Source organism: Mustelus asterias, unplaced genomic scaffold (assembly GCF_964213995.1).
Source record: "Mustelus asterias unplaced genomic scaffold, sMusAst1.hap1.1 HAP1_SCAFFOLD_776, whole genome shotgun sequence".
Classification (NCBI taxonomy): Eukaryota; Metazoa; Chordata; class Chondrichthyes; order Carcharhiniformes; family Triakidae; genus Mustelus; species Mustelus asterias.
The window spans coordinates 72,731-144,819 of record NW_027590723.1 but is presented as its reverse complement, the minus strand read 5'-3'; the positions used below and the strand labels follow the sequence as shown (position 1 = coordinate 144,819).

General features: G+C 44.6%; 1 protein-coding gene across 4 annotated transcripts; it reads left to right on the top strand.

Moving 5' to 3' along the window:
- The first annotated feature begins 32,242 nt into the window (after window positions 1–32,242).
- On the top strand, window positions 32,243–70,905 carry ralbp1 (ralA binding protein 1). Of its 4 annotated transcripts, none has more exons than XR_013496410.1 (11): window positions 32,243–32,365; window positions 43,011–43,298; window positions 44,793–45,254; window positions 48,360–48,709; window positions 54,081–54,242; window positions 58,990–59,121; window positions 62,642–62,752; window positions 65,615–65,736; window positions 67,197–67,365; window positions 68,066–68,192; window positions 69,658–70,905. XR_013496410.1 is itself a non-coding variant. In XM_078205493.1 (10 exons), exons 2-10 carry the CDS (start codon window positions 43,055–43,057, stop codon window positions 69,925–69,927), a joined length of 1,980 nt encoding a protein of 659 aa, XP_078061619.1. In that variant the 5' UTR covers window positions 32,243–32,365; window positions 43,011–43,054; the 3' UTR covers window positions 69,928–70,905. The 4 variants fall into 4 exon arrangements, 2 of the variants coding, with proteins under 2 accessions (XP_078061619.1, XP_078061620.1); XR_013496411.1 differs by having other exon boundaries at window positions 69,621–70,905; XM_078205493.1 differs by lacking the exon at window positions 67,197–67,365.
- The last annotated feature ends 1,184 nt before the right edge of the window (window positions 70,906–72,089 follow it).

Sequence of the window (72,089 nt, the reverse complement as noted above, 5' to 3'; positions counted from 1 at the left end):
AGTATAATGTGGGAAAATGTGAAGCTGTTCACTTTGGCAGGAAGAGTATCACTTCAGAATTCTGAGGTGCAGAGGGATCTGGGTGTTCTAGTGCATGAGTCACAAAAGGTTAGTATGCAAGGGCAGCACGTAATTAAGAAGGCTAATGGAATGCTATGCTTTATTACGAGAGGATTTGAACATAAAAGTAAGGATGCTTTCTTTCAGTTATACAGGACATTGGTAAGACTATATCTCAAATACTATGTGCAGTTTTGGTCTCCTATTTAAAGAAGGATGTAAATGCTGAGTAGGTATTTCAGAGGTTTATGGAATTGATACCTGAAATGAGCTGGAGCTTGTTGTTCTATGAGATCGATTGGACAGACTGGGCTTGTTTCCACTGGAGTTTAGGAGAGTGAGGGGTGACTTGAGTGAAGGATATAAGATTGTGAATGGTCTTGACAAGGTGGATGTGGAAAAGATGTTTCCTCTTGTGGATGAGTCTGGAACTAAGGAGCACTGTTTCAAAATTAGGGCTCATCCTTTTAGGATGGAGATGAGAATTTTTTTTCCCCCTGAGGGTTGTGTGGCTTTGGAACTCTCTGCCTCAGAAGGCAATGGAAGTAAAGTCATTGAATTTTTCTGAGGCAGAGAAAGATAGAATCTTGTTGGACGACAAAATCAGGGGCGATTGGAGGTAGGCGGGAACATGGAACTCAACACAAAGATGAGCCATGATCTTATTGAATGGCGGAGCAGGATTGATGGACCAAATAGAAACATAGAAACTAGAAGCAGGGGGAGGCCATTCAGCCCTTCAAGCCGGCTCCACCATTCATTATGATCATGGCTGATCATTAAATTCAATATCCAGGTTCCCCCCTTCCCCCCATATCCCTTGATTCCTTTAGCCTCAAGAGCTATATCTAATTTCTTCTTGAAATCACACAACGTTTTGGCCTCAACTACTTTCTGTGGTAGTGAATTCATTCACATTCACCACTCTCTGGGTGAAGAAATGTTTCTTCACCTCAGTTCTAAAAGGTTTACCCCTTATCCACAAACTATGACCCCTAGTTCTGGATTCCCCCACCATTGGGAACATTCTTTCTGAATCTACCCTGTCTAATCCTGTTAGAATTTTATTAGTTTCTATGAGATCCCCTCTCACTCTTCTAAACTTCAATGAATACAAGCCTAACCAATTTAGACTCTCCTCATATGACAGACCTGCCATCCCAGGAATCAGCCTGGTAAACCTTCGCTGTACTCCCTTTATAACAAGGACATCGTTCTTCAGATAAAGACACCAAAACTGCACCCAGTACTCCAGGTATGGCCTCACCAACAACCTATACAATTGCAGCAAAACGTCGCTATTCCTATACCTTACTGCTGCTCCTATTCATATGCAAGCACATTGTCCCCACCCTGACCACGTTTTAGCTAATAAATGTATGTTCACAGGCTGTACTCACATCAGGAGTCAGCCTCAATATTTCAGGTCAGAAGTTAGGGTTATACTCGCCTTAAAACTTGGTGCATAGGCGCAAGGAGGTGATGCAGGCTGTGTTGCCAAGAGGATTCGTGGCCGTTTAAGAATGCCCACACAGAGCGGATTGCAAATGGTAACTGACAAACAGAAATGGGTCCTCCTGAAAAATTAGTGAAGTGTCAAACTGGTTTCAATCTTTTAAAAAATTGTAACATTTGCTAACATGTCAAATAATTGTGCTGCAGCGAGGGAATTTGGTGAAAAACCAGGGCGAGACCGGAAAAAGGAGTGTGCCCTGAAGAAGATGCCCAAAACTAAATGTGCTATAAGACCAGAGACCAGCCATGTCTGGTCTTCAGAAGCACATATTGAAATTAGTCCTCAAAAATAGTCAGAATGGTTACATCATGGTTAACAATGGCTACAGCACGGGGGCACAATGGTTACAGCACGGGGGCACAATGGTTACAGCATGGTGGCACAGTGGTTGGCACTGCTGCCTCACAACGCCAGGGACCCAGGTTCAATTCCAGCCTTGGGTCACTGTCTGTGTGGAGTCTGCACGTTCTCCCCATGTCTGCGTGGGTTTCCTCCCACAGTCCAAAGATGTGCAGGTTAGATGGATTGGCCATGCTAAATTGCCCGGTAGTGTCCAAAGGTGTGTAGTTTAGGGGGACTAGCAGGGTAAATATGTGAGGTTATGGGATGAACCTTGGGTAAGATGCTCTGTCGGAGAGTCAGTGCAGACTTGATGGGCTGAATGGCCTCCTTCTGCACTGTAGGGATTCTATGGTTCTATCATTGCCAGAAATGCAAAGCGCATGTGTGTACTTCAGTGAGCCAAATCAAATCATGGAAACAGCAAAGATTTCAGAACAATAGCTAGTTGGTGTATCTGTTTTATGGAACAAAACGTTCTAGTGTTGCGGCAGAAGACCAAGATAACTCAATTTAACTGGCTAGGCACCGGCTAGTGAAGTTTAAACTAAAACACAGCAGCTTTCTTTGCTGGAGAGAATCTGTTGACTTAGTTCACAGCCAACGCTACTCCAACACACCAGTTTCCCAGCTATCGCCATTTATACTATCTTGGATTAAACCGATTAAACAAACTAAGGGACAAAGCAAAAGAACAGGCCCCTAAAGGGATACCGCACCAAACAAAAACAACTGGAAAAGGAAACTTAAAACATCAAACTAAAATGGTTTGATAAAACACCCCAGCCACTGTGATGCCCATTGGATATGGAGGTGTACAAATCCCCATCACCTGTTTTAACAATGTAATTGCCATTCAACCTTAACAGTGTTATTAGTAAGACGTTGACAGCTCTGAGACGACCAAAAGATCTCGGCATCAAAATTACCAGTTGCCAGCGATTCCTCACCAGTCAACGGCAAAAACATAATGAAACATCCGTGAATTTCTATATACCCAGCAACTGATCTGTGGAGTGGCAAGCTGCAAGAACAGTTTTAGTAAAAAACAGGTACAGGTTCATATTGATACTAATTTGCATGGCCAATGGAACAAAATAAAGCGTATGCTGAATTTTAACCATAAAATCATGCAGAAAATCAAGTTCCCTGCAGGAGTTTATGTTTGTTTCCATGACGACGGTTGGATGGATGAGGATGGACTGAAGTTATGAATATTTAGTGTGTAGAATAGATGTCTCGGTGGCCTACACGAAGAACGTGGCTTGGTAGTGTAGGAAATAATCCTGCTCCTAATTCCTATGTTCAGATCCCGTGTTACCGATCAGATCAAGAGGCATCTGTGAAGAAATAGCCGCCCAGACTGCAGTTATACCCGGCATTCTCGTGCCAAATGGAGTAGGTGGAAGGTGAACAAACCTTCATAAATAAGTTAAAGTTTGTGTGTTGCCTCACTGGTTTTGTGTGGTTTCGTCATTAAGTTGTGGGATGCTCTTAGTGCACTGAGTGGCATAAAAGGATGACTCTTTAGAACGAAGACGAGGAATTTCTTCAGCTGGAGGGTAGTGAATCTATGGAATTCATTGGCACAGAAGGCTGTAGAGGCCAGGTCATTGAGTGTATTTAAGACAGAGATCAATAGGTACTTGATTGGTAAGGGGATCAAAGGTTACGGGGAAAAGACGGGAGAAAGGTTTCTCAATCACATGTGAGCTATGGTTGAATGGCGGATCAGACTCGATGGGCCGAATGGCCTAATTCTGCTCCTATATCGTATGGTCTTACGGTCATCAGATCATTTAAAAAATGTGGAATGTCCAATTCAATGGACGGAAGGGAAGACATTGTGGAGGGATGATTCTGAAACTAAAAGCACCAAACCTGATCCAGAGTGCAATCCTAACATTGATGCCATAGCCAAAGTGACTCCATTTGATGTCAATGAACATTTTGTGTTGGATGCTGAAAGTGTTCAATTTGATAGTTTTTTAGATGATACAATGGTGATTGAAGCCATCCTTGCAGAATTATTAAATAAAATGTGACATTGATTTAATTTGAATTACCATTAAGTTTTTTTTTCACAATTCAAAATAGCAACCCTCTGCAGCAACACCAACAGTTCACATTATATATTCAGTGTATAAATAGGCCTCCGTTTTTAGAAGGAGTTTTCAAAGGTTTGATGGTTGACTTATATGCTGCGATCTACGGTGAATGTAAAAGAATGGACAATTTGGGATAACAAGGTTCCTAGTTACATCTCTGGACTATTATATCTTTAAATCTTACGTGTTAGAATGTACTTAACATTAATTCAACGCAGAACCTTATGAAGTTCAAAGGAAGAATCAGTCCTGCATGTGGTAATTCTTCATGGCTACCTGTTAGGAATGTACATTTTTCTGCACAGTCTGGTAGTGCTATATAAGGGGAGAACACCACTTTCTGATCTACAAAGAACAAAGAAAATTACAGCACAGGAACAGGCCCTTTGGCCTCCAAGCCTGCACTGACCAGGCTGCCCGACTGAATTAAAACTCCCTACCCTTCCGGGGACCATATCCCTCTATTCCTATCATACTCGTATTTGTCCAGACGCTCCTTAAAACTCATTATCCTATCTGCTTCCCCTACCTCCCCCAGCAGTGGGTTCCAGGCACCCACCACCCTCTGTGTAAAAAACTTGCTTCATACATCTCTTTTAAACCTTGCCCCTCACACCTTAAACCTGTGCCCCCTAGTAATTGACTCTTCCACCCTGAGAAAAAGCTTCTGACTATCCACTCTGTCCATGCCTCTCATAACCTTGTAGACTTCTATCAGGTCTCCCCTTAACCTCCGTCGCTCCAGTGAGAACAAACCAAGTTTCTCCAAACTCTCCTCACAGCTAATGCCCTCCATACCAGGCAACATCCTGGTAAATCTTTTCTGTATCCTCTCCAAAGCCTCCACATCTTTCTAGGTCTATTTGTGTTGAAGTCTATTTGAAAGTTGCTTGTGCTGCTCAGAGTTCTGTGAGAAATTTCAAGCGTCCATTAATTTTTGGTGGTGTAACAAGATGGCCAGACTCCCTGCTGTCTTTCCTGTGGCAAAGAGCGTGCAGAATGAATCTGAAAATATCTCCAAAAGAACTTCACTGATTCGATTCTAAAACTGAACCGTGATTTGCTTAAAACAAGCTGAAAATGGAACTTTGCGAATACGGATCAAACATTGCTGGGAATGGATAGAACAAAGAACAACGGAAATTACAGCGTTTGCCAAGACGCCCCTTAAAAGTCACTATTATATCTGCTTCCACTATCTCCCTCAGCAGCGAGCTCCAGGCGCCCACCACCCTCTGTGTAATAAACTTGCCTCTTACATCTCCCTTAAACCTTGCCTCTTGCACCTTAAACCTGTGCCCCCTAGTAATTAATTCTTTCACCCTGGGAACAAGCTTCTGACTACCCACTCTGTCCATGCCCCTCATAATCTTGCAGATTTAAAGCAGTGGTTTAAAGGTGATCTACAACGATGAAAGGACACTACCACACAAAGTTAGTGGCTGAAGGGCAGATTATCCATTTTCTGAATTTTATATTTTTATTATAATGCATTGAGGTTGTTGGCTGTAATGATTATATGCATGGCTCTACATAAGAGCACTTTTCTTCAGGGTATCAATTCAAGCTTTTCCAGCATTCTGGCTAAGCTTAATGCAAATATGTGATATCTTTTTACAACCATTGACTTTTTTAAAGGGATGAAGATAACTCTTGAATTAGATGCTTTTTGGTTTATTTTGCTGAGGCTAATGTTATTTAACCCATCGTAGTTATCCTTGAGAATATGATGGTGTGGGATTCTTTCTAAAACCATTGCAATTGTTGTGGTAAAAGGTCTTCGATAATGTTGCTGGGGATTGTGACCATGTGACAATGAGTGAATGGTGTTTATTTTCACGTCAGAATGGTGCGTGACTTTGGAGGAGGTGGCATTTTTGAGCACCTGTTGCCCTTGACGTTTTGGCGTGAAGGTTGTGCTTTTGGGGAATGAGGCTGAAGGTGGCCTGGTGAGTTGGAGCGTTGTATCTTGTGGATGGTACACGCTGTAGCTGGTGTACCCAGGTTGAGGGTGGACGCACTGCTGATCAAATAGAATGCTCGGCCCTGGATGATGTCAACATTTGAGCGCTTTGCAACTGCACCCAGTGGAGAATATTCCATCATACCGATAACCTGTTCTTTACAGATGATGGGACACTAAGACAGACTATTTCCAGCTCTATAGTTTAAAGTTTTTTTTAAAAGTTTATTTATTTGTGTCACATGTAGTCTTACATTAACACTGCAATGAAGTTACTGTGAAAATCCCCTAGTCGCCACACTCCGGCGCCTTTTCGGGCGCACTGAGGGAGAATTTAGCATGGCCAATCCACCTAGCCCGCACATCTTTCAGACTGTGGGAGGAGACCGGAGCACCCGGGGGAAACCCACGCAGCCACGGGAAGAATGTGCAAACTCCACACAGACAGTGACCCAAGCCGGGAATCAAACATGGCTGCCTGGCGCTGTGAGGCTGCAGTGCTAACCACTGTGCCACCGTGCCACCTATATCATTGCCTAACTTCACCCCTGCCTGAACTCACCTGATTTCAGGTCTTCATTCAATGTAGAGTTTTCTTAAGTGAGGGGGAAGCTTTTTTCCTTTATATTTAATGTGCTTCTTTTGTTCCTTTTTTTGTCCAGTAAGAAGTCTCACAACACCCGGTTAAAGGCCAACAGATTTATTTGGAATCACGAGCTTTCGGAGCGCTATTCCTTCCTCAGGCAGAGCAGCGCTCCGAAAGTTCATGATTCCAAATAAACCTGTTAGACTTTAACCTGGTGTTGTGAGACTTCTCACTGTGCCCACCCCAGTCCAACGCCGGCATCGCCACATCCTGGCTTTCTTTCGTCATCGGTGAAGGCCAGTGAAAATCGGGAAGCACGGTCACGCCATAGCGAATCATGCTTTTCGAATTTCACGGGATTTTGATCTCACAACTGATCCCACGCACGGGGAATGCGGGGTCAAAATTCCTCCCTACATCTTATCAGAGGGTGAGTCACCCTGAGTAGCATTTGCACATCATCACCTGGTCAGATTAGACATCTTCCCACCCCTCAGTCAGATGATGCACAAATTAGGAAGACTTGAAGCAAGTAATGGAACAAATTATTTTCAAAATAATTTACTCCAGATAGCAACAACTGCGTGCATTCCAGTTACATTTCTATCCTTCCTCAGTTATGATGAATAATCATCATTGACCTAAAGTGTTAACTGCTTCATTCCCAAGGTGCTGCCTGACCTGAGTAATTTCATTTCAGATTTCTAGCATCTGCGGTATTTTGCTTTTATATTCATATCACATAGTGACCACAGCAAAACACCCAAAGGATGATGATCGACATAAAAAGTTGACACTGAGCCACATTAGATCAAAAGTTTAGAATATGTAGTAAGTTTTCAGGAGTGTCTTAAAGGGGAGGAGCTTTGGGGAGGGTATTCCAGAGTTTAGTGCCTAAGGAGCTGAGGGTGGCATGGTGAAAATCAGGATTGTGCAAGAGGACAGATTGGAGGAGGAATGTAGAGACCTCGGAGGATTGTAGGGGCTGGAGGATTGTAAGGGCTGGAGGATTGTAGGGGCTGGAGAATTGTACAGCTGGAGGATTATAGGGTCTGGAGGATTGTAGGGTTGGAGGATTGCAGGGCTGGAGAATTGTAGGGGCTGGAGGATTGTAGGGCTGGAGGATTGTAGGGGCTGGAGAATTGTAGGGTCTGGAGGATTGTAGGGTTGGAGGATTATAGGGGCTGGGGGATTGTAGGGTCTGGAGGATTGTAGGGCTGGAGGATTGCAGGGCTGGAGGATTGTAGGGGCTGGAGGATTGTAGGGCTGGAGGATTATAAGGGCTGGGGGATTGTAGGGTCTGGAGGATTGTAGGGCTGGAGGATTGTAGGGGCTGGAGGATTGTAGGGCTGGAGGATTGTAGGGGTTGGAGGATTGTAGGGTCTGGAGAATTGTAGAGTCTGGAGGATTGTAGGGGCTGGAAGATTGTAGGGGCTGGAGAATTGTAGGGTCTGGAGGATTGTAGGGTTGGAGGATTGCAGGGCTGGAGGATTGTAGGGGCTGGAGGATCGTAGGGCTGGAGGATTATAGGGGCTGGAGGATTGTAGGGGCTGGAGGATTGTAGGGCTGGAGGATTGTAGGGGCTGGAGGATTGTAGGGGCTGGAAGATTGTCGGGCTGGAGGATTGTAAGGGCTGGAGAATAGTAGGGCTGGAGGATTATTGGGTCTGGAGGATTGTAGATCTGGAGTTTTGTGGGCTGGAGGAGGTTACGGACAGCGGGATACGCAATGCTATGGAATCATTTGAAAATAAGGATAAAGATTTGAAAATTGTGACTCTGCTGTACAAGGAACCACAGTGAGGTTGGCAATCAGAGGAATGAGAGGCGAAAGGGACTTGGCCTGAGCTAAGATACAAGAAGATTCAGTGAGTTATCAGTGCATGAAGATTTCAAAGGAGTGCATTGGAATAGTTACTGAGTGGTATAACTCAGAACTTGTCCCTGTGTTATTATCTCTGCTGTACCTCGACCTATTTCTCACGACATGCTGTCACTCCTTGCCCTAGTCAGACATCAGATTCCACATTTTTAAAATTCATTCGTGGGACATGGGCATCGCTGGCTGGTCAGCATTTATTACCCATCCCTAGTTGCCCTTGGAGGGCAGTTGAGAGTCAACCACATTGCTGTGGCTCTAGAGTCACATGTAGGCCAGACCAGGTAAGGAGGGCAGATTTCCTTCCCTAAAGGACATTAGTGAACCAGGTGGGTTTTTATGACAATCGACAATGGTTTCATGGTCATCAGTAGACTCTTAATTTCAGATATTTTTTATTGAATTCAAATTCCATCATCTGCTGTGGCAGAATTCGAACCCGGGTCCCCAGAGGGGAATTTCACTAGGGGAATTTCGCAGTAACTTCATTGCAGTGTTAATGTAAGCCTTACTTGTGACTAATAAATAAACTTTAATAAATAAACTTTAGAATGTTCGCTAAGTTTCTGGATTAATAAAGAATGAAGAATAGTACAGCACAGGAACAGGCCCTTCGGCCCTCCAAGCCTGCACCAATCATGATGCCCTAACTAAACTAAAACCGACTGCACTTATGGAGTCCGTATCCTTCCATTACCGTCCTATTCATGTATTTGTCTAGATGCCCCTTAAATGCCGCTATTGTACCTGCTCCCAACACCTCCCCGGGCAGTGCGTTCCAAACATTCGCCACCCTTTGTGTAAAAAACTTACCTCGCACATCTCCTCTAAACTTTTCCCCATGCACCTTAAACCTATGTCCCCTCGTACTTGACTTTTCTACCCTAGGAAAGAGCATCTGACTATCCACTCTGCCCATGCCACTCATAATCTTGTAAACCTCTATCAGGTCACCCTTCAACCTCCGTTGTTCAAGTGAGAACTAACCAACCTCTCCTCATAGCTAATACCCTCCAGGCCAGGTAATATCCTGATAAACCTCTTCTGTACCCTCTCCAAAGCATCCTTCTGGTAGTGTGGTGATCAGAATTGTACACGATATTCCAAATGAGGCTTAACTAAAGTTCTGCACAGCTGCAGCATGACCTGCCGATTTTTAAACTCAATGCCCCGACCGATGAAGGCAAGCATGCTGTATGCCTGCTTGACTACCTTATCCACCTGCGTTGCCACTTTCAGTGATTGGTGGACATGTCCACCTAGATCTCTCTGCCTGTCAATACTCCTAAGGGTTCTACCATTTCCTGTATAATTCCTACATACATTGGACCTTCCAAAATGCATTACCTCACACCTGTCTGGATTAAACTCCATCTGACATTTCTCCGCCCACATCTCCAACCGGTCTATATCTTGCTGTATCCTCTGATAAACCTCTTCACTATCCGCAACTCCACCAATTTCTGTGTCGTCTGTGAACTTACTAATCAGACCAGCTACATTTTCCTCCAAATCATTTATATATACTACAAACAACAAGGTCCCAGAACTGATCCCTGTGGAACACCACTAGTAACAGGCCTCCATTCAGAAAAGCACCCCTCTACTGCTAGCCTCTGTCTTCTATGGCCAATCTTCTATGGCCAATGGTTGGACTTTAACCTGGTGTTGTGAGACTTCTTACTGTTCTATGGCCAAGCCAGTTCTGTATCCATCTTGCCAGCTCTCCCTTCACCTTTTATGCCAGTCTACCATGAAGTACCTTGCCAAAAGCTTTACTGACGTCCATGTAGACAACATCCACTGCCTTTCCCTCATCTATCATCTTCGTCATTTCCTTGGAAAACTCAATCAAGTTAGTGAGGCACAACCTCCCCTTCACAAAACCATGCTGTCTATCACTAATAAGTCCATTTGTTTCCAAATGTGACTAAATCCTGTCCCTAATAATCTTTTCCAATAATTTCCCAAATAGTCTAGTGATAATACCGCTAGGCCATCACCTCCCCTATGCTGGGAAACTTCCAGGTTCAAGGGGATTGGGGCACTCAACAACTTAGTTTGTCGAAATTTGAGTTCCGTGACGCGCTACATTGGTGTGTTTCACCCATTATTGATCAGGGTAGGAAATAAACGATGCAAAAAGGGACGGGTGTTTGTCCACGTTTCAGTTAGTTGGTTTAGATCATTAAGTACGCAGTTACTGAACAGAATATCCACTGAGAAATGGCATCTGGAAATTAAGAAAAAGCTTTTGCAAGACTTTGAAACAATTCTGTTATTTTGCCAGAATCCAAATGCACGCAAGTTTAAAATAGGAGGGAAGTTGGCACCGACTTAAACAGAAAACCAATTCTGCCACAAACGTATGGTTTTGTTACATTCCCCAGTTGCTCAGATGGTCACCTGCTGACTTGATGCCGTGACTAACATTCTGTACTGGTGCTTCCAGCAGAAGGGTTACATTCTTCTGCAGACTTTGCAGTGAGGACGCGAGGGATCGCAAAGTCAATTGTTTTACAAAACGCACAGTGTTGTATCTATAATTCTGCAACAGAAAACAAAAGCTTATTTGTGTGGCTGTCCCACTACAAATGGAAATGCGCACAATGATCTCCTTGAGAATGCGTTCTGTAAGAAGCATTGAACATGATGAAATTTCACATTACAGTGGCAGCCTGCCAGGCAGCGCATTAGAACACTCAGTGATCCAGGATTAGTTTTATATCCCCCCTACTAACATCAATTCCTTTGTAAAATCGTTTTGTTTTCCTCGACACTTTTCTCCCCTCCCCTCTTCTGAAAGCATCGATTCCTTGAGTTTCAGACTTTTGTTACCTCACCTAGGGACGGCACGGTAGCATAGAACATAGAACATAGAACATAGAACATTACAGCGCAGAACAGGCCCTTCGGCCCACGATGTTGCACCGACCAGTTAAAAAAAAAAACTGTGACCCTCCAACCTAAACCAATTTCTTTTCGTCCATGAACCTATCTACGGATCTCTTAAATGCCCCCAAACTAGGCGCATTTACTACTGATGCTGGCAGGGCATTCCAATCCCTCACCACCCTCTGGGTAAAGAACCTACCCCTGACATCGGTTCTATAACTACCCCCCCTCAATTTAAAGCCATGCCCCCTCGTGCTGGATTTCTCCATCAGAGGAAAAAGGCTATCACTATCCACCCTATCTAAACCTCTAATCATCTTATATGTTTCAATAAGATCCCCTCTTAGCCGCCGCCTTTCCAGCGAAAACAATCCCAAATCCCTCAGCCTCTCCTCATAGGATCTCCCCTCCATACCAGGCAACATCCTGGTAAACCTCCTCTGCACCCTCTCCAAAGCCTCCACATCCTTCCTGTAATGTGGGGACCAGAACTGCACACAGTACTCCAAGTGCGGCCGCACCAGAGTTGTGTACAGTTGCAACATAACGCTACGACTCCTAAATTCAATCCCCCTACCAATAAACGCCAAGACACCATATGCCTTCTTAACAACCTTATCTACTTGATTCCCAACTTTCAGGGATCTATGCACACATACACCTAGATCCCTCTGCTCCTCCACACTATTCAAAGTCCTCCCGTTAGCCCTATACTCAACACATCTGTTATTCCTACCAAAGTGAATTACCTCACACTTCTCCGCATTAAACTCCATCCGCCACCTCTCGGCCCAACTTTGCAACCTGTCTAAGTCTTCCTGCAAACTACGACACCCTTCCTCACTGTCTACCACACCACCGACTTTGGTGTCATCAGCAAATTTGCTAATCCACCCAACTATACCCTCATCCAGATCATTAATAAATATTACAAACAGCAGTGGCCCCAAAACAGATCCCTGAGGTACACCACTTGTAACCGCACTCCATGATGAATATTTACTATCAACCACCACCCTCTGTTTCCTATCCGCTAGCCAATTCCTGATCCAATTTCCTAGATCACCCCCAATCCCATACATCTGCATTTTCTGCAGAAGCCTACCATGGTGAACCTTATCAAACGCCTTACTAAAATCCATATATACCACGTCCACTGCCTTGCCCCCATCCACCTCCTTGGTCACTTTCTCAAAAAACTCAATAAGGTTAGTAAGGCACGACCTACCTGCCACAAAACCATGCTGACTATCACCTATCAATTCATTACTCTCCAAATAACTATAAATCCTATCCCTTATAATTTTTTCCAACATCTTGCCGACAACAGAAGTGAGACTCACCGGTCTATAATTCCCGGGGAAGTCTCTGTTCCCCTTCTTAAACAATGGGACAACATTCGCTAACCTCCAATCTTCTGGTACTATACCAGAGGCCAACGACGACCTGAAGATCAGAGCCAGAGGCTCTGCAATCACTTCTCTTGCCTCCCAGAGAATCCTTGGATAAATCCCATCCGGACCAGGGGATTTATCTATTTTCAGACCCTCCAGAATATCCTGCACATCCTCCTTATCAACTGTAATACTGTCTATTCTACTCCCTTGCAACCCAGTGTCCTCCTCAGCTATATTCATGTCCCCTTGCGTGAACACCGAAGAGAAATATTGGTTCAATGCCTCACCAATCTCCTCCGGTTCCACACATAACTTCCCTCTGCCATCTATAACTGGCCCTAAACTTGCCCTAACCAACCTTCTGTTCTTGACATACCTATAGAACGCCTTAGGATTCTCTTTAACCCTATCCGCCAAAGTCTTCTCATGTCCCCTTTTAGCCCTTCTAAGCTCGCTCTTCAACTCCCTCTTAGCCAATCTAAAGCTTTCTAGTGCACTACCCGAGTGCTCACGTCTCATCCGAACATAAGCCTCCTTTTTCTTTTTAACCAACAAAGAAACTTTTTTGGTGCACCACGGTTCCCTAGCCCTACCAATTCCTCCTTGCCTGACAGGGACATACCTATCACAGACTCGCAGTAGCTGCTCCTTGAAAAAACTCCACATGTCGGACGTTCCCAGTCCCTGTAATCTCCTAGTCCAACCTATGTTTCCTAATTCTCTCCTAATAGCCTCATAATTACCCTTCCCCCAGCTAAAACCACTGGCCCGAGGTTCATGCCTATCCCTTTCCATCACTAAGGTGAACGTAACCGAATTGTGGTCACTATCACCAAAATGCACACCAACTTCCAAGTCTAGCACCTGGTCTGGCTCATTTCCCAGCACCAGATCCAATATAGCCTCACCTCTAGTTGGCCTGTCTACATACTGAGTCAAAAAACCTTCCTGCACAGTGGTAGGGACCCGGGTTCAATTCCTAGCTTGGGTCACTGTCTGTGCGGAGTCTGCACATTCTTCCCGTGTCTGCATGGGTTTCCTCCGGGCGTTCCGATTTCCTCCCACAGTCCGAAAGACGTGCTGGGTAGGTTGATTGGCCATGCTAAATTGTCCCTCAGTATCAGGGGGATTAGCAGGGTAAATACATGGGGTTACGGGGAGAGGGCCTGAGTGGGATTGTTGTTGGTGCAGACTCGGTGCACTGAATGGCCTCCTTCTGCACTGTAGAGGTTCGATGATTACCCGAACCGGTGCCGGAGTGTGGCGACTAGGGTATTTTCACAGTAACTTCATTGTAGTGTGAATGTAAGCCTACTTGTGACATTAATAAATACATTTAAACTTTTAAAAACTTCACCCAACTAACTACACAAGCCTTGCCAGGGAGTGTTGCTAGGTTATTTTAACCATCGAGAAAATTGCAGCCAGGCTTGAATCTTTCCTCACTCAAACACACACAGTAAGGGTCATTGGTGACAATTAAAAGGGCGATCTTTAATTTCTTTTCTTCATTTTTTTCATGGGATGTGGGCTGCAAAGGCCATTTCAGGGGACAGTCAAGAATCAACCACATTGCTGTGGGGCTGGAGTCACATATAGGCCAGACCGAAAGGCATTAGTGAACAAAATGAGTTTTTACGATAATAGATGATTGCTTCATGGGCATCATGTGGAGATGCCGGCGTTGGACTGGGTTGGGCACTGTAAGAAGCCTCACAACATCAGGATAAAGTCCAACAGGTTTATTTGGTATCACGAGCTTTCGGAGCGCTGCTCCTTCCTCAGGTGAGTCACCTGATGAAGGGGCAGTGCTCCGAAAGCTTGTGCTGCCAAATAAACCTGTTGGACTTTAACCTGGTGTTGTGAGGCTTCTTACTGTTCATGGGCATCATTACCGAGACTAGCTTTCTACTGCAGATTTATCAACTGATTTCAAATTCCACCAGCTGCCATGACGGGAATTGAACCCATCTCCCTTGATCATTAGCCTGAGCCTCTGGATTACTTGTGGAGCAATGTTACCACTATGCCTTCACTCTAATAGTTTTAATATCCACACTAACCCAGGTTGGTGATGCCTATTGCGGTGCTCAAGACACTACCCTGGCTAAGATAAAATAAGTAAGAAGTCTCACAACACCAGGTTAAAGTCCACCAGGTTTATTTGGTAGCAAATACCATAAGCTTTCGGAGCGCTGCTCCTTCGTCAGATGGAGTGGATATCTGTTCTCAAACAGTGCAAACAGACACAGAAATCAAATTACAGAATACTGATTAGAATGCAAATCTCTACAGCCAGCCAGGTCTTAAGCTTATGGTATTTGCTACCAAATAAACCTGTTGGACTTTAACCTGGTGTTGTGAGACTTCTTACTGTGCTTACCCCAGTCCAACGCCGGCATCTCCACATTAAGATAAAATAACCCATTCAGGCCAGTGATTGAACCTGGGAACATGCTGATCACTGAGCTGCTGAGAGCAGATATGTCCTGGCTGGAGAGTTTCGATCCAAGGATCAAAGTTTCCAGATGAGAGGTTGGCGATTTAAAACTGAAGTAAGGAGTAATTCCTTCACTCAGCGTTGTGAATCTTGGGGATTCATTATCCCAAGGACAATAGTTCTTAGCCATTGAGTATATTCAAGATAGATTGATGGAAGTTTTGGACATTGAGGTAATGAAGGGGTAAAAGGGGACTGGAAAGTGGAGTTGATGTTGAAGATCAACCATGATCTATGGGTCGAGGGGCTTATGGCGCGCTCTTGCTATTCTTTTATGCTTGGTTCAGATACTCAGCGGGAAAATTTACTGTGCCATTAAGGAGCTTCCAGTGGAATTCTTCAGCAGCAAGTTTCCTCTAGGATCACCAGTGGCAGTCTTCCGTCTCAAAAGATGATGGTTTGTACCGTGATGGTCAATTCTGTGTTAACTCATCACTGCTGAGTTCTGCAGCAAAACTGGGGTATCCTCTGCAGGGTGTAAGCCTGGGCAATATTTATAGAGAAAAGCAAAATACTGCGGATGCTGGAATCTGAGGCAAAAACAGAAAATGCTGGAAAATCTCAGCAGGTCTGACAGCATCTGTGGGGAGAGAATAGAGCCAATGTTTCGAATCTAGATGACCCTTCGTCAGAGCAATATTTATAAATCTGGGGCTTCTCTGGTTGGGTCCAAAAGTATGGAAAGTACTACGTTTGGCACCAGATTGCAGCTGGAATTGCTGGCAACTTACTCTGACAAAGGTTCACCCAGACTCAAAACGTTGGCTCTATTCTCTCCCCACAGATGCTGTCAGGCCTGCTGAGTTTCTCCAGCATTTTCTGTTTTTGTTTCAGATTCCAGCATCCGCAGTATTTTGCCTTTATGATATATTTAGATGCACCTTCAGCCTTCACTCCAGGTTTTTTCTCAGGATTTACTCCCTCTTCATCTCTCCTGGGTTATCCATGAGACAGTGCAACTATAGGCCCATAGCTGGGGGGTTTAGTTTGGAGTGCCAGTGTGTGTCTAAGAGCCAGTGGCCTTCACACTGCATGTCTGGAGCTGAAGCTTTAGCCAGGGGCCACACGGTTCCCATGTGGGGCCACGAGGAGGCACAGCCGAGGTTTTGCCATTGGAGAGGCTGTGTAATGACAGGGAGAGACTTACATCTTGGGCTCACGTTGCTGCTAGCCAGTGGGGAGGCTGAAAATGTGAAGCAAACTAACACACGAAAGAGGAAAGCATTTGAACTCTCTTCATCCACACACACTCATCACATCAACCACTTCGAGTTCTGAAGCAGAGTCATTTTGGCCTCAACACACTAACGCCATTTCGTTCTCCACAGATGCTGTTAGACTGGCTGAGCTTTTACAGTTCACATTGACCCGTTGGATGTGTCTACTTTCCAATGGCCCAGTGGATTAGATTTGGAATCTTGTTTATCTGTTGGCTCAGTGCCAACTAGCCTAGTACTTACGTCCTCGTCATGTTCAAAGTTGTATGCACTTGTTTATCATAGAAATCATAGAAACCCTACAGTACAGAAAGAGGCCATTCGGCCCATCGAGTCTGCACCAACCACAATCCCACCCAGGCCCTACTCCCATGTCCCTACATATTTACCTACTAATCCCTCTAACCTATGCATCTCAGGACATTAAGGGCAATTTTTAGCATGGCCAATCAACCTAACCCGCACATCTTTGGACCGTGGGAGGAAACCGGAACACCCGGAGGAAACCCACGCAGACACGAGGAGAATGTGCAAACTCCACACAGAGAGTGACCCAAGCTGGGAATCGAACCCAGGTCCCTGGAGCTGTGAAGCAGCAGTGCTAACCACTGTGCCACCGTGCCGCCCACAAGCAGTTTAGTCAAGCAGTTTCTGAGCAATTACTCTGGAAAACCGATGGTCACGGCAAAGGTTATTTATCTGTAATCTTATGATGGACTTTATCACTGCACCTGCAATGTGTTTGCGTCTGAGACACTGAACCTTATTACTGATTGCTCTCCTGACAAAAGCTGAATCTTGGGGTATGGTTCGTGGATACAAAGTGTCTGATATCTCACTGGAGTTATTTTTTTAATCAGTCGTGGGATATGGGCATCGCTGGCTAGACCAGCATTTATTGCCCATCCCTAGCTGCCCTGGAGAAGGTGGTGGTGAGCTGCCTTCTTGAATCGCTGCAGTCCATGCTCTGTGGGTTGACCCACAATGCTGGAAGGGAAGGAATTCCAGGATTTTGACCCAGCGACTGCGAAGGGACGGCGATATATTTCCAAGTCAGGACGGTGAGTGGCTTGGAGGGGAACCCACTAACCAAGGTAGTAAGTGTTGGAAAACTATTTACTGGGACATCACAGCCAGTGGTCTTCATCCAATAACTACACGTTGCAGCGAGTGTCACTGCTTAGTGAGAGGAACCCCCTGTCCCAGGTTGGGCAGCACTGAGGCCAACTGGCTGACAAGTGACTCAGATCAGCTGACTCGGCAATGTCTGCTAATCAAACCTTTACCTTCTGCCTTGAGTGACTTGAACTGACTTCATCAACTGAGACATCAGGGGAGTTAAACCTCTGCTTTGATTTTCTTTTCAAAATCCTTTTTGGAACTGACGGGAACTGCAAACGAAATGTATTCTAGAGAGTGATGCAGCACAGAAGCTTATCGAGGATATGGGGATAATGGGAGTAAATGATCTAAAGGTAGATGATCGGTCGTGATCTCTTTGAATGGCAGAGCAGGTTTGATGGGCCAAATGGTTACTTCTGCTCCTAGAAGGAGACCATTCAGCCCATCATATCTAAGATGGCTCTTTGAAAGAGCTTTTCGATTAATCCCATTCCACGACTCATTGGCCTGAACCCTACCATTTCTTTTCTCTAAAATATAGGTTTCATTCCCTTTTGAAAGTTACAATTGATTCTGCTTCCACCCACCCTTTCAGGCCATAGATTCCAGATTGCCATGGCAATACATGGTATAACAGTTAATCAATTGCTTCCAAACAGACTTTCTTCTAAACAGACTTTCTCAGGAAGGACATCAAACAGACTTCCCTCGGGGAAGGACATCAATATTTATTTTCACGGAGGTCTTTGACTTCCCCTCTCATTCCAATCTAAGGTACTGCTGTCTCCAAGTTGATCGGGGGGGGGGTGTTTAGACAGTTCGCGCAGTGCTAGATGTATACGTGTTTCTAATTCTTTTGATTTGATTTAATTTGATTTATTATTGTCACATGTATTAGAGAAGGAAAGGAGAGAGTGTCACAGTCATAGCGAGGGTGTAGAGAAAGATCAACTTAATGTGAGGTAGGTCCATTCAAAAGTCTGACAGCAGCAAGGAAGAAACTGTTCTTGATCGATTGGTACGTGACCTCAGACTTTTGTATCTTTTTCCTGACATAAGAAGGTGGAAGAGAGAATGTCTGCGTTGCGTGGGGTCCTTAATTATGCTGGCTGCTTTGCCAAGACAGCGGGAAGTGTAGACAGAGTCAATGGATAGGAGGCTAGTTTGTGTGATGGATTGGGCTACATTCATGACTTTTGTAGTTCCTTGCGGTCTTGGGCAGAGCAGAAGCCATACCAAGCTGTGATACAACCAGAAAGAATGCTTTCTGTGGCGCATCTGTAAAAGTAATTCTGTAATTCTGACTATTTTAATGGAGGTACAAGCAAGATAGAATTATAATGTAGGAATAGTCAAGCTGTATCTCTTGATTATCAAAGCCCTGGCAACTGGGTTCTATTTGTGTTTAGATATCATACCCTCTGGCTTGTCTTGTGCATATTTTGTGGGCTAGAGATTTTGAAAGGGCTGTTTCTAACACTGTGTTCCCTGGAAATCCTAAATCAGAACATCAGAAATAGAATCATTGGATTTACCGCAGGGGTGGCCATTCAACCCATCATGCACTTGTGTCAGAGATAGCCCTTAGCCAGTTCCTTTCTTCACAATCCCATTTCCTTACCTTTTCCTCATGTGTTTCTTTATTTTTAAATCTGTAACAGACCATTAAAGTGATTTTTTAAAAACTAATTTCCACCTTATGCTGCATGGCAGATGTAGTATAATGTGAGGTTATCCACTTTGGTAGCAATAATAGGAAGACAGATTATTACTTGAACAGGTGTAAATTGAGAGAGATGGATACTCAACGAGACCTTGGAGTCCTCGTGCATCAGTCACTGAAAGTAAGCGCGCAGGTACAGCAGGCAGTAAAGGCATAGCGAGAGGATTTGAGTATAGGAATGGGGATGTTTTGCTGCAAGTGTATAGGGAGTTGGTGAGGCCACACCTGGAGTATTATGTGCAGTTTTGGTGTCCTTATCTGAGGAAGAATGTCCTTGCTATAGAGGGAGTACAGCGAAGGTTTACCAGGCTGATTCCTGGGATGGCAGATCTGTCAAATGAGGAGAGACTAAATTGGTTAGGATTATATTCACTGGAGTTTAGAAGAGTGAGAGGGGATCTCAGAGAAACTTATAAAATTCTAACAGGGTTACACAGGGTAGATTCAGGAAGAATGTCCCCAATGGTGGAGGAGTCCAGAACTAGGGGTCATAGTTTGAGGATAAGGGGCAAATCTTTTAGAACTGAGGTGAGGAGAAATTTCTTTACCCAGAGGGTGGTGAATGTATGGAATTCACTACCACAGAAAATAGTTGAGGCCAAAATGTCTGATTTCAAGAAGAAATTAGATATAACGATTGGGGCTAAAGGGATCAAGGGATATGGGAGGAAGTGGGGGGATTAGGGTATTGAATTTGATGATCAACCATGATCAAAATGAATGGGTGGAACAGGCTCGAAGGGCTGAATGGCCTATTTCTGCTTCTAGTTTCTATGTTTCTATGTTGAATTAACCATTTTTTAGGCACTGTATCATTGACAAATGATTCCCTCTGGATTTTTGGCGTTAAGTCTATGTAAAAGGAATGTCAGAATTTTGATCGTGATTTATTTATTGTTAAAATGCATAGAAAGTATTCGCACACAGCCATCCCTGTCTGAGAGTCAGGGAAACAACCCATTAAATACTACTGCAATTTTTAAATTAAAGGAAAATAAAGACTTGTGTCTTTCATGACCTCAGGATGACCCCGCGTTTACAGCCTATTAAGTATTTTTGAGATGTAGCCACAGTGGCAATGTACCAAATATAATAACTAAATCTTACATTCATAACTGTGCACATCCAGGAACCCAATATTTAGGTGTAAAAAAAATCAATGGACAATTTTGATTTGATTTATTATTGTCACATGTATCAGTGTACAGTGAAAAATATTATTACTTGCGCACTATACAGACAAAGCTTACTGAAGGAAAGGAGAGTGTGCAGAGTGTAGTTTTTTTATTCGTTCATAGGATATGGGCTTTGCCAGCAAAACCAGCATTTGTTGCCCATCCCTCAGTGCCCTTGAACCGATTGCGTGCTAGACCATTTCAGAAGGCACTTAAGAGTCAACCACATTGCTGTGGTTCTGGAGTGACATGTAGGCCAGACCAGGTAAAGACGGCAGATTTCCTTCCCTAAAGGACATTAGTGAACCAGATGGGTTTTTTCAACAATCGACAATGGTTTCATGGTCATCAGTAGACTTTTTAAAATGTTGAAGCCATAGCTAGGGTGTGGAGAAAGATCAACTGAATATAAGGTAGGTTCATTCAAAGGTCTGATAGCAGCAAGGAAGAAGCTGTCCTTGAGTTGGCTGGGACGTGACTTCAGACTTTTGTATCTTTTTCATGACAGAAGAAGGTGGAAGAGAGTATGTCCTGGATGCGTGGGGTCCTTGATTATGCTGTCCTCTTAGGTGCTTTGAGGCCAATTTGAACTGCCTCTTTCTGTTGCAAAGAAAGTATTAGCAGCCTGAAAAAAGCCTCAGGCCACCTATCCATCCTCTTGGACTGACTCGCCAGTCATTGTTACCTAGGCTAGATCATGAGAATGGCAAGGGGGATGCCATGTGTACTGCTCAGATTTAGATAGCATCCTAACTATCATTATGAGATAATAATAGGCAGAGGTTTGCTGCCAACTCCCCACTCATTTTGGAACCAGTGTTTCCTGAAGGGACTTCTGGAGCCTGCTGAAAATTACAGTACAGAGAAATGTTTAACTTCTATTTTTGACGGGACCAGATGGACCCGTTCTTTTCCCCTGATTGTCAGTCAATCCCTCAAAGGGGTGGATGGGTCAGGCGATTTCCTGCTACCTACTCACTGTCAGGCTGCCATGGAACACTGGTATGCTGGGTAAAGCTCTCTGGATGCTGCATGGGAACAGGGCCTGGGTCTCCTGCACACCCATTACAACATGTAGTCAAGGGGGCTCCCCCTTACTGCCTAACCGTTAACTTCCTAAACTTAAAATGAGTCCCTTGAATCAATGCGATGGTGAGCTGGACAGGCTTTCCATGTGAGTGAAGCATCTACTGGGTGCAGAATGGTATTAAAGTGAGGAATCACGGGGATGGGGAGAGGACGATTCTCCCAAAAAATTTCTCCAAGTGTCGGATTTGATTAAAAACTGGAGTAAATCACGCTGGTTTTTTCAGGGGGAATTTCAAAATGAATTTCCCCGCACTCTGTGCACTGCAGAGCGCACTAGCGTGATTCACTCCAGAAACCAGTGGGCGGGGCCTATTCCCGGTGGAGAGGCCGGCATCATAGCGCTGAGCGGGCCACTGCGCATGCACCGATCTGTCAGCGCCGGGATCGACACGTGAGCAGTGGCCCCTGTCTGCCGGCCTCCCAATCAAAGGCCAGCATTGCGACCCCCCACATCACCAGCCATGCGAATCCCTCACAGCCCAATCACTGGCCCCCGAACACGCCCGGGCCAGCCTCAACACTTGCCCCCGCAGTCCCAATCTCCGGATCTCCCCCACCCCCCCCCCCAATCTCCCCCCCCCCCGCCTTCCTGGCAGCCCCAACACCCCCCCCCCCAATCTCCCCCCCCCCCCCGCCTTCCTGGCAGCCCCAACACCCCCCCCCCAAGTCCCGATTCCCCACCCCCACAGTCCTGACCCCCCCCAGCAGGCTTCCCTCCCACCCCGATGGCCAGCCTCGTTCGATGACCTCCCTCCCTCTGTCACTCAGCCCAAAGTGCAGAGCGACAGCGGGACCCCCCACCCCCCCACAGATTGCCCATAAAGACTCCGCCCCCCCCATCAGGCCCTGCCCCCATTAGGCTATGTTCTCTTGGCACTGCCCAATGCGCGGTGCCAAGATGCCCCCTGGGCATTGGCACTTTGCCCCTTGGGTAGTGCCAGGAGGGCCAGGCTGGCACCAAGTCCCTGCAAGTGGGGAGCTATACTAAACCCCACTGGAATGAACCACTCGGGGGGGGGGGGGGGGGTGGGGGGCAGTGAGGGGAAGGGGGGGGCATGAGAGGTTTATGGACGTAGAGATTTCAGTCCTGGGCCCGCTAATGGAATTTAAATTATATTGAAATTAGAGTCTGCATAAATTATGCAGCTCCGCGTTTGGTTTCTGGTGTGGAGTTGACGGCAGTGGAAATCTGGCTGCCGGAAATGCACGGAAGCTGTGGTGCACAGCGGAGAGCCAGCGAAATGGCCTCTGCTAGAATCTCCCGGCCCACTGCGCTACAAAAGCAGTGCAGCGGGACGGGAGAATCGCCCCCACATGCCTGGCAGATAACAACGAGCTTTCTGATATCAAACTGCAGAACAAATGTGAAGAACAAAGAGTGCCCAGAAATGGATGTGTAGGAAAATTCTCATGATAAAATACATACTATTTACATGATGCAGTGTCAGAAGCTTGTTTTAATCTGTGCGTCCACTTGTCAGAACTTCTCAAACTGCTGCCTGTGAATGGTGTAAATTATTCTGGGTTGTCAATAGCTTGATTGTATATTCTTAGTCTCTTCCTTGTTCATGACTTCTAGCGATGTTTCAAACAAAAACTGATTTTACTGAGTTAACCTGGGGCTTTTTGAGGCTTCAATTTTCTTTCAATACCTTTCTGGTGGAATTTGAAACTGAAATTAGATTCTTAAGCGACCTCGTTTTAAATGGTATCATCCCTGTCTGACTTAGAACTTGTGGTAAAATATCCTGGCCGGAATTCGGGATGGGCGAGGCTCGCAGAATGGAATCCTCCGTTGGACTCAGGCAGGATTTTACGAGTCTCGCCTGAGCCAAGTCGTAAAATCCCAGCCCCCATGTTTGAATAATCTTCTTTAAGATGTTCTTGTCACCACACTTTAGGAAGGAAATGTCCCTGAGATGGTGCAGAAGAGATTTACAAGAATGGTTCCAGGGATGAGGAATCAAGCAGCCCATTTGATTGGCACCCCACCCATCGCCTTCAACATCCCCTACCATTGATACACAGTGGCAGCAGTGTGTATTACCTACAAGATGGACTGAAGCAACTCACCAAGGCTCCTTCAACAACACTTTCCAAACCCACAACCTCTGCCAGCTATAAAGACAAGGGCAAAAGATTTGAGGGAACATCACTACCTTCAAGTTTCCCTCCAAGTCATTTGGCCATCCTGACTTGGAAATATCTTCCCTCACTGTCACTGGGTCAAAATCCTGGAACTCCGGAACCCTTGCTGACAGCATTGTGGTGTACCTATGCCTCAAGGGCCTGAATTTTTCAGATGGCGGGGTCCCAGGGGGTAAGGTAGGGAAGGGCTGGGGATAAGGCAAGGGGTGTGATCAGGGTCTTGGGGGAAGAGATCGAGGGGAATCAGGGTGGGGGGCTGGGGGGAAGAGGTCTGGAGGTCAGCTGCCTTAAGGGGAGGGTGATCCTGTCAGCATAAAAATTGAGGCTGGGTGGGAACTAGTTCTTAGATGTCCATTAATCAGTCACTTAAGGGCCTCAGTTGGGTCAAAGGTGGACTTCCCTTCTCAGGCCTTGCCTACCCCGGCATAAAATTGTGGGCAAGAACCTGTCCCTACAATTTCATTTTCCCCTCCTGCCTAAAAACCTGCTGGGGGGGGAGTGTAAAATTCAGGCTATGGGCTGCAGCAGTTCAAGAAGGCAGCTCACCGCCACCTTCTCCAGCTCAATTATAAACACTGGCCATGAAATAATTTTTTTAAACTCCCACGCGTCTTCTTGGCAACACGGCCTCCTTGATCCCATCCACTGGCTTTTAAGGCGAATATAACTCTAAACATGTATTTCTGAGCTGAAAGATTGAGGCGTGTATAGTCTGTGAACGAATAAAAGATAATTAGATGTTATTTTGGAGGAGATCCGATTGTTCTCCGTGGAGTTAGGGCAATTGATGGCAGATTTGATAAAGGTTTTTGATTTGATTTAGTATTGTCACATATATTGGGATACAGTGAAAAGTATTGTCTCTTGTGCGCTGTACAGACAAAACATACCATACATAGAGAAGGAAAGAAGAGAATGCAGAATGTACTGTTACAGTCATAGCTAGAGTGTAGAGAAAGATCAACTTAATGCAAGGTAGGTCCATTCAAAAGTCTGATGGCAGCAGGGAAGAAGCTGTTCTTGAGTCGGTTGGTACGTGTCCTCAGACTTCTGTATCTTTATCCCGACAGAAGAAGGTGGAAGAAATAATGTCCAGGTTGCGTGGGGTCCTTACTAGTCCAATGACGATACCACTATTCCACCACTGCCCTACTTCAACATAATTTGTAATATATATAAATGACTTGAAGGAAAATGTAACTGGTTTGATTAGAAAGTTTGTGGACGACACAAAGGTTGGTTGATTTGCAGATAGGGGTGAGGACTGTCAGAGGATACAGCAGGATATAGATCGATTGGAGACATGGGCAGAGAGATGGCAGACAGAGTTTAATCTGTACAAGTGTGAGGTAATGCATTTTGGAAGGTCTAATACAGATGGGAAATGTATAGTAAATGGCAGAACCCTTTCAAAGCCTGATGGCAGCAGGGAAGAAGCTGTTCTTGAGTCTGTTGGTATGTGATTTCAGACTTTTGTATCTTTCTACCAACAGAAGAAGGTGGAAGAGAGTATAGCTGGGGTACGTGGGGCCCTTGATTATGCTGGCAGCTTTCCCAAGGCAGCAGGAAGTATAGACAGTGTCAATAGATGGGAGACTGGTTTGCGTGATGCACTGGACTACATTCACAACACTTTGTAGTTTCTTGCAGTCTTGGTCAGAGCAGGAGCCATACCAAGCTGTGATATATCAGGATAGAATGTTTTTTATGGTGCATCTTGTGTCTGGAAGGGTAGAACCTATGGTTTGATTCATGCTGGACAAAGGTGTTTGTATGTGTGGGGGTTGGTTTCAATTCCAACTGTGATTCTCTTGAGCTTAGAGAGGCTACGGCATGAAGAGGAAATAAACCAGCAGTGGTTGCTTAGCAACTGGAGCGTTGCAAAGTAGAGAAGCTTTTAAATTTTAGCTTAGCTAATTTGATTGGAGTTAGAGATAGCTGAGAGAGAAAGTAGCTCTCACAGCTCTGCTAGAAACAGTTGGTTTTGGATGTAACCTTACCTGGTCTGGTCTATATGTGACTCCAGATCTACGGAAATATTGCTGCCTCTTAAATGTCCTCTGAAATGGCCCACAGTGTAGTTAGGAAGGGAGTTCCTAACCACAGTGACAGTGAAGGAACAGTGATATAGTTCCAAGTCAGGATGGTGTGTGGCTTGGAAGAGAAGATGCAGGTTCCATGCATCTGTCCTGTTAAGGAAGAACAAAAAATGGTGAAGGAAATTGGACATGCGAATGGAGGAAGAAAGAGTCAATGCCTCTAGGAGTGAGCAAAGGCTTGTAGAGAATTTTTGAGTGAAGACAAATAATATCAGTAACCCCTAAGACATCAATTGTTTACTGGAAGATTGTTCAAGTACTTTTTCTCTTGATTTAAATTGCCATTGTCTGATAAGTGGGATACATAGTAGCAGAGAATATGAAGGGTACCCAATGTAGTGAATTATTCAAAATAGTCCTACAGTGGGTGGCAGGGTGGCACAGTGGTTAGCACTGCTGCCTCGTAGCGCCAGGGACCCGGGTTCGATTCCCGGCTTGGGTCACTGTCTGTGTGGAGTTTGCACATTCTCCCCGTGTCTGTGTGGGTTTCCTCCGGGTGCTCCAATTTCCTCCCACAGTCCAAAGATGTAAAAGTTAGATGGATTGGCCATGCTAAATTCTCCCTCAGTGTACCCAGACAGGCGCTGGAGTGTGGCAACTAGGGGAATATCACAGTAACTTCATTACAGTGTGAATGTAAGCCTACTTGTGACTAATAAATAAACTTTAACTTTATCCAGTTCAGTGGCATACCTCTGCTCCAATCATGGGCATGTAACACTCACTAATAAAGGATCATCTTATGCTTTTATTTGTATTTAATTTACACTGGGATAGTTATAAATCAGCTACAATTATTCTAAGTGCCCCTAGAAGATAGTGATGGGAAATTAGCGAATGGCCATTGGGAAAATGTTGGAATCCATTACTAAGGAAATCTTGGACATTTAGAAAATTATATACAATCAAACAGGGTTAATACTGTTTTATAATGGTGAAATTATGTTTGGCAGGAGCATAGTGGTATTGTCACTGGACTAGTAATCCACAGACCCAGGGTAATGCTCTGGGGACTCAGGTCCGAATCCCATCATGGCAAATGGTAAATTTTGCAATCAAATAAAATCTGGACTTTGAAGTCTAAGGATGACCATGAAACCATTGTTTGCAAAAGCCCATCTAGTTCATTAATCTCCCTTTTAGGGAAGGTAAATCTGCCGTCCTTACTCGGTCTGGCTGACATGCGATTCCACATGCATAGTAATGTGGTTGACTCTTAAATACCCTTTGAAAACATCTAACAGGTCACTTTGTTCAAGGGCAATTAGGGATGGGCAACAAATACTGGCCCAGCTAACAAAGCCCACATCCAATGAGTAAAATAATAGTTCCTTGAGAATACAATAAGTGGGGTGGATAAAGGGAAACTAGTAGATGTTGAGTATTTGGAATGCCTTCCAAAAGACATTATTATTAACTGGTTCCTGTATAAAAGGCACAAGATAATAGCTCATGGATCGAGGATTTGCTAAATAACAGAAAACAGAATAAATGGGCCATTTTTGGTTTGGCAACTGTAACTACCGGTATGCCACAGGGATCAGTGCCTCAATTAGTTACAATCTATATTAGTGAGTTTATAAAGCCAACTTTGCTGATGATACAAAGATAGATGCAAAAGCAAGTTGTGAGGACACAAAGAGGCTGCAATCAAAAGGGATACAGATAGGGCAAAGAGAAAAGCAGATGGAGTATAATGGAGAAAATGTGAGGATGTTCACTTCAGTACGAAGAACAGAACAGCAAAATTAAGTTTTTTTTATTAGTGTCTCAAGGAGGCTTACATTAACACTGCAATGAAGTTACAGTGAAAATCCCCTGGTTGCCACACTCCGGCGCCTGTTTGAGTACACTGAGGAAGAATTTAGCATGGCCAATGCACCTAACCAGCATGTCTTCCGGACTGTGGGAGGAAACCGGAGCACCTGGAGGAAACCCATGCAGACACGGGGAGAATGTGCAGACTCTGCACAGACAGTGACCCAAGCCGGGAATTGGACCCAGATCCTTAGTGCTGTTAGGCAGCAGTGCTAACCACTGTGCCACCTACACATCTTGGGACAGTAAGGGGTGATTTAGCATGGGTAATCCACCTAACCCGCACATCTTTGGAGTGAGAGAGGAAACCGGAACACCTGGAGGAAACCTACGCAGACATGGAGAGAAATTACAGTACTCCACACACACTGTGTCAACTAAACTGCCCTCGTCTACATATAGATATAATAGATTAATATGAAAGAGGTTAAAAGCAAAACACTGCGGATGCTGGAATCTGAAACAAAAACAGAAAATGCTGGAAAATTTCAGCAGGTCTAACAGCATCTATGGAGAGAGAATAGACCCAATGTTTCATGTCTGGATCACCCTTTGTCCAGACTCAAAACATTGGCTCTATTCTCTCTCCACAGATGCTCTCATAGAATCATACAGTGCAGAACAGGCCCTTCACTGGGACTGCACCAACATGCAAGAAACTCCCAAGCTTCCACCTAATCCCATCTACCAGCATTTGGTCCATAGCCTTGAATGTTATGATCTGCCATCCAGATACTTCTCAAAGGATGTGAGGCAACCTGCCTCTACCACCCTTCCAGGCAGCGCATTCCAGATCCTCACCACCCCCTGGGTAAGAAGGTTTTTCCTCACGTCCACCTTAAAAAGTTGTGATAGTAGGGAATTTTAATTTTCCACATATAGATTGGGACACGCATACTGTTAAAGGTTTAGATGGGGTAGAGTTTGTAAAATGTGTTCAGGAGAATTTTCTACATCAGTATATAGAGGTGCCAACTAGAGAGGATGCGATATTGGATCTCCTATTGGGAAATGAGTTAGGACAGGTGATGGATGTGAGTGTGAGGGAACATTTTGGATCCAGTGGTCATAATGCCATTAGTTTCAACCTGATCATGGATAAGGATAGATCTGGTCCTCGGGTTGAAGTTCTGAACTGGAAAAGGGCCAAATTTGATGAAATGAGAAGGGATCTGTGGATTGGCACAGGCTGTTCTCTGGTAAGGATGTAAATGGAAAGTGGGAGACCTTCAAAGGAGAAATTTTGAGAGTGCAGAGTTTGTATGTTCCTGTCAGGATTAAAGGCAAAGTAAATAGGAATAAGGAACCTTGGTTCTCGAGGAAGATTGTAACACTGATTAAGAGGAAGAGAGAATTGTATGAAATGTACAGGCAGCAAGGAGTAGATCAGATGCTCAAGGAGTATAAAAAGTGCAAGAAGCTACTTAAGAGGGAAATCAGGAGGGCTAAAAGAAGACATGAGGTTGCTTTGGCAGACAGAGTGAAGGAAAATCCAAAGAGCTTCTATAGGTATGTTAGGAGCAAAAGGATAGTGAGGGATAAAATTGGTCCTCTTGAAGACCAGAGTGGTAGACTGTCTATGGAACCAAAAGAGATGGGGGAGATACTAAATGGTTTTTTTTGCATCCGTATTTACTGAGGAAACGGGCATGGAGTCTACGGAAATAGGGCAAACAGGTAGGGAGGTCATGGAACCTTTACAGATTAAAGGGAGGAGGTGCTCGCTGTCTTGAGGCAAATCAGAGTGGATAAATCCCCAGGACCGGACAGGGTATTCCCACGGACCTTGAGGGAAGCTAGTGATGAACTTGCAGGGGCCCTGGCAGACATATTTAAAATGTCAGTATTCATGGGGGAGGTGCCGGATGATTGGAGGCTGGCTCATGTTGTTCCGTTGTTTAAAAAAGGTTCCAAAAGAAATCCGGGAAATTATAGGCCAGTAAGTTTGACGTCGGTGGTGGGCAAGTTATTGGAAGGTGTGATAAGGGATAGGATCTACAAATATTTGGATAGACAGGGACTTATTAGGGAGAGTCAACATGGCTTTGTGCGTGGTAGGTCATGTTTGACCAATCTATTAGAGTTTTTCGAGGAGGTTACCAGGAAAGTCGATAAAGGGAAGGTGGTGGATGTTGTCTACCTGGATTTCAGCAAGGCCTTTGACAAGGTCCCTCATGGGAGGTTAGTTAGGAAGGTTCAGTCGCTGGGTATACATGGGGAGGTAGTAAATTGGATTAGACACTGGCTCAATGGAGCCAGAGAGTGGTTGTGGAGGATTGCTTCTCTGAGTGGAGGCCTGTGACTAGTGGTGTGCTGCAGGGATCGGTGTTGGGTCCATTGTTGTTTGTCATCTATATCAATGATCTGGATGATAATGTGGTAAATTGGATCAGTAAGTTTGCTGATGATACAAAGATTGGAGGTGTAGTGGACAGTGAGGAAGGTTTTCAAAGCTTGCAGAGGGATTTGGACCAGCTAGAAAAATGGGCTGAAAAATGGCAAATGGAATTTAACGCAGACAAGTGTGAGATATTGCACTTTGGAAGGACAAACCAAAGAAGAACGTACAGGGTAAATGGTAGGACTCTGAAGAGTGCAGTTGAACAGAGGGATCTGGGAATACAGGTACAGAATTCCCTAAAAGTGACATCACAGGTGGATAGGGTCGTAAAGAGTGCCTTTAGTACATTGGCCTTTATAAATCAGAGTATCGAGTATAAAAGTTGGAGTGTTATGGTAAGGTTATATAAGGCATTGGTGAGGCCGAATTTAGAGTATTGTGTACAGTTTTGGTCACCTAGTTACAGGAAGGATGTAAATAAGGTTGAAAGAGTGCAGAGAAGGTTCACAAGGATGTTGCCGGGACTTGAGAAGCTGAGTTACAGAGAGAGATTGAATAGGTTGGGACTTTATTCCCTGGAGCGTAGAAGAATGAGGGGAGATTTGATAGAGGTGTATAAGATTTTGATGGGTATAGATAGAGTGAATGCAAGCAGGCTTTTTCCACTGAGGCTCGGAGAGAAAAAAACCAGAGGACATGGGTTAAGGGTGAAAGGAGAAAATTTTAAAGGGAATAGTTTAAAGGTTGGATCTCATGGGATAAAGGGGGAGGTGGCTAGATGGGTGGAGAACTGGCTTGGTTACAGAAGACAGAGAGTGGTAGTGGAAGGGTCTTTTTCCGGCTGGATGCCTGTGACTAGTGGTGTTCCGCAGGGCTCTGTATTGGGACCTCTGCTGTTTGTGATTTATATAAACGATCTGGAAGAAGGTGTAACTGGGGTGATCAGTAAGTTTGCGGACGACACGAAAATGGCTGGACTTGCAGATAGTGAGGAACATTGTCAGAGGCTACAGAAGGATATAGATAGGCTGGAAATTTGGGCAAAGAAATGGCAGATGGAGTTCAATCCAGATAAATGCGAAGTGACACATTTTGGTAGAACTAACGTAGGGGGGAGCTATACGATAAATGGCAGAACCATAAAGGGCGTAGATACGCAGAGGGACCTGGGTGTGCAAGTCCACAGATCCTTGAAGGTGACGTCACAGTTGGGGAAGGTAGTGAATAAGGCATATGGTATGCTTGCCTTTATAGGACGGGGAATAGAGTATAAAAGTTGGGGTCTGGTGTTGCAGTTGTATAGAACGCTGGTTCGGCCGCATTTGGAATACTGCGCCCAGTTCTGGTTGCCACACTACCGGAAGGACGTGGAGGCTTTAGAGAGAGTGCAGAGGAGGTTTACCAGGATGTTGCCTGGTATGGAAGGGCTTAGTTATGAGGAGAGATTGGGTAAACTGGGGTTGTTCTCACTGGAAAGACGGAGGATGAGGGGTGACTTAATAGAGGTGTATAAAATTATGATTTGAGTCTGGATGACCCTTGGTCAGAGCTGCTGAGATTTCCCAGCATTTCCTATTTCCAGCATCCACAGTATTTTGCTTTTATCCAAGTCTTTCCAATCTCTCTTCATAACTGTAATGTTCCATTCCATGATGTGGAGATGCCGGCGTTGGACTGGGGTAAGCACAGTATGAAGTCTCACAACACCAAGTTAAAGTCCAACAGGTTTATTTGGTAGCAAATGCCATTCGCTTTCTGTTCTCCAACAGTGCACAGAGACATAGAAATCAAGTTACAGAATACTAATTAGAATGCAAATCTCTACAGCCAGCCAGATCTTAAAGGTACAGATAATGTGGGTGGAGGGAGCATTCAACACAGGTTAAAGAGATGTGTATTGTCAATAAACCCCGTCCTATAAAACCAAATAAACCTGTTGGACTTTAACCTGGTGTTGTGAGACTTAATGTTCCATTCCAGGCAGCATTCTGGTTAGTTTCTCCAGCATTTACTGTTTTTGTTTCAGATTCCAGCATTCACAGTATTTTGCCTTGATGTTAAAGCACTGCCCCCTGCCCCCTGCCCCCTTGCTGCTGAGCACAGACTCTGTGTATCCATCTGCTCTGGGAGGTCAGGTCTGGAGGTCAGGAGGGCGGGCTACTCTCACGTGACGGGCCAGGCTGCGCGCCGACGCACCGGCTCCCTGCCCCCTGCGCCTGCGCACTGGCTCCCTGCCCCCGCGCTTGCGCACTGGCTCCCTGCCCCCCGCGCCTGCGCACTGGCTCCCTGCCCCTCCCCCAGCAGCTGCAGGGCCGCGGGCGGCGGCGGCGGCTCGGTGTGAGGGACAGAGCGGCAGCCCCGACTGTCAGAGCCGGTCCGCTCTTACACCAGGTAAAGGCCGGGGGCGGGACAGGCTTCATTGCTGTGGCTGCTTTTTAAAATACAAACAATCACTGCAATGGCGGAGTGGGTGCTGAGCGGAGCCGGGGGTTTCCAGGCCCCAGTCACATCCCCGGCTTTCAGTGGCAGGGAAAGGCCGGGCCCGCGGAGCCGGCAGCGGGAGCAGGGCCTGACCGCGCCCCCCTCGGAGAACAGATGTTACTTTTGATTCCCCGCACCCGCCCACTACATTATCCCCACCCCCCTCGGCTCCGGCATCACCCCCCCCCCCCCCGGCCCCGGCATCACCCCCCTCACCCCCCCCCCCCACGGCTCACCTCCTCCCCCCCCCCCCCCCCCCACGGCTCACCTCCTCCCCCCCCCCCCCCCCCACGGCTCACCTCCTCCCCCCCCCCCCCCCACGGCTCACCTCCTCTCCCCGCCCCCCCCCCCCACGGCTCACCTCCTCCTCCCCCCCCCCCCCCCCCCACGGCTCACCTCCTCCTCCCCCCCCCCCCCCCCCCACGGCTCACCTCCTCCTCCCCCCCCCCCCCCCCCACGGCTCACCTCCTCCTCCCCCCCCCCCCCCCCCCACGGCTCACCTCCTCCTCTCCCCCCCCCCCCCCCACGGCTCACCTCCTCCTCCCCCCCCCCCCCCCCCACGGCTCACCTCCTCCTCCCCCCCCCCCCCCCCCCCCCCACGGCTCACCTCCTCCTCCCCCCCCCACGGCTCATTTCCTCCCCCCCCCCCCCCACGGCTCATCTCCTCCCCCCCCCCCCCACGGCTCATCTCCTCCCCCCCCCCCCACGGCTCATCTCCTCCCCCCCCACGGCTCATCTCCTCCCCCCCCCCACGGCTCATCTCCTCCCCCCCCCCACGGCTCATCTCCTCCCCCCCCCCACGGCTCATCTCCTCCCCCCCCCCACGGCTCATCTCCTCCCCCCCCCACGGCTCATCTCCCCCCCCACGGCTCATCTCCTCCCCCCCCCACGGCTCATCTCCTCCCCCCCCCACGGCTCATCTCCTCCCCCCCCCACGGCTCATCTCCTCCCCCCCCCCCCCCACGGCTCATCTCCTCCCCCCCCCCCCCCCCCACGGCTCATCTCCTCCCCCCCCCCCCCACGGCTCATCTCCTCCCCCCCCCCCCCCCCCCCCCCCCACGGCTCATCTCCTCCCCCCCCCCCCCCCCCCACACGGCTCATCTCCTCCCCCCCCCCCCCACGGCTCATCTCCTCCCCCCCCCCCCCCCCCCCACGGCTCATCTCCTCCCCCCCCACGGCTCATCTCCTCTCCCCCCCCCCCCCACGGCTCATCTCCTCCCCCCCCCCCCCCCCCCCCCCCACGGCTCATCTCCTCCCCCCCCCCCCCCCCCCCCACGGCTCATCTCCTCCCCCCCACGGCTCATCTCCCCCCCCCCCCCCCCCCCCCGGCTCATCTCCTCCCCCCCCCCTCCCCCGGCTCATCTCCTCCCCCCCCCCCCCCACGGCTCATCTCCCCCACGGCTCACCCCCTCCCTCCCCCACGGCTCACCCCCTCCCCCCCCCCCCCCCCCCACGGCTCATCTCCCCCACGGCTCCCCCACGGCTCACCCCCTCCCTCCCCCACGGCTCACCCCCTCCCTCCCCTTGCTCGCCCCCCCCTCCCTCCCCTTGCTCGCCCCCCCCTCCCTCCCCTTGCTCGCCCCCCCCTCCCTCCCCTTGCTCGCCCCCCCCTCCCTCCCCTTGCTCGCCCCCCCCTCCCTCCCCTTGCTCGCCCCCCCCTCCCTCCCCTTGCTCGCCCCCTCCCAAACAGCTCACCCCCTCATGATTCTTGGCCGTTCTCTGGAGATTGTTGGAATTTGTAAATGAGAAAGTCTTGCTTCCATCATGGCCAGATCCAATATGGAATACTATTATTTTCAGTTTTGGACACAACAGTTTCTCAAAGGTATATTTGGGTGACACGGTGGCACAGTGGTTACCACTTTTGCCTCACCACCTGGGACCCGGGTTCAATTCTGGCCTTGGGTCACTGTGTGGAGTTTGCACATTCTCCCTGTGTCTGCGTGGGTTTCCTCCGGGTGCTCCAGTTTCTTCCCACAGTCCAAAGATGTGCAGGTTAGGTTGATTGGCCGTACTAAATTGTCCCTTAGCATGTCAGGGGGATTAACAGGTTAAATATATGACGTTACACTAGAGCCTGGGGTGGGATCGTTGTCAGTGCAGGCTCGATGGGCCGAATGGCCGCCTTCTGTACTGTAAGGATTCTATGAATTGCTTTACATCCATTCCAAAACATAATATTTTGTGTCATGCTTCTGCTCAAAGATGCAGACAGATGGCTGCTTTGTATATGATATTGTGTGATATTCAGCAGGAAATGTCATTGTGGAATCTGCTGTGCCACAGCAGCTCATCTACTGTAAGCTGCCTCTTATACTTTCCTGACTTGTATCTGGTCTTGATTAGATGGCTGAGTTACATTCTGCATCTTAACCTTCGCTCTTATTTCTTAACCACGTGCTTCCCTGCAGTGACACTGCCCAAAACCAAGTCAATTTACCCGTACACTGACCCCACTCTTATCGATCCCTCCACTGTCCCTGAATTGTCATTATTTACCTGACATCCAGTATAAGATGAGCAGAAATTTCCCCCAGTTAAATATTGGAAAGACATTGTCTTTGGATCCTGCCAAAAATTTCACTTCCTCCCCACTGGCAACATCTCTCTCCCTGTTAACTGATTGGATCTGGACTGCATTCTCTACACCAGATTTGACCCTGAAATCTGTGCTGTTGGATTTTCACCATGGCAACTTTGCCCATCCTCACACTGATCCAGCTCTGAAACTGTCATTCATGTTTTTTGTTACCTGGATCCTGGAATTCGCTCCCTAACAGCACTGTGGGTGTACCTACGCCAGAGGGACTGCAGCGGTTCAAGAAGGCAGCTCACCGCCTTCTCAGGGCAATTAGGGATGGGCAGCAACTGCTGGCCTAACTAGCAATGCACTAATCCCTTAAATGAATTAAAAAAATTGCTAAACATCTCCAGTACTACAACCTTGGCTCCTGGCTGTGTTCCTCTTCGTTGGCCCCTGAGCATCCCTGAATCGGATTGCTTCATTGACTGAGCTGCCTCGGTTTTAAGTTCTATAACTCACTTCTAAGTAGGCCAAAATGCCCTGGTATCGCATTGAATGACATGGTGTCATATTTTGTGATGTGGACTATTTGCTTTAATGGCTCAATAAACATGCACATTGCTGGAATGTGAGGCAGGGTGGCATTGGCACCATTGACCCAGCAGGTTTTGCCTACATTGGTCATTACTAACTGTTTACAATTGTCCTCCGAAATCCTTACATTGTGGTCATTTGGGAAAGTAGGTAGGCCGAACTGCAAAATTGATGTGGGATTTCTTTGGGAAATATTGAGTAGTAGCTCATTCCCAGGTTTGGAGACCCATAATGCTTGTTATGCCCAGACTTTGGGCTGTCTTTGGGTTGACTATATTGATGAATATTGTGGTATTGGTCAGATGAAGTTGGAGTCGAGTGTTCTGTAACTTACTCAGTTTCAGAGTAAAACTTAGTTGTCCCTTGAAGGTGAATTGATTTGCAAGTCACATCAGAAAAAACTCTTCCTTTTTATATATTTAAAGAAGTTCTTGCTGTCTGTTTTAATATATAATTGCTAGCTTGTCCTCATGGTTTATCTTCTCTTTTTCTTTGGTCATCTTCTGTTGGTTTTTTAAACTTTCCCAATCCTCTGCTTTACTGCCATTCTTTGCCACTATTGTTTGTTTTTTCTTTTGTTAACTAATTGATTTATCCCCTTTCTAGAATTCTTCCTCACTGGGATATATTTGTTGTGAGTCATGAACTACATTCATAAATGTGAACGGTCTTTTCTGCTAAACTCCTTTCCCAGTCCACTCCTGCCAACTTGTCCCCCATTCCTTTATAATTGCCCTTATTTAAGTGTAGCACTGTTGTTTCTGACCCAAGTTTCTCACTCGAGTGTTATGGTCACTGTTTCCTAGGGGATCTTTTACACACAGTGTTTATTCAACCTACCTCATTATACTTGACCAGGTCAAAAATAGCTTGATACATGGTTGCATCCACAACATATTCATAGGAAGGAATCATAGGAACCCTACAGTGCAGAAAGAGGCCATTTTGGCCCATTGAGTCTGCACCGACCACAATCCCACCCAGGCCCTATCCCCATATCCCTACATATTTACCCACTAATCCCTCTAACCTCCGCATCTCAGGACACTAAGGGGCAATTTTTAGCATGGACAATCAACCTAACCCGCACATCTTTGGACTGTGGGAGGAAACCGGAGGAAACCCACGCAGACACGAGGAGAATGGGTTTCCTCCGGGTTCTGGGAAACTGTCGTGAAGAGAGAGTATGAATTATTCCTTGTGGCTAGCTCTGCCAATTTGATTTGCCAAACCCAAATGAAGATTAAAGTCATCCATGATTGAAGAACTGCCTTTGTTAGATGCCCTCATTATCTTCTGATTTATTCTCCATCGTACTGTGTAGCTAATGGTAGGAGGCCTATAGCTACTCCCACCAGTGTCGCCTTCCCCTTGTTATTTCATAGAATCCCAACAGTGCAGAAGGAGGCCATTCGGCCCATCGAGTCTGCACCGACAACAGTATCACCCACGCCCTATCCTCATAACACCATGTATTTACCCTGCTAGTCCCCTTGATACTATGGAGCATGGACAATGAACCTAACCCGCGCATCTTTGGAGTGTGGGAGGAAACCGGAGCACCCGGAGGGAACCCACGCAGACACGGAGAAGGTGCCAACTCCGCACAGATAGTGACCTCCACCCAAATGGATTCTACATCTGATAAAGATCATTTCTTGCAGGGGGCACGGTGGCACTGTGATTGGCACTACTGCCTCACAGCACCAGGGACTCGGGTTTGATTCCAGCCTTGGGTGACTGTGTGGAGTTTGCACATTCTCTGCGTGCGTGCTCTGGTTTCTTCCCATAGTCCAAAAATGTGTCGATTAGGTGGATTAGCCGTGGAAAATGTGCGGGGCTACGGGGATGGGACTGAGGGGAGGGTCTGGGTGGGATGCTCTTTCGGAGAGTCAGGTGCAGACTCGATGGGCTGGATGGCTTTTTGCACTGTCGGGATTCTGTGATTCTATTGTACATTCTTTATCTCATGCTAACAAAGCTACTCCACCACCATTTCCTTCCTGCCTGTCCTTACAAAAAGCCATGATGTGGAGATGCCGGCGTTGGACTGGGGTAAACACAGTAAGAAGTTTAACAACACCAGGTTAAAGTCCAACAGGTTTATTTGGTAGCAAAAGCCACACAAGCTTTCGGAGCTCCAAGCCCCCTCAGAGCTCCGAAAGCTTGTGTGGCTTTTGCTACTAAATAAACCTGTTGGACTTTAACCTGGTGTTGTTAAACTTCTTACTGTGCTTACAAAAAGCCACATACCCCTGAATATTTGGTTCCCAATTTTGATCCCCTTGTGAGCACATCTCTGCCGTGGCTATAAGATCATACCTCTTAACATCAATCTATGCCATTAATTTATTTTTGTGCCAAATTCTATGCACATTTAAGTAAAGATCCATTAATTCTGCTTTGTTACCTTTTTTATCCTATTTGTTGCTGATTCTTTTTGTGTTTGTACACTCTGTCCTTTCCTGTCACACTCTGGGTATCATTATCTAAAAGCTGATTTATAATGCTGCCATATAGGTAGGCCTAAAAGGTAGGGATATGTTCGGCACAACTTGTGGGGCCGAAGGGCCTGTTTTGTGCTGTAGTTTTTCTATGTTTCTCCTATATCCTTTTGCTTTCTAAGCCTACACATCCCGTAACTAGAACCATCCCCCCCCCCCCCCCCCCCCCCCTCTATTTAGTTTAAAGTCCTCTCTACTTCCCTAGTTGTGGTTTGTGAGAATACTGGTCCCAGCAGAGTACAGATGCAGGTTGTCTCAACAGTACAGCCCCCATTTTCCCCAGTACTGATGTCAGTGCCTCATGAACCGGAACACACTTTTCCCACACCAGTCTTTGAGCCATGTATTCATTTCTATAATTTTATGCTCCCTATGTCAATTTGCATATGGCTCCGGTAATCCAGAGATAACCTTGGAGATTCTGTTGTTTCATTTAGTGCCAAGCTCCTCAAACTCTCTGTAGAGCCCTTGTTTTACCTATGCTATTGTCGCCAGCCTGGGGCAGATGTCCTGAACTCCGGCACCGGCCAGGCAATACAGCCGTCTGGTCTCTTGTTCCTTGGTACAGAGAACAGTGCCAATCAACCCACACTATATTGTCCCCTACTATCACTACCTCCTTGTGTGCTCTCCCCCCCCCCCACTTGAATGGCTTCCTGGATCACAGTGCCATGGTCAGCTATCCAAACAAGCTGAAAGAACGTCAAACCTGTTGGACAGTTGTAGAGGCTGGCACTCCTGCATTGCAGCCCTCTGGGTCCCCTTACCTGCCTCAGCTGCAGTTACATCCTCCTGTCCCTGACCACAGAAACCCTACAGTGCAGAAAGAGGCCATTTGGCCCAACGAGTCTGCACCAACCACAATCCCACCCAGGCCCTACCCCATATCCCTACATATTTGCCCACTAATCCCTCTAACCTGCGGACACTAAGGGGCAATTTTAGCATGGCCAATCAACCTAACCCGCACATCTTTGGACTGTGGGAGGAAACCCACGCAGACACGAGGAGAATGTGCAAACTCCACACAGATAGTGACCCAAGCTAGGAATCGAACCCAGGTTCCTGGAGCTGTGAAGCAGCAGTGCTAACCACTGTGCTACCGTGCCGACCACTTTCCAAACCGGAAGGTTCTATCCTAAGGGGTGTGACCGCCTCCTGAAACAAAGCATCCAGGTAACCCTCTCCCTCCCTGATGTGTCTGAGTCTTCGGTTCAGCCTCCAGCTCAATGACTCAGCTGAAGCTCCTCAATATCCGTTTTGAAATTTTCAGTTGACCGAACCATGACAGTTTTTTGAAGGAATGAGTTGCAGATTTTCACACTTTTGTGAAGAGATGCTTCCTGACATCATCCGTGAATAGCCTAGCTCTATTTTTGTGGTTGTGCCCTCTTATTCTGCACTTGTATACCAGAGGAAATATTTCTCTGTCCCACCCTATTGAAAACCTTTAGTCATCTTTAAAGTCCTCGGTCATATCATATCCCTGAATCCTTGCTGCTTGAGGGAATGAGAGTTAAATCTATACAACTTTTCTTCCATAATCATAATGCCTTTATCCATGGTAATCTGTCCTTTAGCCCCCTCCTGCATCTACTTGCTGCTGCTCAGTGATATAATCCAAAATTGCCTTCAGTTTCCACACTTCTGCCGATGATGCCCAGTTCTACCTCACTCCTGACTCAATTATTTAACTGCTTGTCCCGCATCTGCTACTAGATGAACAGAAACGTATTAGGTAGACTGAAGGCATTGTCTTTGGTCCATACCATGAACTTTGCTCTCTATCCATGGCCTCAATCCCTCTCCTTGGGCAGCTGCTTGCCACCTTGGTGTCACATTTGACCCTGAGATGATCTTCCAACCTAACATCTCTGCCCCACCTCAGGTTACCTGCTGCTGAAACCGTTGTACTTCTAGAGGTGACTATTCTAGCGCACTCATCACTCATGACTTTTCTCCTTGATCTACCCCCCGTAAACATAAAGCCACACAAAGCTCTGCTGCCCTTATTCTAACTTGCACCAAGTTCTGTTCACACATCAACCCTGTGTTTGCTAGCCTGCATCAGCTTCCAGTTATGTCCAGCTTATTTTAAAAATCCTCGTGTATTTTTTAACATTCCTGACCTTGCTCTTAATTTTCTCGCCCTACAACCTTCTGAGATATCTGTACTCCAGTTTTGGCCTCTTGAGCACCCCTGATTTAATCACTTCACCATTCGCAGCCGTGCCTTCACCTGCTTCGGCTCTGAAATTCCTCCCCTACAATTCTCTGCTTCCCAACCTAATTTTCCCCCTTTCAGACGCTTCTTAAAACATACCTCTGACCCTTTTGGTCATCTAACCTGATATCTCCTGATGTGACTCGGTCCTAATTTTGCTTGATAATGCATTTGTAAAGTGCCTTGAGATATGAGTTGTTGGTGAATGCATGCTGCACTCCCCCCCCCCCCCCCCCCCCCAAGGTCATTTTACCTTAATGAGATGTGGTGCCCAGAATGGATTGTACTACGTTTGAAGCAGTCTAACCAGAAAAGGTCTGTGCAACTGTAACATAAATTCCACCATTAATATTCTAGCCTCCTTGAGCCAAAGGCCAACATTCCATTAGCTGTGAACTCGCCTGTATTTTTCCAGGCGATGGAGTAATTTTACAAAATGCTGCAGCGAAACAATATGCCTTGTTCATCAACTATGATCATGGGCGGCACAGTGATTAGCACTGCTGCTTCAGAGTGCCAGGGACCCGGCCTCGATTCCTGGCTTGGGTCATTGTCTGTGTGGAGTTTGCACGTTCTCCCGATGTCTGTGTGGGTTTCCTCCGGGTGCTCCGGTTTCCTCCCACATTCTGAAAGACATGCTGGTTAGGTGCATTGACCGTAACAGGCGTCGGACTGTGGCGACTTGGGAAATTTGAGTGACTTCGTTGCAGTGTTAATGTAAGCCTTACTTGTGACTAATAAATAACCTTTAACTTTATCTACACATATGTGCTGCTGTTCATTTGGGCATGAATGTGGTTGACTCTCAACTGCCCTCTGAACAAGGGCAACTAGGGATGGGGCAATAAATGCTGGCCAGCCAATGACGTCCATGACCCATGAATGAATAAAAAAAGGAAGCAAATTGCGTTCCTCACTGGCAGACCACCATTGGCAAACTGCCAAGAAAAGCGGCTCCGAATGAAGCATCAGCAAACAATGTGCCAAGGACCTGCCTTTGGGTAGAGCACCCATGATGTGACACACAACAATAAGTAACCTATGGCTGGGAAAGATCCTCGTGTGGAGTGAGTTCTGGGATTTTCAGCGAAGCTGAAGTTAAATTAGGTGGTGATGTCACTTTCGGAGCACTGCTCCTTCATCAGGAGCGGCGCTCCGAAAGCTTGTTCTACCAAATAAACCTGTTGGACTTTAACTTGGTGTTGTGAGGCTTCTTACTGTGCCTAACGCAGTCCAATGCCGGCATCTCCACATCATGTTGTCACTTTGTAAGTACAGTGAATTAAATCATGTCATAAAAATGTGGAGTCCCCTGATGGTTTAATGTGTGATATAAGCCTGCAAGACTCAGGTTTGGCTTTTTATGCTGAGTTAACAGATCTCAGCAGAGCAGCAGTTTGGGTGCTAACGTTGGACTTGCTGCTACTTTTCTGGGGACAGAGTAAATGGGCCAGCATTCCCAATTGTGAGCAGTGACATCTGTTGAAAAATGGATGTCTTGTCCGTGGAGAACAGGATTGTGCTAGGCTGTGATGTTCTTCATGGTCTATTGACTTTCTTTCTAGAGCACAGACTCTTAAACTGAGAGGTGAAAAATGGTCACTTAAGCATATTGGAATGTTTTTTGGTTCTATATATTTTCCCCAGTGCTACCTGCTCAGATGATTTATTGAGGATCTTAGTTTCAGATATAATGTATTGTGGAAATGCTTCTTAAAAATAAACCTCCTCTTCCCTATGTTGCTGCTCTATCAGGAGATCAGTTGTTATGGTATGTCGTGTTCGTCTGTCTTGTTCCATCCTCATTCATCTACTGTCGCTCAACTGCAACTGCTCTGTGATGTCTGTCATCCAATTATGCCTACCCCTCTTTGATCCCTGTGATCTCTAGCTTTTCAGCTGTGATCAAATGTCTGAAGTAGTGGCATTTTCTTTTCTGGCTGTCACTCTGCTGTTACGATTTCAAGCAGCTCTTCATTTGTTTTGTGGTCCGTGTGGGGAATTTTTAGCGCATGCCTCAGTGTTCACGTTTCGAAGGCCTGTATTTTCTTCCACAGATTTTGGCTTATTGTTGAGGTTCCAGAGACTTACAGCAGAGTGGATGGATAGAATGTAGCCTCTTATGAGTTTTTCCTCGTTACAAGCTTGCATTTTCTTGTTAACCCTATTTGCAATATCGTAACATAAGCTGCGTGTGATGATGGGGATGTGCTTTTTTTTTTCTCCGTGTGCTTCTACCGTTAGCCCTCTAACTGGAGGGTGGGAGCAGAGGAGTGACTAGTCAAATATAATTTCCTCTGCATTTCTGAGAAACCGGAGTGCTGAACCTTGGGAAGGATATAAAGCCTATCCTTTCATAAGTGGAAAACTGGATTCTCGTGATATATTTGTCATTTTAAATAGAGCTTTCTCTCAGTGTTGAAGGACCTTGCTGACAGGAAATCTCTGAGAACAGAATCATTATTCTGTGCTTAATATTGACTCTTACTTGTAAAGATCAGGCAATTGTTGTGAATTCAGCTACAGACTGGAATTTTATTCCATTAATACTTGCTGCCTGCAGGAGGAGGGGTGGCTGAAAGGTTTGGTAATTGCTGTAATGAGCATCGAGACCAAATGTAAAACTTCTTGTTCCAGTGCAGATGGTCACATTGTATAATATAGAAAGAGTTTTAAAATTTTTTAATAATCCTAATCTTTTAATATTAGGTGTTATGGACAGGTAATGAAAGAGAACATCCCCAGGAGCAACAATGACTGAATGCTTCCTGCCACCAACCAGCAGTCCCAGTGAACACCGCAGGGCTGAACATGGCAGTGGCCTGGCTCGAACACCGAGCTCCGAGGAGATTAGTCCTACAAAATTCCCAGGACTATATCGTACTGGTGAGCCCTCGCCGCCTCACGAAGGCCTGCATGAGTCTGTTGACGTAGTATCTGATGATGAAAAGGAGCACGCGAAGAAAAAAGGGAAATTTAAAAAGAAAGAAAAAAGAAGTAAGTGATGGTTGCTGTTTCCTGAAGTTGTGACATGTTAACTGTACAATGCGGATGTGGCATCTCTGCATAAAACCACATGAGGATTGTCGCTTTGGTTTTAAGAATGGTGGTGGATTTTGGGGTGGTGATGTGGATGGCACGGCAGCTTAAACCGCCCCTTGTAACTCTGGAATCTGGGTTCACGTTCAGTTCTGAATGATGAGACCGACGTCTCTGTTGCCCGTAGCGGGGGCTCTGTGTAAAATGCATTTCACCGGTCACAACCCAGTTCCTAGAGGACATGGATCTACAATACAAAACTGTCCCTAATTCAGTAAGAGTTGGAGGTCTCACTCAGAGGCTGGTCTAGGAAATGGAAGTTCATTTACACTGTAGGGAGTGCACGGTTGATTTTAAGAACTAGAAGCAGGAGTAGGCAATTCAGCCCCTCGAGCCTGCTCCACTATTCAATACGATCATGGCTGATCTCATCTCAGCTTCATCTCCACCTTCCTGACCGCTCTTCAGAACCCGTCATCCCACTAATTAAAAACCTACCTATCTCCTCAAATTTGTTTAGTGTTCTGCCATCTACTGCATTTGAGGTAGAGAATTCACGACCCCATTGAGTGAAGTAATTCCTCCTCATTTCTGGTTTAAATCTGCCATCCCTTAGCCTAAAGCTATGGCCTCCCATTCTAGAATGTCGAACAAGGGGAAACATCCGCTCTACATCTACCCTGTCTATCCTCTTAAGCACCTTATATGCTGAGGCGTGATGGAGGGATCTTTATTCTGTGTCTGGTTGTGTACCACCAGACCTGAGAGTGCTTGATACTGACATGGGTGCCTACTTCTCAGCACTAATGTAATGTTGAACACAAAATAATGTGGGGGAACCACCATCTGCATGTAAAATCCTTGTTTTATTCCCTGTTACTTTTGTCTCTGACTATTTAGTCCTGCATTTCTTCCTTGTATTTTGTATTGGAGGTTGAGAAGACCATAAGATATAGGAGCACAATTAGACCATTCGGCCCATCGAGTCTGCTCCTCCATTCAATCATGGCTGATAAGTTTCTCAACCTCATTCTTCCCCCTTTTCCCCCTAACTTTTGATCTGCTTACCAATCAAGAACCTATCAGTCTCTGTCTTAAATATACTCAATGACTAGGCCTCCACAGCCTTCTGTAGCAATGAGATTCACCACCCTCTGGCTGAAGAAATTTCTCCTCATCTTGGTCCCTCTGTTCAGAGGCTGTGAAGACCAACTTCCTATTGATGGAAGTAGGGTTTTCCTGCACTATGTGGTGTGAGTGAAACTATTCTTTAACTTGTAGTGCAGTACAGATCTATAAGTGAGCAGATGCTCACCTTGAGACTCTTGAGTAGGTAGTCTTGTGCAAGAGAACCCAAAAATCTTGCCATGTCTTCTGGGGAGAGGCAGAATAAATTGGTTAGGCAGGTGTGGGGAGGAAACAACATCGGGCTTATTGTTCTTTTTCTTGTAGCTGAGGGGTATGCGGCCTTCCAAGAGGACAGCTCGGGTGATGAAGCAGAGAGCCCATCCAAGATGAAGAGGCCAAAGGGCATCCATGTTTTCAAAAAACCGAGTTTCTCCAAGAAGAAGGAAAAAGACTTCAAGGTCAAAGAGAAGCCAAAGGAAGAAAAGCACAAGGAGGAAAAACATAAAGAGGAAAAACACAAGGAGAAGAAGTCCAAAGATATAACGGCTGCAGATGTTGTGAAACAGTGGAAAGAAAAAAAGAAAAAGAAAAAACCTGCTCCTGACCAGGAAGCAGTTCCGGTCGATACTACTCCTTCCTTCAGGCCTGTCTTTGGCGTTCCCTTGGCTGAGGCTGCTGAGAGGACTATGCTGTATGATGGGATCCAACTCCCAGCAGTTTTCCGAGAGTGCATTGACTACATTGAAAGTTATGGAATGAAGAGTGAAGGCATTTATCGGGTATCAGGTACAGTTTCAACTTGTTTTTGGATTGTTAAGTACTTTCTTTGAAGCATTTCGATTTAGCTGTGAGAGAACCGAACCAGTGGCAATCTCCCAAAAGCGTTGAGAAAGAAGAATTAGGAAATGTTGACAGAAGAAAGGTTTGTGTTTATTCTGGAAGGTGCAAATTGACAGCCACATGCTGACAACATACTATGCCCTCAAATTAACACCATGTTAAATCCATACTTAATTCAGCATCTGCAAAAGAACTTTCAGATGCTAAGTGATCTGCTATGTAATTCTAACGTTCCTAGCCATTTATTCTGCTTCAGCTTTGAGCCAGAACTGACATTCTTCTGACGGAAGTTATACTTGTCTTGTAGTTAATTTTCTATTGACCTGAATGAAGAATGCTGTGATTTGTTCATCGAATGAATTGACTGAAGTGCTGACTATCAGACGTCCTAGACAAATTAATGGCAAATTTTGACTTGCTTCTATCTAATCTAGTATCTGTAAGATTGGTTTAACACAAGTAATTCATCACATTCTAATTGAGACTAGACTTAAGGAAATACAGGACATTCTAATGACTCCCTGTTGGCTTTTAAGTTTAGTTCACGTTATCTTAATTTAGAAAATGATCGAATAGCATCTTGGTTCCCTGCAGTGGAAAGGAAAAACAAAAGTTTTTGGAATTGTGGAAAGGTGGATTTATGAGGAGAGAGAGCAATATCCAAAGTCAAAGTCGTCATCTTGAGTTAACACTGACAGATTTTTGGCAACCTATAGCATAGTTTTGGGAGTAAACCTAGATTTTAGTGTCTCTCTGCCTGCATCTAATATTGTTCGTCTTCAATCTAGCATCACACTTTTTATAGAAGAGACAATTAAATAAGGAACACATTTGTCATTCTAGTAGGTGAAAGCGCTATCACATATAAAATTTGAAGATTTGTCTGATTCAGATGTTTTGAGTCGCACTCTGCTGTGTTGTCATCTGACTTGCTATTCTATTTTTAGCTAGCTTAATTAACTCTGTCAGCACGCCATCAGCTCCTGGTACTGAATAAAGAGAATTCAGGCTGGGTTAGCACTGATCTAGGAGGCACCCATTGTGTAAAGGTGACCAGAATGAATATGGACTCCACATCTATAGTAGACTTTATAACTGATTTTCCTATGAGTATGAGTCCTGGTTCTTTTGATTCTTTAAAAACAGTTGAAGTTTACGTTTGATGAGCCTATCATCTGTTAACTACTCAGCTTACTTGGAAGGAGAGCATGTGCCTTTTAAAGGATGCACAAAATGAGAAAAGAGAGATTTCCACAGATTATGTACAATTGATTTTTATCGTGAGCTTTCCTCAACTAATTTAACAACCTGGGGTAAAAGTCTCCAAATCTCCCTTTCTTGCCATTTTTCCACCCAAAAGGTAGATGTACAAATTTTTGGTTACTTATATAACCTAGATTTAATTATTCATTGTTTTTTGCAAGTTACTTTTTTCTCATTTCCTAATTGGATTTCTCTGGAGATGAACAATCTCCAGGAGTGAAAATGAGGCTAATGTGTACAGTATGTGATTCCTCATGGAACCATTGCCTATGTTCCTGTAACTGTTGTTTCTGCAGTCTCCTCACATAGTCCACCAGCAATGCTCTGGATGGAAAGCAGTGCTAAAATTAAGACCACTTACAGGATAATAAATTTGTAATTATTTTTGATTTTATATAGGGATTGTTTTTTTTCTTTGTTTTTTCCAGATTTTTGTAGGGACCTGAGATTGCTAATATTGAGAACTATAAACCTTGGGATGGCACGGTGGCACAATGGTTAGCACTGCTGCCTCAGAGCCAGGGACCCAGGTTCGATTCCTGGCTTGGCTCACTGTCTGTGTGGAGTCTGCACGTTCTCCCCGTGTCTGCGTGGGTTTCCTCTGCATGCTCCGGTTTCCTCCCACAGTCTGAAAGACATGCTGACTAGGTGCATTGGCCATGCTAAATTCTTCCTCTGTGTACCCAAACAGGCACTGGAATGTGGTGGCTAGGGGATTTTCACAGTAACTTCATTACAGTGTTAATGTAAGCCTACTTGTGACTAATACATTTTTTTTTCGGGCAAATCAGCTCCCAGCTCAGATACACCATGTGTTCCCCAAAATTCCAAGTTATTTCACATTTTTATATATGTTATGTGCATTTTCTGTTGTTTCACGTTTTGTGCCCCAGCAATTTGTTTTGTCTCCCCACCTCTCCGTAAGAATCTTTGTACTTCTTCCAATGTCTTTGGAGCTGTTTTCAGCTGTATTACTGCCTATTAAGAGCAGGGTCAATACTGCCCAAACTCTTATGTCCCTTGCAACCTGTAAACATGTTTTCATTCCATCAGTCTGGACAGGGTTTTAAGTTAAAGGTAAAATACTGCAGATGCTGGAATCTGAAACAAAAACAGAAAATGCTGGAAAATCTCAGCAGGTCCGAGAACATCTGTGGAGAGTTTAGTTTATTTAGTGGTGTCACAAGTATTAACACTGCGATGAAGTTGCTGTGAAAATCCCCTAGCCGCCGTACTCCAGTGCCTGTTCAGGTACGCTGAGGGAGAATTTAGCATGGCCAATGTACCTAACCACGTCTTTTGGACTGTGGGAGGAAACTGGAGCACCCGGAGGAAACCCACACAGACGCAGGGAGAATGTGCAGACTCCACACAGACAGTGACTCAAGCCGGGAATCGAACCTGGGTCCCTGGTGCTGGCTAACCACTGTGCCACCGTGCCATCCCTCAGAGAGAAATAGAGCCAATGTTTCGAGTCAGGTGACTTGTCAGAGCTCCGACGTGGGGTCATCCCGACTCAACAGTGGCTCTGTGTTCTCTCTCCACAGATGCTGTCAGACATGCTGAGATTTTCAGTGCCTGGGTTTTAATTTGCCTGAGGTGAAAGGCAATGTTCCCATCTATTATTCCACCAAACTCTTCTGAAGGATTTTAATTCTTGGCTACTTTAAGAAAGTTATGATATAGATAGTTTTTTGTTTATTAAGGTACTAAATTTTTCCACTACATGGAGTCAGTTTTGTTTAAAATGTGTCAGTGATTTGTTTTTATTTGCTATCCCTCATTTAGGTACCAAATCAAAAGTTGATGAATTGAAAGCTGTGTATGATCGTGAAGAGTCTCCGAATCTGGAGGATTATGATGCAAACACAGTGGCCAGTCTGTTGAAACAATACCTCCGTGAACTGCCTGAAAATGTTCTTACCAAGGAACTCATTATGCGATTTGAGGATGCGTGTGGAAAAGGCACAGACGGTGAAAAGGTCCAGGAATGCCGGCGTCTCCTAAAGGAACTGCCTGTACCCAATTACCACCTCTTTTCATGGCTTATTATCCATATGGACCATATCATTGAAAAAGAAAGCGAAACAAAGATGAATATCCAGAATATTTCTATTGTTCTTAGCCCTACTGTTCAGGTACTGATGAAGCACCAAGTAGATTTCAGTCAGTTAAAATTGCTACAGAACATGCTGTAAATTGAGAAATGCGTGGTTTCACTTATGTTGATGTTAAAAAGGGGTGGCACAGTGGTTAGCACTGCTGCCTCACAGCGCCAGGGACCTGGGTTTGATTCCCAGCTTGGCTCACTTTGTGGAGTTTTCACGTTCTCCCAGTGTCTGCGTGGGTTTTCTCCGGTTTCCTCCCACATTCCAAAGACATGTAGATTAGGTGGTTTGGCCGTGCTAAATTGCTCCTTAGTGTCAGGGGGACTAGCAGGGTCAATGTATGGGATTATGGAGAGAGGGCCTGGATGGGATTGTTATCGATGCAGGCTCGAGGCCAAATGGCCTCCTGCACTGTAGGGATTCTATGATATTTTTCCTTTTTTTTCCTCCAATTGCTTAAGTTTCGTGTTTTCTACCTTTCTGATTTATCTGTACCATGCTCCCCAGGCAAATAACTGGGTTAGCAAGCTGCTTTTAGTCCAGTAGTAGCAAAATACACGAGATGGGGTTTATCTACCCATGCAAAAGTGCCACTACTCAGCACTACCTTTGTGATATTTACAAGTTTTATACTTCCACTGTTCTTTCAATTTATTGATTTTACTGTGTGCAGGTGAATGATAATGCATCTATACACTTGATGATGAGCTGTGATGCCCCCCCCCCCCACAAATTCTCGGTAACCATGCAAACCACTGTTCGAATGGTTAGCATAGTTACTATTGAACTAACTGCAGGAGACTTACCAGTGCTATATAGTGGTAGATTTCATAGGTTAAACAGTTGCATGGTGCTATTTGGGTTGCCAAGCCTTGGCTCTTGTCAATCTGTGTCTATGCTGATTGGACTTGGATACATGAGATTGCGGGTCCAGGCTTTACCAGTGGTTTGGTCTGGCTCTTGTGGCTGACCTGAAATTTTCATTGCTGGCCAAATACAATATACTTCACCAATGATGAATCATGATTTTACTTTTAGTGGGTGGTGATGTCAGAATTTCAATAGTGATTTGATCTCTTTGGAAAAGCTATAAAAGATAAAATTTATATCATTCTGGTGGTATACAGATGTCCATGATCGAGAGGCTTTTAAACAACCAAAGTAATAATGTTGTCATTTTTGAATAAAAGAAAATTACTTATCTGGCATCAGAATACCCAAAGCGCTTCATAGTCAATGAAGTACTTTCGAACTGTAGCCACTTCTGCAATGTAGGAAATGTGACAAACAATTTGCACATAGCAAACTCTCTCAAACAGCAATGTCCAGTGATCTGCTCTTGGTGATTTTAATTGAGGGTGGCCAGGACACTGGAGATGTTGGAACTTTTGGTGCATGAAATTACTTCGGTTACAGGTGGAATATCATCTCTGTTAAAGGTTAGCACTGCTACCTCACACCGCCAGGGACCCGGGTTGGATTCTCGGCTTGGGTCACTGTCTATGCAGAGTCTGCACGTTCTCCCCGTGTCTGCGTGGGTTTCCTCCCACAGTCCCGAAAGACCCGCTGGTTAGATACATTGGCCTTGCTAAATTCTCCCTGAGTGTACCCGAACAGGCGCCAGAGTGTGGCGACTAGGGGATTTTCACAGTAACTTTATTGCAGTGTTAACGTAAGCCTACTTGTGACAAATAAATAGGTATTTAAAATGTGTTAGTCAATAGGTTTTGCTGTATATGGTACAACAGCTTACATTTGTATAGTGCCTTTCACATAATCATCCTAAGGAGCTTCACAATTGGAGAGTACTGGACAATAAGGACTCTCCGGAGGAATAGATTGAGATGTGATTTTAAGAAGCCTGCTTGCAAAAATAAGATTTTAAAGGAAAAGCCAGCAGTGCTAAAATGGCGATTAAGGAAGGAGTAGGTTCAAGGCTCTGTCACAGTGGTTAGGAGAGAAAATACAGGTAATGCTAGAATTTGAGAACTATAAGGAGTCAAAGGTGATATGAGACTGGAGGTGGTTGCAGAGCTCGGAGGGATCAGATTGTGGAGAGATTTGAAGACCAGATTAGATTTATTGTCCATGGGGACATAGTGAATGTACATCAATGGGGTGGGAGCAGTGGAATACTGAACAAACAGGACTTGGTATGTGACGGCATATGGACAGATGCATCATCTGAGTTAGTCTAAGAGCGTCAGCCAGAAAGGAGGACATTGGAGTCATGAGCCTGGAGATAATAAAGGGCTAAGGTAATATGGAAGGGGAGAGTAATGGCTTCCTGTGGAATTCCTGGCAGGACTGAAAATGGTGGCTGTGTTTCAGGTGGTGCAAGCTGTCATTTATCAAAGACTTGATAGTAAATAGGCAGATAGCTGTGACATTGAGAAAGGTGATGGAAAAATAGATAGCAGGAGTTAATTACCAATGAGGAAGACCGGTATCTCTTAGCTGTGAGTTAGATGTTTCCAGTGCAAGTATGAAAGCTGGCCCAGTTCCTGTGGACAATATTGTTTAGGGGCAGCATGGTGATGAAGATCATTGAAGGACTCAAGAGATAACTAAAGTTAAAGTTTACTTATTAGTGTCACAAGTAGGCTTACATTCACACTGCAATGAAGTTACTGTGAAATTCCCCTAGTTGCCGCACGCCGGCGCCTGTTTGGGTACACTAAGGTAGAATTTAGCACGGCCGATGCACCTAACCTGCACATCTTTGGATTGTGGGAGGAAAGCAGAGCACCCGGAGGAAACCCACGCAGACAAAGCTCTCTTGAACTTCTTTCTTTCTGCCTTTTAAAGCGCTGAAATGGCAGGATCATGATTTGTATTCCCTATGGCTGACCACAGTGTGTTATTCCTTCTGTCTACAGGATACAACACACAATACTACCCCACTCCATGTAGAGTAAGGTTGAGCTCAGAGCTCAAATGGGTGGGGATGTGGAGAGGCCAGGAGTGACGGGAAGAAAGGATGGTAATAGAGGCAGCTTACTGATTGCCTCCATCTTAGAGTGAGAAATCTGGAGATTTTAATACTCGGTGCAAGATGAAGTGGGTAGGGCAAATGGGTCTGCGGTAGTGGACAGTTATATGGAGGGAAATATAGATTATCTTTAGGCTAGAATAAGTGATGCAAAGTAACCCTGACACAGGAGCATAATTCTGCGGATACTGGAAATAAATAAAACAGTAAGTGCCAGAAATACTTGCGTCAGGCAGCGTCTATGGAGAGAGAAACAGTTGAATGATGCAAGGCAAAAATGGGTGGAATTGGAATAAGTGAAAACAAAAGATGTGTCGAGAGGAGGTGTAAATGGCAGCAGCTGAACCATAACCAGCAATGCTGTCTGGGAAAATGGGAGCAGTGGTTTAACATGGCTGACGAAAATCCTATTGGATTAAAGTGGTGGAAGGTATAGCCAGATGGGAGGTTTAGGTGGGAGAGATGTGTGACTATGTTCATTTGCAGCGCATTGCTTCCAAACTTGAATTAATAGTAGATTTTACAATGTGAAATAAGGCACATTCTAAGCTTTGACATGGGTGTATGTGTTATGTCGCGATTGGGGGAGACTTTAACAGTGCCTCTACAATCTTTTTTGTATCACCCCATTCTGGAGGCACTAATTCTTGGACAGGACAAATGCCATTATTGAAAGTGTTATCTACAGGGTCCATATTAACTAGCAAGCTAACTGCAGTCAGATTTTGCACCATATAGTACACCGGAACTGCAGCAATTCAAGAACATTGATCACCACTACCCTTCTTGAGGACAATTAGGGATGGGCAACAAATGCAGGCATTGCCAGCAACATACACATCCCATGAACAAACATATAAATAAAAATCACGATGCACTTGGGTGTTACAAGACTATGTTAGCATGCAAAAGCAGCATACTGCAAATGCTGGAAGTCTGTATTAAAGGCAGAAAATGCTGGAAATATTCAGGTCTGGCAGCATCAGCAGAGACCTCAGGTATGTGACCTTGCATCACAACAGTTTTGATGAAAGATTACAGGCCTGAAATGTTAACTATTTTTCTCTCTCCACAGATGCTGTCTGACCTGAGTATTTTCAACATTTTCTGTATTGCACATTGACATTTTTGAATGATCAATGGTTTGTGCAGTGCTGTATTGTTTTCTAAAAGATTACATGGAGAATTGGTTCATTGTCTGTATAGCGTGTGAAAAACAATACTTTTCACTATGCTAATACATGTGACAATAATAAATCAAATCATTGGTCAGAACATTGAATATAGGAGTTGGGGCGTCATATTGAAGTTGTATAAGACGTTGGTACGGTTACACTTGAATACTGTGTGCAGTCCTTTCACCCTATTAGAGAAAGGATATTATTAAACTAGAAAGAGTGCAGAAAAGATTTACTAGGATGCTACCAGGATTTGATGGTTTGAGTTATAAGGAGAGGCTGGATAGACTGGGACTTTTTTCCCTGGAACGTAGAAGGCTTAGGGGTGATCTTATAGAGGTCTATAAAATGAGGAGCATAGATCAGCTAAATAGTCAATATTTTTTCCCAAAGATAGGGGAGTCTAAAACTAGAGGGCACAGGTTTAAGGTGAGAGGGGGGAGATACAAAAGGGTCCAGAGGGGCAATTTTTTCGCACACGGGGTGGTGAGTGTCTGGAACGAGCTGCCAGAGGTGGTAGTAGAGGCGGGTACAATTTTGTCTTTTAAAAAGCATTTAGATAGTTACATGGGTAAGATGGGTATAGAGGGATATGGGCGAAACGCGGACAATTGGGACTAGCTTATGGTTTAAAAAAAAAGGGGGTGGCATGGACAAGTTGGGCCGAAGGACCTGTTTCCATGCTGTAAACCTCTATGGCTCTGAGTATAACCCATCATGGTTTTGCTTCTTCTCAAAGCTCTCAGCACAGTTATTCATTCCTGTGAGGGCAGCATCTGATATATGTACCCTTGGAGCACCTTGATAGAACTGGGGTTTGTTGTGAAGAGATGCCAAAAGTTTTGAACTCTGTGTGAATTGCACATTTACATTATCCCTTATTACAGAAGACACCTGTGAAATGCAACTACTTTATCATGGAGATAATATTATGTGGAGGTTTATGAGACTGCTAATAATTATTGACATGCATTCTACATAAAACTTTATATGCTTTCCCATTTTAAGTGACACCAAAACATCATTTACAAGGTGCTGATTTAAACCTCTGTAGGTGGAAATTTGGACATTTTCCCTGTTAAGTACAGATGTAAGGATTGGTCACTTGGGATGACTGGTGTCTATTGAACTATATCCAAGTTTGAGGCTGCATCTTCAGGAGGGGAAAATTAGGCAGGGAAGAAATAAGCACGTTTGGGAAATGTACTAATTCCTGCCTTTCCGTCTGTAGATCAGCAATCGTGTGCTATACCTATTCTTCACTCATGTCAAAGAGCTGTTTGGAGAAATCGAGTTGAAGCCGGTTGTGAAACCACTTCGCTGGTCTAATGTCGCAACAATGCCAGCCTTGCCTGAAACACAGGAGAGCATTAAGGAAGAAATTCGACGGCAGGTATGTTTAGAAGCATCTTTTAAACCGAATAAAAGAATGCAGTAAAGTTGAATAAATGCTATACACCACCTTTCCTCTTATATTTCATAGAATCCCTACAGTGCAGAAAGAGGCCATTCGGCCGATGACAATCCCACCCAGGCCCAACCCTGTAACCCCACCTATTTACCTTGCGAATCACACTGACACAGAGGGGCAATTTAGCATGGCCAATCAACCTAACATCTTTGGAGTGTGGGAGGAAACCAGAGCACCCAGAGGAAACCCATAAGACCATAATATAGGAGCAGAACTAGGCCATTAGGCCCATCGAGTCTGCTTTGCCATTCAGTCATGGCTGATATGATTCTCATCCCCATTCTCCTGCATTCTCCCCGCAGAGGCAGGACGAATGTGCAAACTCCACACAGTCACTCTCGGCCATTTGATGCTTTAGACTGAAGAAAAGCATAATAATTAAACTCGCCACTGCTCACTTGGATTTCTCTATTTGTTTGAAGGACTGTCAACTGAAATACCATCTCGATATGTTAGTTAAAAACCATGGCATCTTTTAAAGCAAGGGATTTAAGCTCTTCCAGTGCATCCATAACATATGGTTTATTATTGTACTGGCCTTTACAAATCTTTAGATCTTATACTAACTTGTGCTAGTTTAGTCATTTTAAAATGGGTGCAGTAGAGATTGCTGAAATGGGCTTTAATGTTTGACGTTACGGAGGGAAAAATGGGCTAGAGTTCCTAATTAACCAATGATCAATACTATAGAAAGTGGGATTACAGTTCCCACATCCTACAGCAGGTGTGTTGGTGTTAATTCAACTTACTGGCTAAAACATGATGGAAAGTAAAACTAAAAGTTAGTCGTAACCACATCAATTGTGTCAAAGTCTTCAGTTACCAGTCAGTTGGACCCACTGCCTGCTCTGCCAAATACACTGGCTGCATTTGTACTAGGAACTGGTGGCTGAGCCCAAGGTCTGCTAGGCATCATCCCCTCACCATCTGCAACTTGTGATCTGCTACGGTGAGAAGTTCAACAGGTTGCTGGGTGGTGTCACCACTCGGGCAGTCCGGCCCAACTCCCAGGCTTTATTCCGGGTCAAGCATTCTGACACTAACTTGGCTGTCAGTGGCAGCACATCAGTTAGTAAGGGCTTGTGGGAGTTCTAGAGGGAACCTACTGGTTCCAGTCACCTGTGGGAACCAGTAGGGCTTCCTGAGTCACAGAAAACCTGGAAAGATGAAAAAAAACAAGATATAACATCTACAGACACATCAGGAAAATAATCTCACTTCAACAAGGTGTGAACAGTTGATTTGAAGCTGCTCTATTTACCCAGTAGAGCCAGTATGCTTGAGTGACACCTTTTGTAATTAACTCCGCGGTAATTAATTGGTGCCTGTGATTAGTGGGGACTGTGTATAGATTGTCATCAGGGTGTTTCTGGCATCAGTTGTGGTGACTCTTATGCAGTGATATTCACTAGAAAAGTAGTGAGGGCAACTGGGATATTGGAAAATTATAATTGTACTGCAATTCTTTGTTTTATTTATTCCTTTCAAAAAGTATCTTGGAATATAAAACACAAATTACTTTAAAAGTTAAGCACATTGATAGCTGTGTATAGTATGTAGGACTAATATACTGTCACTGAAGTATTTCATAACTCTTCATAACTAACTCAACTTGCCTCCTGCGGCCACAACTACCTCCCTGCCTGCCTCCTGCAGCCTCCTTCCCGTGAACTCCCACTGCAAATGGGAAGGTAGTGGAGACAGGCGGCAAACCAGAAAGATCAGGGCGTGGGAGCCCCCAAGCCTCCCACTCGTGTTCCTTCTCCCCCCCCCCCAAGAAGGAGCATGAGTGGGGGAGGCACTCACGGGAGGGTTGGGCAGGGAGACAGCCGAGTGGGAGAGAAGCTCAGGAAGGGAGGCAGTGAGCAGGAGAGGCAATGTGTGAGAGGGGCGGGGAGGGAGACCGTGCGTGGGGAGGGAGGTGGAGTTAGTTATGAAACTAAATTGCTCTGGCAAAGAGCTGGCATGGGCTCAATGGGCCAAATGGCCTCCTCCTAAACAGTATTTGAATTTGTAGGTGTAAATGTGTAGATCGTTAAACAATGCAGATGTGAATTCTACAAAGTGACCTTAAGTATTTTCAGCATTGAAAAATCTCCATTTATTTTGATATTCAGTACTAAGCACTGTCATGAATAATAAAACAGGTTTCACATCATTAAGCAGATTTAGCTATGATTTTTTTGACCTTGAGGGGGGTGGCACAGTGGCACAATAGTTAGCACTGCTGCCTCACAGCACTAGGGACACTGCTTCAATTCCAGCCTTATGTAACTGTTGGTGTGTCTGCGTGGTTTTTCTCCAGGTGCCCCTCCCAGTCCAAAGATGTGCAGGTTAGGTGGATTGGCCATGCTAAATTGCCCCTTAGTGCCCCGAGATGTGTAGTTTAGGGGGATTAGCGGGGTAGATGTGTGGGGTTATAGGGATGGGGGAAGGGGGTGGACCGAGGAAAGATGCTCTGTCGGGGAGTCGGTGCAGACTAGGGCTGAATGGCCTCCTTCTTCACTGTAGGAATTCTAAAATTCTATGATCTATACTAGGGGTGTGCCAGCAGGTATTTCGAGCCATGATTTTCACAAAGATTTTGCCAAACATTATAGCGAAGAGCATTGTCGGGCAATAAAGCAGGATATAGATAGGCTGGAAAATTGGGCGGAGAGGTGGCAGATGGAGTTTAATCCGGATAAATGCGAAGTGATGCATTTTGGAAGAAATAATGTAGGGAGGAGTTATGCAATAAATGGCAGAGTCATCAGGAGTATAGAAACACAGAGGGACCTAGGTGTGCAAGTCCACAAATCCTTGAAGGTGGCAACGCAGGTGGAGAAGGTGGTGAAGAAGGCATATGGTATGCTTGCCTTTATAGGACGGGGTATAGAGTATAAAAGCTGGAGTCTGATGATGCAGCTGTATAGAACGCTGGTTAGGCCACATTTGGAGTACTGCGTCCAGTTCTGGTCGCCGCACTACCAGAAGGACGTGGAGGCATTGGAGAGAGTGCAGAGAAGGTTTACCAGGATGTTGCCTGGTATGGAGGGTCTTAGCTATGAGGAGAGATTGGGTAGACTGGGGTTGTTCTCCTTGGAAAGACGGAGAATGAGGGGAGATCTAATAGAGGTATACAAGATTGTGAAGGGTATAGATAGGGTGAACAGTGGGAAGCTTTTTCCCAGGTCGGAGGTGACGATCACGAGGGGTCACGGGCTCAAGGTGAGAGGGGCGAAGTATAACTCCGATATTAGAGGGATGTTTTTTACACAGAGGGTGGTGGGGGCCTGGAATGCGCTGCCAAGTAGGGTGGTGGAGGCAGGCACGCTGACATCGTTTAAGACTTACCTGGATAGTCACATGAGCAGCCTGGGAATGGAGGGATACAAACGATTGGTCTAGTTGGACCAAGGAGCGGCACAGGCTTGGAGGGCCGAAGGGCCTGTTTCCTGTGCTGTACTGTTCTTTGTTATTTGTTTGTTCTCTTTGTGAGCATTACAATATGGGTTTGACTTTTCCATTTTTGTTTCTTCTCATTATTTTTCCTATTTTATTTCCCTTTATTTGTCTCCTTTGCTCTATCTACAGATTGTGAGTTAATGGAGGCAAAACATATCCATATGGTCCACAACTAAGATGCATTACACCAGTATTAAAGCACATACTCACTCCGGAATGGTGGGAAAATGGGACTCCGAGCCAAATGGCAGTTTTGATTAACTTTCTAGTCTTCAGTTTGGGGAATGTAGGCACAGAGCACCGAACGTCAACAGGGAATACTAACTTAGAGGAAGGAGTAAGGAAATAAATCTTTGAAAAAGATGAATTAACTTGAAAAATTAACAGATTTAATCAAAAATTTGAGCTGGCAGGATTTTCCAGTGGTGTGTCCCACTGGTGTACTTTTACTCAGCACCGTGTTAGATATGGGTTTTCCATTATAAATCATCACATGGTTATTTCCCAGTTTTAGTAGATTTGTATAGTTAAAGCTATTTTTTAATATTCCTTTGGTTTCCCCAAAGCCAAGGAAAGGTCAGTGTGGTTGTCCCCTTTGTTATAGCACCCACACCTCTTAGTGATCAGCTATAAATTACATTAATGTGGAGATGCCGGCGTTGGACTGGGGTGGTCACAGTAAGAAGTCTCACAACACCAGGTTAAAGTCCAATAGGTTTATTTGGAATCACGAGCTTTCGGAGCGCTGCTCCTTCATCAGGTGAGTCAAAATCCTACTCTCAGTCCTGGTTTGAGACAATTCACACCTCTTTAACCTGTGATTATCTCCCTCTACACTCATACTGTCTGTACCTGTAAAGACTTGATTGCCTGTAAAGACTCGCATTCCAACCATTATCTTGCAATTGCGTCTCTGTCTATATATGCCGTGTTTGTGAACCCAACTTTCCACTCACCTGATAAAGGAGCAGTGCTTCGAAAGCTTGTGATTCCAAATAAACCTGTTGGACTTTAACCTGGTGTTGTGAAACTTCTTACTATAGATTACATTAACGGAGGTACAGGTGTTTAGAATGCTTGATTTCCTTTGATTGGGGAACATGTGCTGGTGGAGTAAAGGGAAATTAGCATCATTTAGTTTTTACTGTGTGAATCTTTTAACTCTGTGGATTCGTGTGATTGGTACAGTGCTCTCTCTTGAATTTTCACTCTGTCCCTCCAGGAATTCCTGTTGAATTGCTTGCACAGAGACCTGCAAGCTGGCATAAAGGACTTATCCAAAGAAGAAAGATTGTGGGAGGTGCAGCGAATTTTAACAGCTCTAAAGCGTAAACTGCGTGAAGCAAAAAGGCAGGTGAGTTTTAGCAGGACGGTGAAGACAGTGGCATAGTGGTAATGTCACTGGACTATTCCGAGACGCCTGAGGAACCGGGGCTCAAATCCCACAACGGCAGCTGGTGTTGTTTAAATTCGGTAAAATAATAATCTGGAATTGAAAGTTAGTCGCGGTGATGGTAACCAAGAAACTAGCATTGATTGTTGTAAAAAGCCATCTGGTTCACAAATGCCCTTTAGGGAAGGAAATCTGCCATCCTTGCCTGGCCTACACGTGACTCCAGAACCACAGCAGTGTGATTCATTCTTAACTGCCTTCTGCAATGTCTCAGCAAGCTACTCAGTTCAAGGGCAATTCAGGATGGGCAATAAATGCTGACCTTGCCAGCAATACCCACATCCTATCAAAGAATAAAGAAAGGAAAGCCCTTGCTTCAGTACTGTCTCGCAGTGTAAGACATCAAGGGAAACTTTCATATATTGCGAGTACAAGACTTTCTCATGTGGTTTGTAAGACGCTGCAATAAAACAGGAGTTTCCAGGCTTTGATTTTGTGAGCTGTGAATTTTTAAATCAACATTTCCCTGAACTTGCACTCTATCAAGCTGTGATATTAACAGATGTTGACAATCTGATTTAGGACTCATTGCCCTTCAGCAGTAGAAACAGCCAAACTGTTGCAAATCTCCAAGCCTGCATAGATTGAATAGGGCATAAGAGTGAGTGAGAAAGATAATTGCAGATAACTGAATTACTTTGCCTTTGTGGGTCAGTTTGCCCAGGGCCTATTGGCTGTCGCTTGGACAAATCTCCAGTAATCCTAAAGCTCTTTTTTATAGTAATACTGTAATTTTTGTGTCTAGTTGAAATGATTGAATATTCAGTCATGCTCCACGTTGCATTTTTAATTACTAAATGTTATGTATACATATTTTAAATTACATTCTCCTCTCTCCATTTTGCCTCAACCCTGATATTTCTCTTCGCCCCCCCCCCGCCTCCCCCCCTTGCGTGATTTTTCTTATTGGTTCTGACTTTTCCCGTGAGGTCTGCAGCTTTTAGCTGGAAGCTGAAGGACAGTCGTAACAATTCACTGCTCCGTCTGTCATGCTTTATGATTGAGTGAGCTTAGTCAGCTTCCGAGGTCTTACTGTCCCCTCTCACCTCCAATCCAAGCACAGCAGATGAATCACGCGTGACAGCCTAACATAAGAACTGACTAATCTCTAAAGCTGCAGGAAAATATAATTTCTCCATCTATTCTTTTCAGCTTAATTTCCTGGACTGTATACCCTAAGCTCTGCCATGATTCTAGGTATGCAACTGGAAAAATATTTCTTCCTCCAACTTAGTTGATCTTCTATGACCACCTTCAAGCTATACACCACAAAACCTTTACTTTCATTTCAAATGCACAGTTTCCTTGACTTCCGTAAGTCTAGTTAAATCGATGCCATGAAGCATAGAATAGAATCCCTAGAGTGCAGAAGGAAACCATTCGGCCTATCGAGTGCATTGACCACGATCCCACTCAGGCTCTATCCCCATAACCCCATGCATTTACCCTAGTTAGTCTCCCTGACCCAAAGTGGCAATTTAGCATGGCCAATCCATCTAACCCGCACATCTTTGGGAGGAAACCAGAGCACCTGGAGGAAACCCACACAGACACGGGGAGAACGTGCAGACTCCACACAGACAGTGACCCAAGCCAGGAATCGAACCTGGGTCCCTGGTGCTGAGGCAGGAGTGCTAACTACTGTGCCACCCATCTTTGGCAATAACCTTATCCTGAATCTATGTACATTATTGACCTCACCATCTCCTTTGACCCAAATTAAATTCCCACATCTCCATTGCAAATCTTGTCCCTGAGAAGCTTTCATTCCTCTTTAATGCTAAAGACCTGTTTTCCCCTTAGTTCCAAATTTGTTTAGGACTTAAAGCAACTGTTCTAATGTATGCTTTGAACTATTTAACACAGTTCTCCAAATGTTCCTTGACCATCCCCATCAAAGCAGATTCAACAGGTCATTGATGGTGTTTGCAACATCTTAGTTATTGACTCTGAAGTGTTTTGGGGTACTGAGGGCATGAATCTAACTGCAGTTTCTTTCTTCATTTGAATTTAAGGATTGCGTGTTCTGTTGTCTGAGATTCTGCCAGAAGGTTACTGTCTTCATTATTTCAAATTCATAGTCAAAGTACAATATTCATTTAATAGTTCTGCAATAAATATCCTTCTGACCCCAATCTGTTTTGAGTGGGTCCAGCTCTTCCCTTGCCTGTATTTAAGTTGATGTACCCATGAAAATCTTTGTGATATACAAGTTTCATATGCCCTCCTTTGCTGTTATAATTTTCTTCATCTACTTTGGTTGCTTTCAATCCTCAATTACAATAGTATCTTTGATCTTGTTTCAGCATTCTTTTACTTGTCGTAATGAGTCCCATAGATTGTGACCACATTGCGGCAGCATTACTTCCTCAAGCTTTTCCACAAAACAGCACCATGAGTATATTCCATAGTCGGTCCCTAGAATCGCTGCCATCCTTTTGACATTTCTCTCTCGTCTCTTCAGAGTTGATTTTATGTTGAGAGCTTGTTTTTTTGACCCCACTCCTTTTCTCGTCCTCCAACACCAACAAGATGCAAACCCCCAGCCCCTGTCCAACCCAAAGAAAAGCTGTGATACTGCAATCATCTCATGGTCACTATCCCAAAGATGTTGTCTTGCTATCCGATCAGGAACTGAAAATGGGTCTGAATATTTTCCATATCCTTGCTGATAATTGCAATACTTGCTCCATTCAGCTCCCAGCTGGATGCAAGTGTAGGAGTAATTCCCAGCGCAGAAACCTGCGGAATCGCTCTTTCACGTGTATGTTATGCATGACCTGAGGTTTGGGTTTAAGTTGAATCTGTTCCTTACAGCCTGCAGTCTCCTGCTAACTGAGGATGCTGCAGGCAGGGTGAATGTTCCACTCTCGCGCAGTGTGTTAGATTTTAGTGCTTGTGACCAAGTTGCAATCTGAATGCAAGAGCTGTTGTTAAAATAAAAGTTAAAGTTTATTTATTAGTGTCACAAGTAGGCTTACATTAACACTGCAATGAAGTTACTGTTACTGTGAAGTTACCTCGTCACCACACTCCAGCGTCAGTTAGAGTACACTGAGGGAGAATTTAACATGGCCAGTGCACCTACCATGCACATCTTTGGACTGTGGTAGGAAACCAGAGCACCCAGAGGAGACCCACGCAGACACGGGGAGAATGTGCAAACTCTGCACAGACAGTGACCCAAGCCGGGAATCGAACCCAGATCCCTGGCGCTGTGAGGCAGCAGCGCTAACCACTGTGCTGCCCCTATTTTATTGAGACTTTGTTGAACTGTGTCCTGTTTTGACTGAATACGCAGTGATTTCTCATTTGTCTGAGAAGATTGTATAATTGTGATTGGAGCATTCCATTGCTGACCAGAAACTACAGACGGTCCATGTCATTGACTTTATCTGTGTGTTTTTGAATGCGTTTTCAGGAATGTGAAACGAAGATTGCCCAGGAAATTGCCAGCCTTTCCAAGGAGGATGTTTCTAAAGAAGAAATGAATGAGAACGAAGAAGAAGTTATCAATATTTTACTCGCTCAGGTAAACACAATGTTTTAGCTTTATTCGGTGCTCAATTAATTTTTGGTTCCACATAGATTTTGTGCGTACACTACCTGGGTTTTAAATTATTTTCAAGTAGCTTTTAATTCTCTAAAGAAAAAAATGTCCCTCTTTAAAGAAATAAATGTTTTGTTGGGGTTTAGGTGCATTCAAAATATACATTCTCGTGCTCGGTGTAAAGATACCATTTCACCAACCTGCTAACATTCCCAAAGAACAGAAACATGCCCTGTTATATATTGTAAGCTGGATAGTGGAGTGCAGGATGTTCAATTAAAAATCTTTTACAAAATTGGTTATCGTTTGGACTAACGTGGGTTAATGAAGCAAAAACAGAAAATACGGAAAAATCTCAGCTGGTCTGGCAGCATCTGTGGAGGGAGAATAGAGCCAACGTTTCGAGTCTGGATGACCCTTCCTCAGAGCAGGTTAATGAAGGATAGGCATCGTAGATTTGTTTAAGACATGTCATATCTGACAAACTTGATTGGAGCTCTTCCGTTTAATAACACACAAGCTGATGAAGGTGGTGTGACTGATATCCATTTGGATTTTTAAAAGGTGTTTGGTCAAGTGTCATGCAAAAGAATTTCAAAATTGAAACCCATGGGATCTTAAAGGATTAAATACAGTGTGGGTGTGGAAATAGCTAAAAGACAGAGAAAGCGGAGAGTATTGGTGAATGATGGTTGATCAGACTGGAGGGAAGTATGTATTAGTGTTTCATAGTGGGTCGGTATTAGAGTTGGTGCTCTTTTAACATATTTTAATGGCCTGGACTTTGGTATGGGGCATAATTTAAAAGTTCTCAAATTATGCCAGACTTTAGAAATGTGGTAAATAGCAAGGAGAACAGAAACAGACTTCAGGAGAGCATAGACTAGTGAAATGGGCAAACACGTGGCAAATGCAAAATAATGCAGTGAAGTGTAAGGTAATGCATTTTAGAAAAAAATATACATTTCAAGAAGTATAATTTTAGCGTGGATACAGAAACAGAGATCTGGGTTTTCTCGTGCAAATCTTTAAAGGTGACAGGACAAGTTGATGAGGCTGATTTTTTAAAAAACGTTGCATTTTTGGCTTTATAAGTAGAGCCATCAAAAATAGAAGTGAGGAACTTGTGCTGAGCCTTTCTAAATCACTGGCTAGGTCTTAGCTGGAGTATTGCATCCAAATCTGCACACCACACTTTAGATAGAATGTCAGCCCCTTGGAGGTGAGGGAGATTTTGTATCAGGGCTGAGGGATTTCTGTTATGTGGAGAGATTAGAGAAACTGTGATCTGCAGCCTGTTCAGAGTCATGTGCAAGAGCATCAAGGAAGCAGTGGATGATATTAATCCTCCCATTGGAATGAAACTAATGTACGGTAGTGATCTGAGTTGAGAACACTTTTTAGAATGCATTTAGCGTAACTTCCTACATCAGTATGCTTTTCGTCTGAGAAGAAAGGGAACTTTGTTTCTTTTAGTTTGGGAAATGAAATAAGAAAAATAGCTGATGGAGAGTCGAGCAACTGGGAAGTGATGACCACATATTCAAGTTCAGTGTAAGGGCAGAAAGAATAATGAGTGGAAGATGAGGGTGCTGGGCTAGAAGAAGAGTATTTCAGTGAGGTAAGAGAGAATCTGGCCTAGTTTAACTGACAGGTTAGGGAATGGGTTGGTAGGTCTGCAGTGGCCACTCTTCACATATGGGGTGACAAGAGTACCAAATAAATATCCTCCTGTAGGGAGAAAAGGGATGCATCGAATAATTGAGTTTTATCGGTAACTTAAGAGATCAAAACAACCTATGAGGAAGCATGTACTAATATTCGGGTTAAGAGTAGTCAAAATCCATGAGGAGGTGGGGGAATCAAACTGTATTGGGGATGAGGAGGAAATTAGGAAATGCTAAAGCAAAATATGAAAAAAAGCTAGCAGGTAATGTAGGTAGAGGTTTTATAAGCATATTACAAGTCTAAGAACAGTAGAAATAAGGTAAAAGTGACCATGAATCAATTATATAATTTAATTATGGAAAATGCTGATATGACAGATCAATCAAAATTGTGCATCAGTTTTTACACAGTGTAAGAATTCTGGTGTACTCGAAGAAGACTTGCAACAGTGAAGAGAGAATATGAAAAGGAATTGGTTTTAAATGAGAGCTGTGACTGGAGGTGTCACTGGTCCCTCATTGCATGCACCCTAGACCATTAAATGAAGTCAGGATAGAAATGGCTAATTATAAATCAGTTTAACATCTCTTTGAATCCATAATTTGAGATTATATTAGCAAGTGTTAGATATGCATGGATTTTAGAAAGTATTTAGAAGATAATTTATAAAGTGTGATGGATGCAATTTAACGTAGGTAATTGTGAAACAATACCTTTGAGGGCACACATTTGATGGAAAGACGCAGAAGCATGTGGATTAGCATCAAGCCCTTTATCATTAAGAGACTATCGACCTGACATGTTGACTCTGTTTCTCCCTTCACAGATGCTATCAAATCTTGAGTATTTCCAGCATTTTCTGTTGTTACTTCAGGTTTCCAGCATCTTTACTTTACTTTTGCCTTGTACTGGTACTGGAGAATCACGGTGCCTGTAGAATGATATTTTACGATACATTATTGCCTTGAGGAACAGACAAAGGAGTGGAAATGTGGTTTCAGTTTACTAAGTATTAAAGTTGCGTAATTGAATCATTGAAACACTCAGAATGTGCCATTCTCCAGCGTAGTGTGGTGCATTACAGTCGAGGCACAGCAGGACACAGTTCCTCGCTGTCACGGTTTTGACATTGCTCGAGAGTTGCTTCAGTTCTCATGTGGAAGAGTTGTTTTAAAGGAGAATGAGATCCTGACAGAGCAGGAGGAACTGGTGGCCATGGAGCAGTTTTTACGGCGGCAAATTGCATCTGAGAAAGAAGAAATTGAACGCCTTCGAGCTGAGATTGCAGAAATTCAAAGGTGAGTGAAAGCATAAAAGTTTGTACAAAGAGCAGAACTTGAGAACTTTTGTGTGGATGGGGAGGATTATTAATGAATATGCTTTACTGTTAAAATCCCCATGTTATCTGTTGATTTGATTTATTATTGTCACATGTATTAACATACAGTGAAAAGTATTGTTTCTTGCGCGCTGTACAGACAAAACATACCGTGCATAGGGAAGGAAAGGAGAGAGTGCAGAATGTAGTGTTACAGTCATAGCTAGGGTGTAGAGAAAGATCAACTTACCATAAGGTAGGTCCATTCAAAAGTCTGATGGCAGCAGGGAAGAAGCTGTTTTTGAGTCGGTTGGTATGTGACCTCAGACTTTTGTATCTTTTTCCTGACGGAAGAAGGTGGAAGAGAGAATGTCCGGGGTGTGTGAGGTCCTTAATTATGCTGGCTGCTTTTTCGAGGCAGCGGGAAGTGTAGACAGAGTCAATGGATGGGAGGCTGGTTTGCGTGATGGACTGGGTTTCGTTCACAACTCTTTGTAGTTTTTTGCAGTCTTGGTCAGAGCAGAAGCCATACCAAGTTGTGATACATCCGGAAAGGATGCTTTCTCTGGTGCATCTGTAAAAGCTGGTGAGAGTCACACTTGATTGAATTTAAGTAGCCCTTTGTTAGGTTTGTGAAGTGATTGATTGCCATTGCATTTTGGTTCCCATCTCAGGAGACTAATCAATCCAGATTGTTCTGAATTAGTGACATATGATATTTCCTTTATTTCTATTCAATGATAAGGAGCTATATGGCAACATTGAGAATTCCAAGTTATGAACTATTTTTGGAGTGCAGTTGTTGCTGAAACTGCTTATAAATTTCAAGAGAGATGGATAGCATTATTGAGCAGCTAAAACATTTGCAAAAAACTCTCTTTGTAACAGTTTTAACCATTAAACAAATGAGGCCATTCAAATCAGCAGTTTAGATAAATCAGCAGTTTCGATAAAACAGTAGTTCCTGGAATACTCGAGAGTGAAGGAAGTCTTATTCTGAATATGAAGTAGTTTTGAGGAACCAATATGCATAAGAAAATGAAGGCGCGAGTGTTGCTTACGATTGATATCAAGGGCTGGGTGTACCCCAGACCGTTTAGGGTGGACATTGAGGGAATGATAGAGGGATTACTGCAGATTTTCCACTTCATTAGAGGCTTGCGCTTTTTTCCTAAACAATAGCAGTGGTTGGTGCACTTATATAGTATCTTTCATTAGAAAAATGTTTGACTGCCTGGTGTATTGGCCAACATTTATCTTCAGCTAACATCACTAAATTAGATTATCTGGTCATTATCGCATTGCTGTTTGTGGGACCTTATTAAGTGCAAATTGGCTGCTGTGGTCCCTGTAATTCATTAGCTGTAAAGTCCTTGGGCCAATCTGAGGTTATAAAAGGTGTTCCATACATGCAAGTTCATTCGTTCTTTCCTGTTTTAGTTTTACAGAAAGGATACTGAGCCACAGGCAGCATCTCCTTTGTTAGGAGGTTCACCAAAGCTTAGACAGTGGGCTTTAAGCAGTGTGTTGAAGAAGGAGACATTGAGAGCTGCAAGAGGAGGGAGCTTGGAGAGTGTGGGGCCTAATCGACTGAAGGCAGTCAGCAGAGGTCAGCAAAAAGGAGGGGGGGGGGGGGGGGGTGAATGCACAGAATGAGAGAAAAGGATACTCGATAATTGAAGAGTATAAAAGGGAAAGCAATGAAATGGATTTAATGCAGAGAAAACAGAAAAATGGAACTGTAAAACAGTATTCTACCGTAAACATTCTACATTTCTATTGCTTTTTGCTTCACTTCATGACAGCATCCAGTGTTAGCACTTTAGTCAATTGCAGTCATTCTGTATTCACCATTACAGTTAAGATTATGCCAATTATTTGTGGTTGAAGGAAAGATAGGAATTTAAGATTACAAGGCTGAGATGCAACCAGCAAGTCCGCCCTGCACCTGTTTGACATTTCCAGCTGGAATTCCTTTCCCATCTCAAAACCACATCCCTGTTGGGCGAATAATGAAGTCAGTCCACTTCAATTCTCGTAATTCAGCTGATGTGGCATTTACTGCACCGGGCAGCACTCCCACTTTTTTCAGCGGTATCTCTTAGTGGGTGGCTGAGGATGCCAAAGCAGAAATGATGTGGGCCAGATATCTGACTTGCAGTTTGCAGCATAATTTATCAAAGACTGGATCGGGGAATCAGAAAAATTAAACCCATTTAAAATACCATGTGTACAAGTAAAGTTACTACAAATGTGGCTCGCTCCCACGTAAGATGACATGTTTAAAATGTTATTTTCCTGTCGTTTAGCCGACAGCAGCAGCACGGGCGGAGTGAAACTGAGGAATATTCCAGTGAGAGTGAGAGCGAGAGTGAGGATGAGGAAGAGCTGCAGCTCATCCTGGAAGATCTTCAGCGTCAAAATGAAGAGTTGGAGGTAAGTTTATATCATTAGATTCCTAATCGCTCTAAAAGGAGCCACTGAATCCTCTGGACAGCAAAGTTAGTGAGTAGTACTGTATTAATTCTTACAATTAGACAACTTCCATGTAATTATTTTTCAGTTGAGACAATTAACAGTCCAAATATTCATAACTTTCCCTTGACCATTGCTGTTCCAGATATTCATAACTCAAGTATTTTATTTTATATCATTTTCAATTCAGCAGCCAGTGATGGGAACATGGAAATGACAGGAGCTAGTGGGAGTCACTCAATGTGGCTACTTCCTTTGAACACTACAGTCCGTGCGTTTTGTTTTCTGACTATTTGTGGCCTCGAATATTAGTCATCACTGAATATTTGAGAGAGAGTCTATGCAGTTCACTTCAACTGCTGAAAATAGAAGTGCAGGATTCTACAGAGAATGCCATGAGCCTGTAGACTTCACCTAGCACCTCCCAGATGTAAATTGAGAAATCTTGTAGCCAGGTTTTCACTGACCATGTTTTACCCACACAGACAGTATAGAGTTCCACTAATTCCCGTCAACGACCGGAAATCCGTCAGGAACAGTGGCTGTGTACACTTTGCCCACTCCGTGACTGCCAGCCCATGAGCAACTGTCCCTGATGCTCTTCTGGTTGACGGCAGGAGTTTTGATTGGTATCAGTTTCACTGTGGCACATAGAGAAAAAGAACTTGCTGGCAACACTTCGTGCCAGTTCCCAATCTGGGATGGGATCTCCATCTCAATGAGATTCTATGTGAGTGCTGTCTCAAGTTAAATCCAGTCCGTTAAGGTTTTGTGCAGGAATTTCCACAGGTAGCTCATTTGGTACATAATGGGGCTCTTAATCCCAGGGTCATCATTTAAAATCCCACATTGGGTAATGAGTTTTTTCTTAAATCGTTTTGTAAAAATACATTTTTATTGATATTTTGCTAAAAAGTACCCTTAATGTTGCAATCTTCCACATTGGAAGATTGAGGATATCATTTACTAACATCCTGATTGTGTGTGTGTGTGTCTTTGTCAATAATTCATCATTCGAAGTATGTTTTGCAGAGGGAGCAATTGATAAAATGACAGGTTGATTAGATACAACAACATGCAATTGGTCCTAGTTTCTATGTTTTTTACGTTATGGACTGCAGAGGCCTAAAATGGATAACTTTAACTCATTGTTAGTCTGTGTCAAGCCAACTTGTTTGTTTTAATGCTTGTAACTGACACTATGATACACTGAGAATGCAACTGTAGGAAGTGCTCCCCTCGTGTTGTGACACACATAATCACAGCCATATATTTTTTGCAAATGATTTGGTTATTTTTATGTCAATAGTTACAATCTGTAAATTTCTTTTGCTGAAAAAGAAAACTCTAAAGGATTGCTTTTAAGTTTTGTTTATGAATTGCACCCAGTTGTGGCAGTTTAGCGTTCACTTTCTTCTCGTGTCAGGTGAAGAACAACCACCTGAATCAAGCGATCCACGATGAACGGGAGGCCATCATTGAGCTGCGAGTGCAGCTTCGACTGTTACAGCTGCAAAGATTGAAACAAGAGAAACAGACTCAGGAAGATGCGGAGGAGCTTGGAGAGAATGCCACTAGTGCTCAGCCGCACCGGGACTCTGTGAGCGACACAAGAGTCGCGCAGGAGCAGCCCAAATCTGTGAAGGAAACTTTGAAACCCTCTCCAAGCAAGGATCGTAAGGAGACCTCGATTTGAAGAGCTCTTTCACGATTTGTCTCATTACAGCTGCACTTAACAAAACTCTGACCAGAAAGCTGTACAAGCAGTGAACTGTAACAGCCATTGTTATATATCCTTTTCTACAGTTCATTTTTGGTGAATGAAAGTTACAATATCCCACGTATAAAGTTAAAAGCCATGAGGTGAAATGGTGTTGGTAAGCACATAGAAAACATCTTTTGAGTTTTTTTAATGGAGATGGGGGCTTTTGTTTTGTTACAAAGAACTGTGAAAAGTCTCCAGGCCACTTTTTTTTTTTGTTTTGTAATTATGCATGTGGAAAGTACTTTATTTTAAATTGAATTTTCCCTATTAAAAGAAATCTATATTTCTAGCTGAGTATCAGTCGGTGCCAGGAATGTTCAGGATAGCGGCCTATAAGTAAACATTAATAAATACAGATGAGTGATTCAATTGAATTGTTATCCAGTGAGCAAAGTCGATAAATGTTATGTGCTTGTCAGTAACCTGTCTTTATTTTATATCTTAGTAATTATCATTCATTAAAATGGTTGGAGGATATTTGCATAGATTTCACAGTAATACCGACCTGATTGTGTCCTGGACTTCTGATAAACTCCTGCTTTTGTACAGTTGTTTGCACTGATCCATAATTTAAAATAAAAATGACAAACTGTCCGTATGTGCACGTGTTGAGAACATTCCAGAGCGACTCGAGGCTTTGGTGAAGCGTCTTTCAGTTCTGGATTGTAGTTTTTTTTTTATTAATGCAAATAATCTCAGCTCAATTATTCAAGTGCCATTACTTTGAAAATGATTGCCACTAATGACAAGAGACTGCCTGGTGCAAATATCATGACCGGTTAACCTTTCATCATCACTTAAACTCTTCATAGTCAATGTGCTGTTAGAACTCCGGGAATCTGCCTTCAGAAAGTAGATTCTGTGTGTAATCAATTCATTACCTGCTGAATAAAATACCTTTTTACTTAATTTGTTCTCTATAGATTGTGGGTATTGGTCTGAAGTCAGCTCTATCCCAATGCTCAGATTTTGCTTGAGCCTTTGTCTTTGCTGTGTATTTATAATTTGTTGAAAAGTAGAATTCTAATAGCTCTTTATGACACGGGTATTGTTACCATGGCTGGGATTTATTGCCCATTCCCGGTTACCCCTCGAGCTAGTGGTAGAGGTACTCTCCACACCGCTGTTAAGTAGGAGGTGCCAGGGTTCTGAACCGGTGACAATGAAGTAATGGCGAAGACTAGAGTGCTGAATGACTCAGCAGTGACGGTCTTCCCAAGCATCTGCTGCCCTTGTCCTTCTGGATGGTGGAAGAGACATTTTTGAGAAGTGCTGAAGTAACAACCTTGGTGACTTTCTATGCTGTATAAAGTCCACACTGCTCAAACCTGTCCTCAGTCACTGTGAGCAAATGCAGTTATGGGGAATCCCTGGGTATCATACAAAGGTGGAAATCCTGACAGATCTTCCCCTCTAATCCAAGACATTGATATCAATTGCAGCTTTCCTAACAGCAGCCTTCTCACTGTAATCAGCAAATGTTGCACAGATTGAACTGGAGCCTCCTCTGGTCTGTACTGGTTCAACCTGGAGAGATGCTAAGAAGTCAAACTGGTTTTAACCTAGAGGACAGTTTCACCATGTAAAGCTTCACGAGGCACTTAAAGCTGTAATCAGACAAATAAAGGTAAAGGATTAGTTTTAAGAAGAGCCTTAAGAAGGCAATGGAAGTCTTTAGGAAATGAATGATTGAAGTCAAGAATTGGGGGTCGCTGTGTGGAGTTGCACATTCTCCCCATGTCTGCGTGGGTTTCCTCCAGGTGCTCTGCTTTCCTCCCACAGTCCAAAGATGTGTGGGTTAGGTTGATTGGCCATGCTAAATTGACCCTAGTGTCAGAGGGATTGACAGGGTAAATATGTGGGGTTATGGGAATAGACCCTGTGTGGGATTGTGATCGGTGCAGATTCGATGGGCCGAATGGCCTCATTTTGCACTGTCTGGATTCTATGAATCAATCTCTGCTTTCTTGCTCCCTCGTTTTTATCGCTTCCCCTCTGGTTCTTTTACATTCGACCTGATTCCCCTTTGTACTTCCTACCTAACATCTGTCGTATGCATCCCCCTTCCTTTTCATCTTCACCTCTATCTCGGC

Bases quoted from the DNA above. Each gene is read 5' to 3' on its own strand.
- ralbp1 (XM_078205493.1), top strand. From the start codon at position 43,055: ATGACTGAATGCTTCCTGCCACCAACCAGCAGTCCCAGTGAACACCGC. The intron at 43,299-44,792 runs GTAAGTGATGGT...TTTTTCTTGTAG, and splicing joins TAAAAAGAAAGAAAAAAGAA to CTGAGGGGTATGCGGCCTTC. The intron at 65,737-68,065 runs GTGAGTGAAAGC...CCTGTCGTTTAG, and splicing joins GAGATTGCAGAAATTCAAAG to CCGACAGCAGCAGCACGGGC.